Source organism: Pelodiscus sinensis, chromosome 25, assembly GCF_052426305.1.
Source record: "Pelodiscus sinensis isolate ZL-2025 chromosome 25, ASM5242630v1, whole genome shotgun sequence".
In the NCBI taxonomy this organism is placed as follows: domain Eukaryota; kingdom Metazoa; phylum Chordata; order Testudines; family Trionychidae; genus Pelodiscus; species Pelodiscus sinensis.
In genome coordinates this window covers 9,139,256-9,209,153 of record NC_143076.1, presented here as the reverse complement: position 1 = coordinate 9,209,153, position 69,898 = coordinate 9,139,256, and the positions used below count along the sequence as shown (strand labels likewise).

The 69,898-nt window shown below is 52.7% G+C and overlaps 2 protein-coding genes across 8 annotated transcripts; both read left to right on the top strand.

The window, feature by feature from the left end:
• Positions 1-23,477: 23,477 nt before the first annotated feature.
• LOC142818172 (E3 SUMO-protein ligase KIAA1586-like) lies at positions 23,478-41,113 on the top strand. 6 transcript variants are annotated; one of them, XM_089773255.1, is made up of 5 exons: positions 23,478-23,797; positions 26,610-26,710; positions 32,419-32,543; positions 38,129-38,242; positions 38,633-41,113. In XM_089773255.1, exons 3-5 carry the CDS (start codon positions 32,510-32,512, stop codon positions 39,928-39,930), a joined length of 1,446 nt encoding a protein of 481 aa, XP_089629381.1. In that variant the 5' UTR covers positions 23,478-23,797; positions 26,610-26,710; positions 32,419-32,509; the 3' UTR covers positions 39,931-41,113. The 6 variants fall into 6 exon arrangements, with proteins under 6 accessions (XP_089629381.1, XP_089629380.1, XP_089629383.1 ...); XM_089773254.1 differs by having other exon boundaries at positions 38,630-41,113; XM_089773257.1 differs by lacking the exon at positions 32,419-32,543 and having other exon boundaries at positions 38,630-41,113.
• A 6,182-nt stretch (positions 41,114-47,295) lies between these two features.
• CCDC15 (coiled-coil domain containing 15) lies at positions 47,296-66,681 on the top strand. Of its 2 annotated transcripts, none has more exons than XM_075909370.2 (11): positions 47,296-47,454; positions 48,237-48,471; positions 49,728-49,877; positions 50,690-50,899; positions 52,249-52,365; positions 57,116-57,277; positions 59,893-60,012; positions 62,210-62,313; positions 63,833-64,012; positions 64,133-64,281; positions 66,182-66,681. In XM_075909370.2, the coding sequence occupies exons 2-11, from the start codon at positions 48,277-48,279 to the stop codon at positions 66,328-66,330; spliced, it is 1,536 nt and encodes a 511-aa protein (XP_075765485.1). In that variant the 5' UTR covers positions 47,296-47,454; positions 48,237-48,276; the 3' UTR covers positions 66,331-66,681. The 2 variants fall into 2 exon arrangements, with proteins under 2 accessions (XP_075765485.1, XP_075765487.1); XM_075909372.2 differs by lacking the exon at positions 47,296-47,454 and adding an exon at positions 47,505-47,523.
• Positions 66,682-69,898: the final 3,217 nt, after the last annotated feature.

The following is a 69,898-nucleotide window of genomic DNA, read 5'->3' as shown; positions in this document are numbered from 1 at the left end:
AAGGCAGCGGGTGCAGGAGACGCTGCTGCACAGCTGGTCTGGGCCTGGGGAATGGGCCAGGTTGGGGTGAGGAGGGACCAGGCTAGGGAAGGATCATGGACCAGGGTGGGAGGTGATGGTGCTGGGGTAGTCCTAGGAATTCTGCCCCTCTGCCAAGCACCGGCCGGCTGCAGGGCCATAGGAGCAGCCAGCTAGGCAGGGTGCATCCTCCCCAGCTGCTCCTGCACAAGCCCCAGGGGTCCCACGTGAGCCCCAAAGCAGGCCCATCACTACAGCTGCCAGGGATCCATCCCACTGGCCAGGAGCTTCCTGAACTCCCCCCTGTGGTTAAATAGGCCACCCGGACCAATCAGGGGCCACGAGGGAAGCTGTCAGTCTGCCCTGCGGAGGCGGTACTTCCTGTGGTTTTTCTCTCCACGAGGTCCACGCGGCCATGCCCGCAGCCCGAGGACGGCAGCCAGGTGGCAGCGTGGCGCCCTCGGCCTTTCCCGCCAGGCGCCCGTCCCGCCTCGCAGAGCCCACGCAGCCACGGGGAGCTCTTGCAGGAACAGGCTCTCCCGCGAGATCTGCACCCCGCGCTGGCCGGCCGGGTGGGGGAGCCATTGCCACCGACTTGCTCTCCGTCTGGTCCCATCTGAGATGAAAAGACGCCAGCCTCCGGGTTGATGGGGCTTGTCACCGCGGGCTGTGCAGTCGGCCCGGGGCCGGTTGTTATTCCCTCTGCCCTGCCTTTAAGCTCCCGTCTCTCCCGCTCTGACGTCAGAGGCAAACTGCAGGTAGCGAGCTCCGGCAGCTTGGCAGGGCGACAGGCTGTAGCAGCTGCCCGCCTGTCACCCTCGGCGATGCCTCAGGAATGCAGCCTGGGCCTCTCCTTGCTCCTGGGGAGGGACAGCTTCTCTGCCCCTCGCAGCCCGGGCTGCGGCAAGCTGATTGACCCCCCCCCTCAGCCAAGTGGACCCATGAGAACAATGAACAGCTGTGCACAGACACCTGGCCGTGCCCCTAGCCTCGTCCCCTCCCGCCACTCAAGCTACCAGCCTCCTCTGTCCTCTCTGGGCCAACGCGGCCCGCGGGCTCCCGGGTTCCCGGAGGGAGCTGGGACCAACGGCCGGTGGGAGTCCCTGGCGTCTCTCGGATTCACAGCAGTGAGGGCGCTCGGCTGGGTGGCCAGTGCAGGGGGCGACCCTGGCGGATCTGCAGCACACTGAGGTCAATGGGTCACCTCCTGTTGGGACCTCCGCGGGCGCTGGATTAGCTCTGGCCAGCGGGGCGGGGGTGTCTGTGGCCGGCCCCAGACTGGCTGCGTGAACTCGGGCAGGCTCATGCCTCTCTGTGGCCCGGAGGCGGGGGGCCCACCACAGAGCAGGGGTGTTGGAGGGTGAATGCAGTGGGGTTCGGGCCCGTGGCGGGGGCGTCTGTGGGTGACTTGTCGATGCGCCCCGCAGCGCCGGTCCTAGGGCAGGGCCCCGTCCGGACACCGCACAGGACCGGCCCTGCCCCGCAGGCTCAGGCACGCCGGGAATGCCGCGCAGTGACCCTCATGAATGTCTGCTGGGCCTGGCCACAGGCTCCTGCTCCGGCTGGGCTCACCCTGGGGGGCTGGTCAGCTACGAGCCACCGGCTGCGCCCGCAGCCCCACGCCTGCCGCTGTGTTTCCCGCGGCTGCGAGTGGGGCGTAGGCGGCGTGGCGCGGGCTCTGCTGGCTGCCAGAGCAAGGCCCCGTCCGGCTGGGCCCCCCTCGGCCCGGGGCCTTTCCACTGTCTTTGCTCCCGTTTTCTTACCACTTCTGCCCGACCCCAGGAACCCTGCCGGTCCCTCTCTCCCGGAGCCCCTTCCCGCCCCTACACTTCCTGCGCCAGGGGAGCCCTTGTTGGGTTTAACAGCCCTCTCCCCCCACACACACACGTTTGCTGGCCAGTAGATCGGCTAAGCTAAGGTGGGGGCTCATTCGGGGGAAGTGAAAGGAAACTCCTCGCCCCTGCCCGGTGCACGCAGGAGAGACAGTGACTTTGCTTTTCCATTGCTTGCAGGGGAGCGGGCGGGGAGGGGGGGTGTCTGTTCTGCGGGGGAGGGGGAGAAAAACCTTCTGGAAACTTCCATGGCTGTAGACAGGAAAACAGCCAGACTCAGAGCTGCGCTGACTTGGCACCAGTTCAGCTGTGAGTTCACAGGGGCCCTGCGGATTAGGTGGGAGGGCTGCACCGCTCTGGCCCATGCCAGTGAGCCGGGGGAAGGGGGGATCTGGCGCGGTCTCCAGGCAGGGGTGGCTTTTCGGGCAGAGCCCCAGCGCACGGGCGCGTGTCCTGGGACCAGGCTGTGGTGGTGGTGTGTTCTGGGGGCTGGGAGCCCCTCGAAGGCCGGCCCCAGGGAGGGCGAGGCGCAGGGTTCTGTTACAGTCGTGGGCCGGGTGCCCTTTGCGAGAGGTGGCCCCTGGCTCCTGAGCATCAGAAACAGCCAGAGGGACGGAAAGAATCCGCACAGGGAACCTGAGACGCAGCGAGGGCTGGTGGCGAGAATCCAAGAGGCAGGAGAGCTGAGCGCTTTCCTCAGCTCTGCTACTGAGACTTGTAATAAACCTTGAGCAGCTCACTTAGCTCCCAGCCAGGTCGGTTACCCTGGCCTGGATTCTGGGGCTGATGAAGAGAGCAGAGCCGGGGTGCAGCACTGGAGGAAGCCGGGCCTGGGTTGCTCATGGGCTGCCCTTCCAAGGGGTGCTGCAGCCGCTGTCGGGAGGTGTGACTGCAGCAGGCGGGCAAGCTTGGGGAACCACTGAGGTGAAGCCATGCAGGCAGGGGCCGCTCCGGCATGTACCCTGGGCCCCAGGACAGTGAGGCTAGCCCCTGCCACCCCCGCGACTGACCACGTCTTCGAGCAGCTGTTCGTGGAGGTCACTAGCAGCACAGCCAGCTCAGGCAGGTCTCCATGTGCTGCAATCCCAGCTCTGGGCCGGCAGTGCCTCTCTCCACCTCCAGGAGGCAGCACGGCACCGTGGTCCCATCCCCGAGACATGCTGAGGATGCCTGTTGTGAACCTGCTGGCATCAGGAGGCAGGCTGGGGTCCCGCGCCGTGAAATGGGGCGCACGCTGCACTCCCCCCACTGGTGCATTCTGAGCTCTCTGGATGAAGCTCCTGCATCGGCCTGGCTTTGCACCAGCAAAGCGCCAGGGGAATCAGCGACACCCCGGAGCTGGAGTCGCCCCTGCTGCCTCGGGGCCCGGGACACCAGGTCATGCTCAGTGTCCCCAGATTAAACACAACAGCCGCTTCCACCGGATTCCTGCCCTTCCCCACGCGTTGGTGAACGGCCCTGCGCCACGCCCTCGGCACTGGGGACAGGCTGCAGACAGGCCTGGCTTCCCTCTCGGCGCTCCCTTCGCTCCATCTCGTTCTGTCCCGGTGCCGCCGAGTGGGGGAGGGTTCCCCCCTGCATCTGCCCGCTTTCCTCGGAGGCCACCAGGCCGGGCCTGTCCTTCCCCAGGGCCTCTCTGAGGCTCGCACACTTGGCTGCGCTACAAAGGAATTCAGAATGAAAACAAACCAGAGTCGCACCCGATTCTCTTCCTCTAGAGTCATCTCCTCTGCCCTGCTGGGCCCTGCACTGCTCCCCAAATCCCCCTCCACTCCACCCTGCTCCCTGTGGCGGGAGGTGCACCGCAGGCCCGTGAGTCAGTGGAGCTGCTCCCTTGCCCTGGGGAGGGTCTGGCCCCATGACTGTGAGCTGTTGCCATCAGAAATGTTGACTCGGGGCAGTGAGGTTATGGAAAACTCGACCCATGTCAGACAAACAAGCCCCACCCCGTCCGGCTCTCCCTGGCTGCCTCCGGCTTGGCACACGTCTGCCGCCCCAGGACTGACTGCTGAGATGTCACTAGAGAACCCTGGGTGGAGGGAGCCCCGGCAGCCCTGGTTTGCTGGGCTCCCCAGACAGATCCTCTTTCCCTGCTCCCCCTTGGGGCTTTGCTTCCCTTGCGCTCACTCGCTCCCTGCCCCCTCTGTGGATCAATGGGCCTGGACCCACTCCTCATCCTCGCCAATGGCCCCCAGCCGAGGCGCTGGAGCTCAACTCCGCCCAAGAGCACACTGACTGTGCTGCTGGTTCCCCAGTCCAACATGCCCGAGGCCCTTGGCCGGATGCTGGTTCTGGGCATCTGCCATCATACCAGGATCAGTGAGTCAAACCAGCTAATTCCCAGAGCAACCAGCAGGAGGCAGTGTGGTGGGGAGTGCCCCGTGACACATGCCCAGGGGCAGCGCTGGCGTGCATAGTGCCATCCCAGGTGCAGGGGGATGCAGGCTCAGCTCTCAGAGCGAAGGCAAAGTTTGAGGTCTCCCCTCATTCCAGCACATGTCCCACGGGTCACCAGGTGTTTGTGCCCTCCTAGCTGAGGATCTCAGAGCACTTTCCAAACTAAGCCTCCTATTTCCTGGGCTCAACGGGAAGGGGAGGCGGGAAGAGGTAAGTGATGTGGCTGAGTCGGGAACAGGATCCAGCTGTGAGCCGTGGCCAGCAGTGACCCTTGCACCCCGAGCCGACTGCTGGGGGAAGGGGTATCTCACCAAGCCGCACAGCGTCAGTGCAGAGCTATGCCAGACAGGAGCTGGGAGCAAGAGGCACATGGGAAGGGCTTGTTTTCAGGTGAGAGGCCCAGAGAGACAGGCACGAAAAGGAGCGACTCACAGCCTGAGAAACCCGCTAGACCAAGCAGAGCGGGCGATTATTGAGCCTTGTGTATTCCCGAGCCAAAGGGGGGAAATTAAACCCGAATTTCTCAGCATTGCCCTGCACAGGCCAGGAGCCTGCAGAGGAAACTCATGAACACTGGGGTCCCGGGATCAGATTGCACTGGAGTCTCCCCGTGTTTCTTTGTCCCCGGCGTCCTCTTCCAGACACAGCCCTCTGGCAGCGCCCATGCCATGTCTGAGCCCCCCTTCCGGGGGTTGGGGGTCATCCTGCTTGCACTCCAGGGCTATGTCTACACTGGCAGGGTCTTGCACAAGAACACGTCCATATGCTTTTGTGCAAGAGCATCCATGGCAGTGAATCATGGATCCACAGATCTAGAAGAGACCTCAGAAGGTCAAGTCCAGCCCCCTGCTCTAGGCAGGACCAACCTGAACTAAATCAACCCAGCCAGGGCTTTGTCAAGTCGAGACGTAAAAATCTCTATGCCCCCTCATCATGTGCTCCAGCCCCCTAACCATTTTGTTTGCCCTCCGCTGGACCCTCTCCAATACATCACATCCTTTTTGTAGGGGGGGGGGGGGCGCAGAACTGGATACAATACTCCAGATGTGGCCTCACCAAAGCCGAATAAAGGGGAATAATCACTTCTCTGGATCTGCTGGCAACGCTCCTCCTAATGCACCCTAATATGCCATCAGCCTTCTTGGCTACAAGGGCGCCCTGCTGACTCATATCCAGCTTCTCATCCACTGTAACCCCCAGGCCCTTTTCTGCAGAACTGCTACTTAACTGGTTGGTCCCCAGCCTGTACCAATGCTTGGGATTCTTCCGTCCCAAGGGCAGGACTCTGCACTTGTCCTTGTTGAACCTCATCAGATTTCTTGTGGCCCAATCCTCCAATTTGTCTAAGTCACTCTGGACCCTGTCCCTGCCCTCCAGCGTATCTACCAGTGTGGACGCTCTCTTGCGCAAGAGAGCCATTTTAGCCATAGGGCTCTTACACAAGAAACCCCTGCCATGCGTCCACACTGCCCTCTTGCACAAGCACGCTTACACTCGTTAGAAAAGAGCGTAGCTCTTGTGCAAGAAGCCCTCTTCCCACACCGCACCGTGAATATTCGTGTGCAAGAGCAGGCGGGCCACGTGGACGCTCTGTGCAAGAACCCACCGCATAGACATAGCCCAGGGTCCGGCCCTCCCCAGGGTACCCTGGTCTCCTCAGAGAGAGCACCCAGGTTCCCTGTCCCCACCTTGCAGCAGGGACCCACTGCCAGTCTTCATCTAGCCCCTGCCTCAGGGGCAAACTGCCGCCTGAAATGGCCACTCAGCCCTGGCTAAGGGGTGTGGACCGGCTGCCTCACAGCCCCACTAGCGTCAGGCCTTGCCTCAGGCCCTGCAGCCTGGGAATCTGGCTGACCAGAGCTTCCCCAGCCCCGCCTGCCTTCCCCAGCCCTGCTCTACTGCCAGGAAGCCTCCTGCTCCCCTGGCAGCCAGGTCCCTCCTGCTCTCTGCCCAGAACACCAGCTAGCTCTCCCGCCCGCCAGGAGCCCTTCTTTATAGCCCCCAGCTGGCCCTCGTTAGCAGAGCTGCCCCGGCTGGGGCTTCTCGCGCAGCCTTTGCTCAGGGCTGGGGTTTTGCCCTTAAAGGGCCAGTGCAGGGCAAACACCCTGTCACAGCACGTCTGCACTGCCTGGCACTGCCCTGGGCACCTGCACTGCCTGGCACTGCCCTGGGCATCTGCACTGCCTGGCACTGCCCCTGGGCGCCAGCACTGCCTGGCACTGCCCTGGGCACCTGCACTGCCTGGCACTGCCCCTGGGCGCCTGCACTGCCTGGCACTGCCCCATGGCGTCTGCACCGCCTGGCACTGCCCCATGGCATCTGCACTGCCTGGCACTGACCCTGAGCGCCTGCACTGCCTGGCACTGCCCTGGGCGTCTGCACTGCCTGGCACTGCCCTGGGCACCTGCACTGCCTGGCACTGACCCTGGGCGCCTGCACCGCCTGGCACTGCCCCATGGCGTCTGCACTGCCTGGCACTGACCCTGGGCGCCTGCACTGCCTGGCACTGACCCTGGGCGCCTGCACTGCCTGGCACTGCCCCATGGCGTCTGCACCGCCTGGCACTGCCCCATGGCGTCTGCACTGCCTGGCACAGCCCTGAGCATCTGCACCGCCTGGCACTGCCCTGGGCGCCTGCACTGCCTGGCACTGTCCCAGGGACCCTGCACCGCCTGGCACAGCCCTGGGCGTCTGCACTGCCTGGCACTGCTCCGGGCCCATTGAACACAGACATGGAGCGGGGGCTGGTGGGAAGCTGAGCGTGGAGACAGTGTGGCCAGTGTCTGGCCTGGACCCTCTTCTGTCATCAGGATGATGGAGCCTGGCTACTCCCCCATTGGAGCCGGGCTGGCGAGGGGCCAGCTCTGGCTGGAGCAGAGGGGGAGGAAGGAGATAAATGGGCCCAAGAAGAATCCGCATCCCTGTGAGTGGCAGCTCGAGATAGAGCAGAGATTAGCCCCCCCTTCGTCCCCCACCCCCTGCTCCTCCCCCCTCCCTCGGCGGCTGGCCCTCGTCTGACCCCAGCCAGTCAGATCAAAGTGGGGAACCAGCGCTGGCCGGGGCCGTCTCCCCGCGCGGGGCCCTGCTGACGGACAGACGAGGCTAAATAGCCCAGTGATGACACATGCTGCAGGCGCGGGCGCTGGGGGCAGCCAGGTGGGGCAGCCCTGCTGGCTCGCGGCCACTCCAGAGACTCTGCACCATCCCCCGCTGCGGGCTGGCCCCCCTGCAGGGGCAGGCCCAGGGTGCACAGTGCCTGGGGGTTACACCACGGACAGAGGATGCAATCCCAGCCAGGGAGCCTGGGGACCCTTTCAGAGCAGCTGATGCATCTTGCAGGAGGCTGGTCCCGGCCTCTTCCAGAGCCTCTCGCTGGCAGGGGGCCGCTCCTCAGCCACTTGGTAAATCAAATACCCCACTCGGCTTTGCAGGTGGCTTCTCCCTGGTGTGGGGCCTGCGCGGGGTTCATGCAACGCCTCATTTACAACAACCCCAGCTGGGCGCCTGGGGAGCAGGCAGGGCCTGGAACGGGCTCCCTGGAGTCTCACCAGCCAAGCAATGGAACAGCCCCGGGGATTCCACTGGTGCAAGGACGAGCCAGCCCAGGGGAGCCCCGGCAGCTGAGCCAAGGCGGAATGTTTCCTTAAAGGCCCCTGGTTTTAATGAACTTTGAATTCCTCTGCTAATTAAGAGATTGACAAGGAAATGCCCAGAAAATTCAGTCAACTCCCAGCCTAGGTCTGCTCCATGCCAATGGGAGAGGTTGAATCCCCGCTTCCCGTGCAAACAGAACCCTATGGGAGGGGGTGGGGACTGGACTGGAACGGGGAAGTGCCCCCATGGAGCCTGCCCACCCCCGGAGCCTGGAGCTCAGTGCGGAGAGGGTGGCGCTTTCCGGGCGCCGGCACTTGTACCTCGGCAGCACGCCCAGGACGGAGCTCTGGAACGCGCCAGGCTCTGCCTATTCCCGCCACAGTTCCTGCTCCTGGGACAGAGCGAACCTGCCGCAGGGGGCTTTGAGCTTTGATGCCAGCCCTGCCACTCACTGGCCTTGGGAACGGAAGGCGCTCACGCGAGAAGGGCACCAGCCTCACGCTCAGAGCTGAAGCCCAGATCGCGGTTTGGACTTTCAGGGAGAGCCCGACACAAACACAGGGGCGCTGGGCTGAGGTTTCCCAGAGCAGGGCCAGGCCTGCCGTGAACAGAAAAGGGACCTGTTGCTGCCTGTGGACTAGAGACAGACGCTGAGGTTCTCACCGGCTCCCCGACGAACACGGCCTGCTCCGGTGTCATCTCGCACGGCATCTCCCTCAGTCTGGGACGGAGACCCCACAACGTTCATCGCCAGCAGTCAGACATTCCCAGGGCAGACGGACGCCTGGGACTGTCCAGTCTGATCCCCCTCCCGCCAGAGCCTGCCCCCAACGAAGCCCTGGAGCAGAGCATCTCGAAAACCAGCCTGTCTTCACTTAGACAGTGTCCGTGATGGAGAATCCTGCACCGCCGCGCCACAGAGACCGATTGACCCTTCCCGGAGCCTTCCCTTTGCTGAGCCAAACCGCCTGACCTCCACGAGCAGCAGGGTCTGACCTTCCACCACCCCGTGGCTCTTTCCAGGGCCCTCCAATTGCCCCACTTCCGTCTCGAATTGTGGGCACCGGCCTGGGCACAGGATTCTGGCCGAGGCACTTGGCCAGCGCTCCTGGCACAGGATGGACCCTGCCCACCCAACACCGGCTACTCCAGGAGTGTATCCTCCCAGAATGCCGAGCGAGGCCAGCTGACACACTCCAGGCATGCTGCTATCGCAAGGGAGGGGTTTCCCTCCCCAAGGGAAAGGCATAAGGAGAATAATCTCACAGTCCCGGCCTCCATCCTGCAGTCAGAGCTGTGCAGCTGAGCCCCGCACCTGTGCCCTCTCCACACACACACACTGGCTGTGTAGGTTTGGCTGCAAGAGTGAGGCTTTGATGCAGAGAGGGCTGTTGGAGGTAGGGCTAGGGCAGGCAAGCCCCCAACCCCACCTCCAGCCTCGCACCTTCTGCTTAGACAATGCCTGCTTAAGTATGCACCTGCCCCAGCCTCCCCACCCCAGAGCACAGGGAGGGCGGGCACTTGGGGTAGCAACACCCCGACCCCGAATGCCTACAGCAGGGGTTCTGGCAGTGGAGTGTGGTGGGGCCAGGCAACGCCTTCCCCTGCCTATGAGACCCGCTGCCCGTGCTCTGATGTGACTTGAAGAAATATCTACCAAAGAAACAGGAGGGGCTCATAGTCCCACTCCCCGATTTATCCAGCTGGCCTCAACATGGCCGCAGACCAGAGAGAGCAGGATTGACGAGGGGCCGCATCTCCCCGCTAGCGGGAAATCCCCATCCCAGGGTCTCAGGGGAAAACACAAGACTGTGCTGGACGGCTGGGGGCTTCCGAAGTTACCACCCTGGCTTGAGGGAGCCGTGTTAGTCGGTAGCGTTGAAACAGGGCGCAGGCCTGTGGCCCCTCGGAGACTAGCAAACAGATGCAGGGTCATGAGCGTTCGTGGGCAAACCCCTCTTTATCAGATGAGCTGGAGCCTGGATCAAGTTTGAATTTGGATCACGTTCGCCATCTACTGGTGACAAAGAGCCAGCCAACCCCCCGCTACCCGTCGACTGAATCTCTCCTGCCGTCTGCCGCTAGGTGATGACCGAAAGCCACATGAAAGCTCTAGAAATAATATTTAGGACTGTGACCACAGTCCTGCCCTCGAGCCAGAACACTGAGGTCAGCTGGGCTCCCCTTGCGCAGGAGATACCGAAAACCCTCTTGGCATTATCGCCAGGAAAAACGCCTTCCAGAAAGCTTGCACCTGGAAATCCAGGCATTGCGCTGCCCAGGGCTGCCTGATCATCTCAGGGGAGCAGCCTGTCCTTCCATTCCTCCTCGGGAATGACGTGTTCCTGCTTCGCTCCCGGATCGAGTGTCCTTACAGCTCCCGTTACCCGGGGAGCAATCTCCAGAGCACGCCGAGTGGGCGCAAGGCAGAAGGGCTTTGTCAACAGCCTGACACGGGAGCTTTCAAACCGGTTTTTACAAACACCAACGCTTTGAAACTCAGGCTCCTTGTGATGCTCCTAGTGGGGCCTCTGGACAGAGAGCCCGCCCCTGCTTCACACAGCACACTCTCCCCTCACTTCTGCAAAGTCCTCTCAGACCAGCTCCCGGTAGCCAGCGCAGGCTCGTCCCTACCGTCCTCAGCAAGCTTTGGTCCTCTAGCGGAAGTCAGGGTGGGAGACCTAAGGCCTAGGGGCTGGATGCAGCCCCCAGCTTGCCTGGATCCGGCCCCTGAGGCCCGGGGCTCCCCCCAGCATTGGGGAGCACACGCTGGTGCGGGGGGAGTTTTTTTGTTTCTCACTTATGTGCAGCCCCCGACTGATTTTTCTGTGGGATGCAGCCCCCGACCCAAGAAAGGCTCCCCAGCCCTGCTTTCCGTGTTGCAAGTAGCACTAGTCACACTGTGCATTGTGAGTAAGATGTAGAACAGGCCGGCAGGGTCTGTCAGAAACACCCCAGCCTGTTAGCTGCTGCTGATGCTGCTGAAAGGGCAGAATCCACTTGCCACGGATTCCCCACAGCAGGTGGCCCGTCCCTCAGGATATGGGAGGGGCTCCCTGGCGGCTGAGGACCTAGGGTGTTGGCTTAGCAGGCCTGAGGAGGCGCCCTGAAGGCAGCACAACCCAGGGAGATGGCTTAGACTGCTCTTGATTGTTCTGTCCTCAGTATTTGCCATTTATAGCCGAGATGAATAATTTCCAGGTTACAGTGGCTCATAGGTTATTCATTTCCCTCTTTCCTGGGTTAGTGTTCTCACCTTTCCCCCACCTGGCCATGAGGAGTAACGGTCATTCGAATTAGGAGCTTTAATTCGAACTACCTAGGCCGTGCCGTGTGTAGCCGCGCGCAGGGAGTTCGAACTACGGGGCATTTAAAAATGGCGGCGCCCGGGAACATGCAAATAAAGCCCGGGATATTTAAATCTCAGGCTTCATTTGCAAGTTCGAATGCCTGCATTAGCCACCCTAGTTCGAACTAGGACAGCAGTGTAGACAGACCCTCAGGACTTTGGGGTCAAGGTCTCACTGCCCCTGGCCAGGATTCTGTGTTTGCTGTAGACGTCTTGCGGCTCATTTTCAGCTGCTCATAAGAACATAAGAACATAAGTTTGTCTGGCGCCCAGTTCACACTCAGGTTACATCTGGACTACAAAGGTAAGTCGGAAAAAGACACGCAGATTGTGAACTGCAAATGCGTATCTTTTCCCGCTTTTCTGTCAAAAGAGGCTTTTCTGAAATTTGGTGCATACACACAGTGCCAAATTTTGAAAAAACCTGCTCTCTCGACACATCCCTTCTTCCCCACAGAACGAGGCTCACAGGGATGGCGAAAGAACGCATCCGCTTTTTCGATTTTTTTTGGAAAAAGTGGACGTGTTCCTTGGTGTGGCATTGCTTTTCCGGGGTACCGCCAGCCCAGACATAGCCTCAGAGATGTCCAAGGTGCCACTATCCCTCCCAGTCAGCCCCTCGGTCTAACTAGGTCAAGTTCCAGTGAGGAAGTGCCAGGCTCTAGTCCAGCAGCTTCTTTTATATCAACCTGCTGGGCCCTGATTGGCTGCAGCAGGAGCAGCCACTCTAGTCTGCTTGGAGGACCTATTTTCTGCTCTTCTGCACCCCGTGGCAAGGCCTCAGCATTCAGAAGGGAGTGTTGGGCCTAGCCCACCCCATCACAGCCCTGCTTAGCAGCCCCTTCCAAAGACTCAGAGCAGAAGTTTCTCCCCTTTCCCCTCACCCCACCCCGAGCAGATCACTGCATCCAAGGCTCCCAGGTGGACCTGAGACATTGCCTCGAAGGGACGGACATGTCTGGGCATCATGACACAGAGCCAAGAGCCACAGCCGACCCGCGCTCAGCTCCGCTGCACCAAGAGACAGAGCACGGGGCTCCAGATCTACCTGCCTGAGCCCCCCACAGTGGGGGGGGGTGCGGGCCGCAAGGGTGATAGCTGCTGGCAGCAGGGACAGCGCCAGACCGGACGGAGCCGATTGGTTCGGGGGCAGAGGCTGCAGCCTGGCACATCCCAGGGTCACTCTGGGCCCAGTGCGGACGTGCAAATCGAACAGGGAGTGGAGCCAATGCAGATGAAGCTGACGGGTCCTTCCTGTTTGCTTGCCAATCCCAGCCACACAAGGCTGTCACGTCGCACGGTACATGCCCAGCAGATCCCCAGCTGCCCACCATCCTCCCCCCAGGCAGCGCCTGGACAGCACTGCCCCACGCCCCACGCGAACCCGAACGCTCTGCCAGCGCGGCCGCAGCACTGACCCCCAGGGCATGGGCATGGCTTGGGGGGGTGGAAGGGACAGAGGAGCCATTCCAGCCTCCAGGGGCAGACCAGCTTGTGCTGAAGGCTGCGCGCCTGCATCCGGCATTACTGCCTTTCCCCCGAAAATATCCCGTGTGCTTCTTATAAGCATAACACATACACACACACAGACACACATGCACAGACGCACACACACATGCACAGACACAAAGATGCGCAGACACACACACATGCCCACAGACACACATACAGACACACTCACAGACACACACGCGCACAGACACACAGACGCGCGCACACACACACACATGCCCACAGACACACATACAGACACACACTCACAGACACACACGCGCACAGACACACACACACACACACACACATGCCCATAGACACGCACACAGACATACAAATACAAACACATACAGACACAGATGCATGCAGACACAGATGCACACTAAGGCTACGTCTAGACTGGCCAGTTTTTCCGGAAAATCAGCCGCTTTTCCGGAAAAACTTGCCAGCTGTCTACACTGGCCGCTTGAATTTCTGCAAAAGCACTGACGATCTCATGTAAGATTGTCAGTGTTTTTGCGGAAATACTATGCTGCTCCCGTTCGGGCAAAAGTCTTTTTCCGAAAAACTTTTGCGCAAAAGGGCCAGTGTAGACAGCAGAGATTTGTTTTCCGCAAAAAAGCCCCGATCGCGAAAATGGCGACCGGGGCTTTTTTGCGGAAAAGCGTCCTGCCAATCCAGACGCGCTTTTCCGAAAATGCTTTTAATGGAAAACTTTTCCATTAAAAGCATTTCCGGAAAATCATGCCAGTCTAGACGTAGCCATACAGACACAAGCACACAGACACACACACACACAGACACACAAATACAAACACATACACACACACAGACATGCACAGATGCACACATACACTCACAGACACGCGCGCACACACACATGCCCACAGACACACATACAGACACACACGTGCACAGACACACAGACGCGCACGCGCGTGCACACATGCCCATAGACACGCGCACACAGACATACACATGCAAACATACAGACAAAGACGCACAGAGACGCACACATACAGACGCACGCAGACACAGATGCACACATACAGACACACACATAGAAACACGCACAGACACACAAATACAAACACATACAGACACACACACAAATACAAACACACACAGACACACACACACACACAAACAGTCACAGACACACACACACAGGCCAAGGGAAAGCTCTGCAGTAACCCTTATCAATAAACTAGGTAAATACAACTTAGATGGGGCTACTATAAGGTGGGTGCATAACTGGCTGGATAACTGTACTCAGAGAGTAGTAATTAATGGTTCACAATCCTGCTGGAAAGGTATAACAAGTGGGGTTCCGCAGGGGTCTGTTTTGGGACTGGCTCTGTTCAATATCTTCATCAACGATTTAGATATTGGCATAGAAAGTACGCTTATTAAGTTTGTAGACGATACCAAGCTGGGAGGGGTTGCGACTGCTCTGGAGGATAGGCTCATAATTCAAAATGACCTGGACAAATTGGAGAAATGGTCTGAGGTGAACAGGATGAAGTTTAATAAAGACAAATGCAAAGTGCTCCACTTAGGAAGGAACAATCAGTTTCACACATACAGAATGGGAAGCGACTGTCTAGGAAGCAGTACGGCAGAAAGGGATCTAGGGGTTATAGTGGACCACAAGTTGAATATGAGTCAGCAGTGTGATGCTGTTGCAAAGAAAGCAAACATGATTCTGGGATGCATTAACAGGTGTGTTGTAAGCAATACATGAGAAGTCATTCTTCCGCTCTACTCTGCGCTGGTTAGACCTCAGTTGGAGTATTGTGTCCAGTTCTGGGCACCGCATTTCAAGAAAGATGTGGAGACATTGGAGAGGGTCCAGAGAAGAGCAACAAGAATGATTAAAGGTCTAGAGAACATGACCTATGAGGGAAGGCTGAAGGAATTGGGTTTGTTTAGTTTAGAAAAGAGAAGACTGAGGGGGGACATGATAGCAGTTTTCAGGTATCTAAAAGGGTGTCATAAGGAGGAGGGAGAAAACTTGTTCATCTTGGCCTCTGAGGCTAGAACAAGAAGCAATGGGCTTAAACTGCAGCAAGGGAGTTTTAGGTTGGACATTAGGAAAAAGTTCCTAACTGTCAGGGTGGTCAGACACTGGAATAAATTGCCCAGGGAGGTTGTGGAATCCCCATCTCTGGAGATATTTACGAGCAGGTTAGATAAATGTCTATCAGGGATGGTCTAGACAGTATTTGGTCTTGCCACGGGGGCAGGGGACTGGACTCGTTGACTCTCGAGGTCCCTTCCAGTCCTAGTGTTCTATGATTCTATGATAACCCGGGAACAGGCCTTGCCCCTCCAGCCAGGGCATTTTGATGTTTCCTCCGCAGTTGTGCCTTTGGCAAAATGCCCCTGCGGGGGAGTCAGGGCAGGGGAGTCGCCTGGGCAGGGAACGTTCTGCTCCAGGATGCATTGTGCTGGTCAGATTGTAATTAGTGACTGCCCCAGCCCCGGGGTATAAATCCAGCTCCCGCCTACCCTGGCAGCCAGTGCCCGAGGTTTGCAGCCGCTGCCCTGCCCTGCCCCTCCCTGGCCTGACACGACCTCCCAGCCTCCCCCGTCGGCGCGGCAGAGAGAAAGCTGAAGATGAACCAGATCCTGGCGCTGGGTTTGCCAGCCTTGTTCTGCTTGGCATTTGGTAAGTCCTGAACCAAAACTGACAGGGGAGATTTCCACCCGTGATGGGGAAGAGCTGAAGCTGCTGCCAGACTGCCAGGCTGGTCAGCTGAGGGCTGGCCCAGGTCGTTTGCGACAGCGTGTGGCGGCTCCCCACACTCGATGCTACATGAAATTGACTTGTGGATGCAAATATCCATAACTCAAAGATGCTTTGTACAAAATACCCCATGAACCCGCCAATTGAAATGTCCCAGTCGGCTGGATCTGTACATCCTACTTCGGTGCATGTATCACTTTTGTATGTAAAATTAGAAATATGGGGGATGGGATGGTTTGTGGCTTTAAATGTGCAAAGCAAAGGCATCAAGGGTGTTTTCCTCAATGTCTGGGTGATCACTTGTAAACAGCCCCCTATGTCCTTTGAGTCTAGCAGTGGTTGGTCTGCGGAAGTCATGTTACCCCCCTAACTGGTCGGGTCTCACCAGGTAATTTTCCATGGAAGGATGGAATGTAGAAACAAAGAATTCCTGCCCAAAAGGAAGTCTATTTAGGATGCAAAGTTTTCAGGCTCTTTGTCTTTGGCTGGCATGTGACTCCCAAGAGAATGAACCAGAGACCTCAGGGGGGAAAGATCTTCCCTGGCTTCTTCAGATATGGGCTGTGCCCACGCAAGCTCCTGATCCCTTCTCCACGTTTGGTTAGTCTATAAAGTGCTACCAGCCCATTGGCTGTTTGTTAAGTTTCTCCTGCACAGACTCACTTGGCTCCCCCTGAAGTTTAGGGTGAGTTTGCTATAAGCTTCAGGGTGTTCGAACTAGCTATGCATTTTCTATTTTCAGTTTGTAATTCACTTTGCTCTGCCTGTTTTCACTTGCAACCACTTAAAACCTACCGCTTGTATGGAATAAAATCACTTTTATCCACTATCGCACCCATTGTAAATAACAGTTACCTGGGGGAGCTATCGGTGTGAGCATCCTCCTTTCAGTGTGACGGGGGACTGCCTGACTGGGCGTCAGGGCCAGCTCGAGCCATTCCTGCACCCCGGGCCCCGCCCCCCCAGTGCGCTGCGCACCTTACAGCTGCCATCAGGCGCCCACCATAGGAGCCATCCATAGGTGCCCAGCTAGCCCCCCCTTAATCTGTCCCTGCTGGGCTTTCAACGTGTGAGATTCATACGGGGAAGGATGGATTAATTTGGGGTTGTGAATCCATTTGGGGGCTGGTTTCCTGGATGCTGTGCCTGGAGCTGCATCCTCCCAGAGCTGGGGTGGTTCGGTGTCTGCGTTGCCCTTTGGGAAGGGAGAGGGGGCGTGATCTCAGCTCTGTGCCTTCGCTGGGCGAGACCGAGAGATCTGGCCCAGCAGGACGGGCTGGAAGCAGCCCCAAGGGGTCTTGTGACCACCCTCATCACACAGTGATTCCGTTACAACCAGGTGCTTGGCTAAATGGCAGCTTGTGCTCTGTGGAGGGACGACCCCCAAAGCCAGGCTGGCATAGTGGGGACCTGAAATGAGCATGGATGGAACATCAGGGTCAGGGGGAGGGGAGACTGGCTGGTTCCAGGCGCTGAGAAGCTGGTTTGAAATCTGGGCTGGGTCCGGCTGCTTGATTCCTATTTTCCCTTCTCTCTCCTCTCCCCCAGTTGGCTCTCTGCACTGCCATGGTTGTTTCATGCTCTTACAGGACGGGAGCTGCATGCTGGGCAAGCACACCTGCACAACCGCTCCGGGGGAATCCTGCTTCACCCGCAAAATCACCGTAGGTGAGTGGGAACTGCTTGCTCCAGAGTGACCCCTAGTGGGGAGCCGGGTCAAGCCCCCCAGGGCAGCATCTCCATGGGTAGTGCCATAGCGAATAAGAAAAAGTTATTTACTTGTTCCCATAACATAAGAACTAGGGGCCACCGAATGAAATTCATGGGCAGCAAGTTTTAAGTAAACAAAAGGATGTTTTTCTTCACACAGCGCACAGTCAACCTGTGGAACTCCTTGCCAGAGGAGGTTGGGAAAACAAGGACTTTAACCGGGTTCAAAAAAGAGCTAGATACATTCATGGAGGTTCGGTCCATCAATGGCTATTAGCCAGGATGGGTAGGGATGGTGTCTCCAGCCTCTGTTTGTCTGGAAATGGGCGACAGGGGAGGGATCACATGAGGATTCCCTGTTGTGATCCCTCCCTCTGGGGTCCTGGCATTGGCCACTGTCGGCTGACAGGGCACCCAGTCTGGCTGTTCTTACGAGCAATGTGAGGTGTGGCTGCAGCATGCGCAGTTACCCCCGCACCAGCCGGGACCCGCCAGCTGGAGGGACGCTAGCAGGAGGCTGGGGCAGCAGGGTGCCAGGCTGGTTAGTGTCTGGTGAGCGCACCCTGAGTCCGAGGGCTCACACGGCCTGTGTGGTCATTGGAGCCAGCTAGATCCCAGTGTCGGGCACTACGCCCCGGCCCGGCCAAAGGGTTTGCAGGACCCAAGGCAGCGCAGCTCCGTCAGGGCAGCAAGTGAGCGGCCGGGCAGGCAGGGCCGGGAGCCAGGCAATGCAGGACCCTGAGTGTCCCACGGCCGGGCCTGACTACATGGCAGCAGTGCACACAGGGCCTGTAACACTGGCCGCAGGGAAGTGCCAGGGCTGGGGCTGTCCTGAGAACAGAGGGACCAGCAGGAGCAGGGGTGACAGCAGCGCAGGACAGAGGGGTGGGCTGCCCAGCTGGGGATTCCCCTGGCACAGCCCCTGGGAGGAGAAGCCAGTCCCTGGTGCCCAGCTCTGGTCTCGCTTTCCCTCTGCAGCAGGTGTTATCAACCGTGTGGAGCGGGGCTGCATGTCCGTCTGCGAGAACACGGACGTCCAGGAAGACTTCTACCAGGACAGCACCCAGTGCTGCAAAGACCAGGATTTCTGCAACGTCCACAACCCCTTCCCCAAATTCACCGATTATGCCTACGGGGAGGAAATGAGCTCTACCCTCTGGCCCCGCCCCACTCCCTTCTGGCCCCGCCCTGCTTACCCCAGCCCCTCCCCCTGACTGGCTGCCCTCCTCCCATCTTGCGGTCCCCAGCTGTGGTTTCAGAGTCACCACTGTGCATGAGAATATGAAAGGGGAGGGGCTTTCCCTAGACAGCGCTCTGTGCAGGGGGGGCACTTTGCCAGCTGGGAGGGCTACAATGCAGAGGGGCACTTTGCATGCCAACCAGTGGGACCCACTAAATTCTCCCTCCATTCTCCGGGCTTCCCTGTGCACTGGCCTCCAGCAATGCCCAGAGATGAGGCAAACGACCCAGCCCACAGCTCTCTGCTCTGACAGGCTGTAAGGGGGGGCGCTACAGGCTCCCCTCCGCACCACTGGCTGGCAGAGCCCGTCTCCCGGCTGTGACCCAGCCTGGCTGAGGGGCAGTCCCCGGGCTCTGAGTGATCCTGGAATGGGCTGAGCTGTTCCAGTCCGCCCCATACTCCGGGCTGTCTCGGAAACGCTGCTCCCTGCTGTGCCCCCGTGCGCCTGACTTGCTGTATTGCTGATGAAATGAGGCGCCCACATCCCTCACTGTCGGATTTTACTCCTTTGTTCAATAAACTGGCCCAGAGCTCCCAGGGCCTTTGGTTCTTCAGACCCAGGCAGGGGACAATGCATTTTCAGACCCCACTTGGGACAGCCACTTCTATCACACACACCATCACATGGCCAAAGATGGCAGAGGCTCTGCTAGGACCCGTCTTCTCCCTCAGCTGCTTAAAGCAGAGTGCCTGGCCCTGCGGCATTAAATCCAAATCTAAATGTAACCCCTAGGCCCCATGCTGGCAGCAGAGAGCCAGGTGCAATGTTCTTGGGGTTCCTGATCCCAGCTTGATTCCCTGCCCAGAAACCCGTGACATTTAAATACCCCCCTCCCCAGCATCCTTGATGGGCAATTCTTCCTCCTGCACTGGGAATGAAAACAAGCAGAACTTTATGTAGGGAGGGCAAAGGGGGGAGCAGACAATGGAGTGAGTGTGGGGAAATCAGTACTGACGTTAATACATTCTAGGAGGTCAGAGGGCCCAGCTGTTCCCTGAGAGCTGCCCTGCTCCACAGACAGGGTGAGCCGGGCATGCTCAGTGTCTATTTCCCAGCAAGGCCAATTGCCTGTGGAGATTCCGACTAACGGCGCTTTAACCATCACCACTTGGAACTGCAATTGGCCCCTTTTCTTTCCGACAGGGTCCCCCGACCTGAGAGTCCCTGCCACACCCCAGTTCCCAGGCAGCCCATTCGGGCAGCAGGGGGCAGTAGCGCACACCCTTGGCGCTCAGGCTGCAGCCTATGGGGAGAGGAAGCCGCAGGATGCAGTTGGATGGCTCCAGGGTAAGCCAAGAATGCTTGGTGGATCTCCAGATTCACTGACACAATGAGGCCCCTGCATTTCCCATTCCCGTGTTGGTGCCCAGCACCCTTACGTGAGCCGGGGCGATCCGCGTGCGGTGCAGGATGGCGGTTCTGTCAAATAACAGCCGCCTCATTGCAGGAAAAGTTGGTGTCATGCTGGCCCAGGGACAGTGAAAAACCCAGCACGCTGGGTGACCTGTAAGCAACCCTCGAGGACAGACCAAACCGGTCTCGGCACGGTAAACAGGCATGCCTCATAGAGCAAAGCCATGCTAGGGAGCCTAGAATTCTTAACCTGCTTGGCCGGCCTGTACGGCTAGAGAATCAAAGGGTAGGAGGGAAATGTGCCCATTTGCCTGCATCCTACTAGTCATGTAACAATGTGACCTTATCAGCTTGTGGAACGTCCTGGCCCCTGGCTGTGCTCTAGTGACTCCAGGACGGTGGTGTAATAATGGGACTGGCCTCATCTCACCCCTAAACTTGTAACTCCACATAGACACCCACTGGAGAATGATCTTGAGAGTTTAAACAGCTGTTGTCTCAGAAAGAACCCACTGACGTGTATGGGTCACAGACTATCGGCTCGCTTCCATCACAGCCCACGAGGGGGAGATGCTAAAAGCCAAGATTGGGGAAACTTTTTTTTTTGGGGGGGGGGGAGTCCACTGACCCATAGAAAAATCAGGTGGGGGTCACACAAAAGTGAGAAGCAAAAAGAAAACCCCACCCTCACGGATGTGACCCCTGACTGAGACACCTCTCTGCCGTCATGCTCCAGCCCCGGAGGGAGGGGGAAGGAGGACCCAGGCGAGGGGCTTCCCAGAGGCCAGATTAACTATTCTGGGGCCTCGGGGCTAGTAGATTTTGTGACATCCCCACCCCCCACCTCCCACTGAGGTTCTGGGGAGGGGCCAAAAGTCAGGGGTTCAGTGGGCAGGTGTGAGGATGCAGGAGTGGGCTGGGGGTGGGTGTACGGGTCTGGGAGGGAGGTGGAGTGCAGGATGGGTCTGGGGCTGAGGGTTGGATCTGGCTGGGTGCAGGACTGGGCTGGGGGTGCAGGATCAGGGCAGGAGGGAGGGTGCAGGAGCAGGCTGGAGGTGGGGGGAAGGAGACAAAGTGCAGGCGCAGGGTGGGGGTAGCCGAGGGGGTCTGGCAGGAGGGGGGTGAAGGTCATGGAGGAGGGTACGTACACGCACAGCTCCCCGGGGACACAAGTGACTCCACTCCTAGGCAGTGTCCCCCCATTGCTCCCATTGGTCGTGATTCCAGCCAATGGGAGCAGCGGTGAAGATCCTCCAGGCAAGCGGTTCCCTGCACTGCCATTTCCCCTGCTGGAGGGAGGGGGAACGGCAGCGCACAGAGCCCGCGGGTACGTACGTGGATCGGCCAGCCATTTCTATCAGCTTTCTTTTCCCTTTTACCAACACGTCTCAGAGGCAGTAAGGGTTGACTGTGAGCATGTGTCTGGGAAGATCTGGAATCGCCATTGACCCTGGCGAGGGCTGCGTCCGACCCCCGGGGATTGGAAGAGCTTTCTTTATAGTGAATAGGGCTAATGCCCCAGAGCCTGTGAAATCCACACTGTGGCCAGGTTTGCAGTCACCTGACAGATGGACTTCAACCCCCAGACCTGACCCCCAGCAGAGGGGGAATCTGGGCATTGCGCTCTTTGCTTTGCCGCATGCATTAGCACTTCTAACCGTCTCTGCTCCCACAGTCTGGGAAAGGAAAGGGCTCTGAGGTGCTCGTTTGATCTGAAGGGGGATGCCTGGACCACATGGCCATGGACTGGCTTTTGCTAGAGAAACCAGTGACACACGGAACGGGCTAAGAAAACTGCTCACTGGTGTCAAGAATTGGTCCCCTGGAAAAGCAGCAGTGCTGGGCAGTTGGAAATCTCACAAAAGGAATTAGAGCAGCAGAGCAGCGGCAGGGGAAGTCTTATGTTCACAAGGTGGGTATCACTTTGCGTCTGATTTGGTTTTCTCATTTTAAATGTCCCTGTGACGGCGCGTTGGGGTTTTCCTGTCTCCTGCACCCCAGTAATGGCACGGACAGACTCCACCAGCCAGTAGAATATAGGGTGTTTATTGCTTCTCCAGGATACAGCACAGCACAGAGGTAATCTGGTTCCAGGGCAGGCCTAGGATGCTTCAGCCCCCTTGAGATGGGGGAGCCTGGGCCCCTAAATCCCAGCCTGTTGCCTAGGCTGCTTCCTCCATGATACCAGACAGAAAACTAACTCTCTCCCAGCCCTGCCCCCAGCCAGGGGCCGCATTCCACCTTCCTTTGTTTCTCTCCCTGGGGGGTAGCTGGTCGGACAGGTTGAGAGACCCTTGCCTAGTGACTCATCCCCTGTCCTGCTGGGCCGTGGTACCGACAGCAGCCAGTGGGGGTCACCCACAGCCCACCACCCAGCATAGCAACCAGCAAGGTACCCCCACTACGTCACAGTCCCTGATAATGTTTTTCTGGGGAACATATTTGCAGGTGGCCAAGGAAAAATTAGAAAAATCCAGACTCCCCCTCAGATGGCCTGCAGCCCCGGCGTGCAGGCAACGCATGGCTCCTCCAGTCCTCGGGCATAGGGCAGGCCCAGGGCCCCGCTAACTCTCAACTCTAACCCTGCCCCAGGAAACCGGGTATCCTGGCTGCAGGCATGCGGTGACTGTCTCCCTTTTCTCTGCTTTTCAGTTGGGGTCTTTTGGTTTTTGTTTTGTTTCTCACTTGCCTGTGGCTCCCCTGGACCCCAGTAGTGTGGACCCTTTCCTGAGCCTGGGCTTTGTACAGTCCTTCGCTGTTCACCTCCCTCTGGCGTTTGCCCATGGGCTTTCCAGGGGGGCAGCTGGGATTGGTTACCCCTTTTGGGGAGCCCCCCCAATTTTCCTTCTGCCCATTTCTTTGTCTCATCCCCCCTCCGATGGGCATTTACCTGTGCAGTAGAGATGTAAGCGACCAGCTGACTACCCAATAAGCCTGAGCTCATCGATTAGTTAAATCACTATTTAACTAGTTGCTCCCCCCACCCCTTGCTGCCTCTGTATCAGAGGCACCAAGTGGGATGGGGGGAGCAGGAGCCAGTGTGGGGGGAGCTGGCTTAAGAGCCGGTTCCCCCAGCACCATCTCCGTGGGGCGGTAGGGGGGGGGGTTAGGCGCAGGAAGGAAACGGTGCAAGCGGGACTGAAGCAGATCTTGCTCAGTGGGGTCTCGACGGCTGCCCCTCTCCCTCTGAAACACACAAGAGCTGCGGGTGGCCCCGGGACCTTCCAAAGGGAGAGGCCCAGTGGGGTAGCGAGTGTCCCCTTGTCCACTAATTGAGTAGGTGGAAGAAATTCCAACAACTACTCGACCAGCTGATTAATTGAAATTTAACATCCCTATTCCGCAGGGTTCCCAGCGCCCGCAGGATGCGCCCAGCGCCCGGGACCCGCAGGATGCGCCCAGCGCCCGGGACCCGCAGGATGCGCCCAGCGCCAAGGACCCGCAGGATGCGCCCAGCGCCCGGGACCCGCAGGATGCGCCCAGCGCCCGGGACCCGCAGGATGCTCCCAGTGCCCGGGACCCGCAGGATGTGCCCAGCGCCCAGGACCCGCAGGATGCTCCCAGTGCCCGGGACCCGCAGGATGCGCCCAGCGCCCGGGACCCGCAGGATGCGCCCAGCGCCCGGGACCCGCAGGATGCTCCCAGTGCCCGGGACCGCAGGATGCGCCCAGGACCCGCGGGACGCGCCCAGGACCCGCAGGATGCGCCCAGCGCCCGGGACCCACAGGATGCGCCCAGCGCCCGGGACCCGCAGGATGCACCCAGCGCCCGGAACCCACAGGATGCGCCCAGGACCCGCGGGATGCGCCCAGGACCCGCAGGATGCGCCCAGCGCCCACAGGATGCGCCCAGGACCCGCGGGACGCGCCCAGGACCCGCAGGATGCGCCCAGGACCCGCGGGACGCGCCCAGCGCCCAGGACCCGCGGGACGCGGCGGCTGCGGGCGGGCCGCGGGACAGGAAGGGGCTGGGGCAGCGGCGAGGGCGGCGCCGGGGGAAGGAGGCGGCGCAGGAGGCAGGCGGGGCGAACGGGCAGCGCGAGGTTCGGGCCGGGCCGCAGGTAACCGATCCCCCCCCCCCCCCCCGGCCGCGCTGGGACCCGCTCCCGGCCCACGTGGGGGGCTCCCGCTGGGCCTCTGCTCCGGGCGGAAACCGGGGGCGTGAGACCGCCGGGCTGCGGGGCCTGCGGCGGGGGAGAGGTGGGGGGCTGAGCTGGTGGGGGAGGGGGCGGCAGGGTGGGGAAATCGGTGGGGGGATGGTGCACTAAGGGGCGGGGGCCCCCCCAGTGATTCACCTCGCACCGCCTGGGAGGCAGCCCCCCTGCTGGGTGCCCCCCAAAGCTCAGTTCTCAGCCGCCCGCCTCCGGGCTGCTCCAGCCCGTTTATCTGCGCCCAGTTCTCCCTGCGGAGTGGGACATTGGTGCCCTGAGCTACCCCCGGGCGGCCCGGGGAGCCCTGAGGTGCAGCCGGCTCTGGGGCGGGGATGGGGGCTGCTCTTTGCCACCCGCACAGTCTGACTGGTTGCTGCTCCCCACCCACACACACACACTTGAAGGGGTTTCCAGTATACAGGGTGGTTATGGGGCTCTGGGCACCCCCACTATAAAAGTTGTCTCAGCCCCCCCTCTCAGGCTGGGAGTAGCCAATGGCCCCAGTGCAGGATCCACTCCCAGCGCTTCTTCCTCCCTCAACTCAGCCCCACTGCCCCAGCCACCCCCCATCTCCTGCCTCTTGCTTTTCCTGTGTCTTTTACAGCAGTTACACAAAGGGCTACCCCTCCCCCAGGGAATGAGGAGGCACCCATCACTTTGTGTCCCTTTCTGGAACACTCCTATTGAATTCCCTCAAATCCACGCTCCCTCCCCCCCACCGGAATTATCGACTTGGACTCAGATCCTGGTGTTTTTCTCTCTTCTTGCCAAATATTTATTTTTGAGCTCTTTATCCTCCCTAGTTCCCAAATATTGGTATAAAATAGCCCCCGAGCGTGCCCCATGTCATGTGTGGGTGTACAATTCTAAAACTTCTAAGATAGTTACATCACTAGATTTGAGAAAAAAAAGACAATTCTTGCTATTCTTGTTCTTTTTCTCTCTGTTCATAAAGTACAATGGTTCATTTTGCCTGTCTGGCTATTGTTGGCCATTGGTATGAAGTCAGGGTGGACTGATTTAAATCAAGGCAGTTTAATCATAGAATCATAGGACTGGAAGGAACCTCGAGAGGTCATCGAGTCCAGCCCCCCGCCCTCAAGGCAGGACCAAGCTCCGTCTACACCATCCCTGACAGATGTCTATCTAACCTGTTCTTAAATATCTCCAGAGAGGGAGATCCCACCACCTCCCTTGGCAATTTATTCCAATATTTGACCACCCTGACAGTTAGGAATTTTTTCCTAATGTCCAATCTAAACCTCCCTTGCTGCACTTTAAGCCCATTACTCCTTGTCCTGTCCTCAGAAACCAAGAGGAACAAATGATTTAATGATTTAAATAATCCTGTGGAAAGCCTCCCAGGGGTGGGCCAGTCCCTAGCTTGCCTGAATCTGGCTCCGGAGGCTCAGGCCCTCCCCCAGCATTGGGAACCCCGCACCATCCCCCGTTCCTACACTTGCCCCCCACCCCTAGCCTGCTCCTTCACCCTCACCTTCCTACTGGGCATGGAAAGTGAGCTGGTGGTGGTGGGAAAGTGGGGGGCCAGGGCTACATGGGGGCTACCCAGCTGCTCCTGGGGCCGGGCACCGTGGGCTGAGGCTGGACTCGGGGCCGTGGTGCAGCCCCAGTTGCAGGAGCAGCCACGCCACAACCCCCGATAAGCTAAGGTAACTTCCTAGTGTATTAGCTGGTCTTCAGATTAGTAACATCGGGGCCTGTTTCTTTCCCCCTTCTCCCCTGAGCTGAGCACCTAATGTCCCATTGAAATCTGAGGAGGTGCTCAGAAAAATCAGGCTGTTTTTCTACTGAAAGTGTCTTATCATTTGGCAAACACATTTTTACTCCCTTTTCCCTCGGAGCAGTTTGCATTGGACAGTGTAACTGCTTGAAATGAATGAAATGGCTGCTTGACAATCCGTAAATCCGGCAAGAAAGGAGTGATGCTAAAGTTATGGGATTTTTTTAATAGATGCAGTTAGTCTGTCTCTGCCGAAATTCTGATGGGCTATAGAATAGCAGGAGGCATGAGGCCAGGTCCTTAAGTGAGGAGTGTACCTCCACTCATTTCTGTGGTTTACGCTTGCTGAGAATCTGGCCCACGCTGCTGAAGACTTTCCTCAACATGTCCCAGCTCTCGTTATAGTCACATTGAGTAGCTGGAAGAACAGCAGGAAACACTGTTGCTCCCTTGACATGTGACATGAGCCTTCCGTTCTTATGAACCAATTCCTAGGTATGCAGAGGCAATTGGGCCAAGGGTACTTGGATGGAAGCAGAAACTGACCATAAAACTTTACATAGGTAAATTGATTACTCTCAACTCAGGAAAAGTATAGTATCAGAAAGTGGGTTTGATATGCAAGTATATCTGTAAATAGTTTAGGGACATACCAGAAGATACAGATGAGTTAGTATGGCTTATGATAGAACATTAAAGGAAAAATGTGGTGCACAAGTGCTAAATAGCCCTGGTGCCTTATGTTTGCACAAGTGATAAACTGTCAACTGTGTTCAGAATTTGATCCACTAACTACTTGTGTAAGCAGTATGAACACATTGCAGTTCATATTCACCAGGCAAAGCAAGTCATCCATATGAATCTGTCAGATCTTTTTTTTAAAACTGAGGAATATGGTGTACTCTAAATTCGCCACACATCTGAATAAAAACATCACCCGGGGATTTGCACCTGAAGTAATGTTTGTTTGTTTTTAAAAAGGGGATTTTCTACAGAAATTCTGTTATAGAATTGGCTGAAGTTCATCCTAAATTTGCTCTTAATCTGGTCTGGGCCTGCACTCCCCGTCCTACAGGTGGAAGGTAAGATGCTGCTGCTGGTGGTGGGCTTGGTGGGAGAGTGGGGGCTGAGCTGGGCAGCTCTTTGCTGTTCCCAGGGCTGGAGCTGGGGCTAGAACCACATGGTATCTGTCCTGCTGCTCCCAGGGCGGAGCCACGTGGGTTAACTGGGTTAACATTACAACTACTGTCATCTGTATATGAATTGTATTATTGGTTTGGGGGAGTTGGCAAAGAAACAGGAGAAACTTGCATCTCTAACTGGAACTGTTTTGGATTCTAGCTGTGATTCACTGGATGGTGCCTTTCTGGGCTACAGTGGATGAAATCCAGATAGTTTATTCTCTTTTAGAAGCTACCACGGCAAATACTATTAAGTGAAATTAGATAAATTATATCTTTTTCTTAAGTGGTTCTGAATGTCACTGGGCCTCTGAGGCAGATCATTTTGGAATCAGTTTTGCTTGGTACAAACTGGCAACATTTATTTGTGAAATCTTCCTGAGTGTTTTGTACTTTATTTGCCCCTGGTGGCAAGACTGTACCACGCATCAGCTATCTATTTCCTTGTTTTAAGGCTGGTCTTTTTGTATGATGTACTCCTAATTATTTCCTGCAACAGAATTAATTATCACAGAAGCACTCATGGTTCTACCAGGCCGACACTTTTTTAATAAAAGCTGTATACCTCGTGGACTCCATAATGTTTCTTAAAAGCCCGAGACATAATATTACATGACCTCCTTCTGCTCCTTTTAACAGTCATGTATAAGCGAGGGCAAACAGCATCTGTCAACACAGCAGCAAATCCCAAGAAGAAATGCTGCCCCACGTTTAAAGAAGAATGGCTGAATGAAATAGTGGAAACAGAATCGCAACAATCTGAAGGCAAGATGTGTGTACCAATGGGGGACATATTTCAGTACAGTGCTGATGTGGGCTTGATCTGCAAAATGTGTACCGAAGCTAGAATATCCAGCGACTTCTCTACAGGCAAGCAAGGGGAATGGCCATTGGACTACATGAAGAGGCACTTATCAAGCAAAAGTCATGAATCTGCTGTACATATTCTTAGAAGCAGAAATTCTGATCCACTGGGATGTGACTTGCAAAGTATGCTATTAGAAACCACGAATGAGAAACAGAGGAGACTGGAATCGCAGGAAAGACAACATTCTGAGCTCGAAGAAATAAAAATTCTCATAGATAATGTTCTGCTTGCAGTACAAATGAACAGCTCCATAAACTCTGTGCAAAATATAAATGACCACATGGTAAAATATCGGCATATACCGGTGAGCTTGTGTAGCAAGAACTATGCTTTTGAGTTTTTAGAGTCAATCAACAGTGTTGTCCATGCGGAAATCATGTCAGCTATTCGCCTAGCTTCCTATCACACACTTATTATTGATGAAAGCACAGGTATTTCCGTTACCAAGTTGCTTATAATTTACTTTAAGTTCAGAGATGCAGCATGTACAACACATAAGACAGTGTTTGGTGGAATTATTAAATTATCTGCCTGTGATGCACAAGCTATTACAGCTGCTATCAAAGACTTCTACACGCTGAATACGCTGGATATGATGAAAATGGTGATGTTCACTTCAGATGGTGCTTCAGTCATGCTAGGGAAAAACAATGGTGTTGCCGCACAACTCAAGCAGTGTGTCCCACATTTAACAGAACAACACTGCGTGGCCCACCGAGAAGACCTGGGTTTAGTTGATGCGTGGAACCAAGTGCCAAGGATGAAGACAATAGAGACCCTTTTGAAGACCATTTATACAGTCTTTTGCAGGTCCTCAATCCAAAAGGGACAATTTGAGGAAATGGCCAATGTCACAGAAAACGAGACTATATCATTTAAACCTCTAAATGAAGTAAGGTGGCTATCTAAACATTTTGCTGTAAGTGCTTTGATGCGTAATTATGAGCCCCTTCTTAAATATTTTGAACAAGAAGTCTCAGAAAATGATGACCCAATTGCAAAGTACTGCCTGAAGAAGCTCTCTGACACTAATTACCATATCACATTAGCTGTATTAAATAATGTATTACACGAGCTAGCAGAACTGACCAAATGCTTTCAGAAGGGCTCTTTAACAACATTTGGAGCTGTACAGTTAGCAAGGGCCCAGATCCGGAAGATGAGAGGGCAGTATCTCGGAGAAACAGTCTCTTGGAGCAACAGTGTGAAAAGTCTAATTGCATCAAGCACCACAGATGAGAAATTCAAGAGCGAACCTATTCTAAGCTTCATCTCCCAACTGTGTGATCATCTGAATAAGAGGTTTCCAGAGAATGAACTAAATGAATGGGAAGCTTTTGACTTTGCCTCACTTTCATCACATCCAGTCAGGTGTGAATTTGGCATTGAAAACGTTAGCAAGCTAGTTGACAAATACAGGAACGTTTTGGACCTTAGTCAAATGAAGTCATCTGCCCAAAAGACCATGGAGGAGGAGAAGGAGTTCGTTGTGAACCAGTACAATGGCTACAAATCCATAATTGCAGAGAAACATGAAGCAAAGATGATGACAAACTTCCAGGAAATGGTGACTTTCACACTACAGAATGCAGAGCAATTCAGTGTTGTTTCACAGCTGGTGGATATATGTGCAACGTTTCAAGCTTCCAGCGCTGATTGTGAGCGTGGCTTCAGTCTCATGAATAACATCAAAACTAAATTACAAAACAGATTGAAAGAAGAACACCTAGATATGCTAATGAGGATCAAATTTCACACATCAAGTGGTGGAGAAGTAAACCTGGACTCTGTGTATGAACACTGGAAGAATTGTAAAGGCAGAAGAGAAAAGGTTCATCCTGATGACTAGAAGCAAGCAACTCCCTCATCATCTAGCCTGGCAGTGTCAGCTAGTGGTGGTGGGTCTCATTCCTATCACTGTGATTAGTGGTCTCCTAAATAAACAAAGGAATCTCTTGTGTCAAAACAAAATGTTTAATTTTATGTTTCACAAGTCACAACAACAAAAGCGACCACTTACACACTTTTGCATATATAAAGATGCTAAAGTTTTTTTGTCAAGCAGAGATATAATCTTTAATTTCAAGCATTAACTGTAATAACGTTTTCATTTCATATGTCAGTACTAATGATAACAGATTTTGTTTGCTATGTCAAGAAAATGGACAGTTTTGTTTTATGCCTGCAAAGGAACAGATACATGTAAGATACCAAATGCCTACTGAACATTTTGCAGTATTAATTTTCATTTGATTTCATATTAAATAAACATTTAAAGTCATGCAGCTTGTTAATTCTCTCTTGTTTTAGTATTCTTTCTTTGATAACATTTTAAAAATACATATATCGAAGGTATTGATTAGTCACTGGTGCGTGCCACCGTGGCACCCATCCAAAGAAGTGCACATGGCCTCACTATTGGTGCACAAGACAAAACTCACTGCTCACAGATGGAAAATCTCACAGGGAACCCTGGCCAGGGCCCAGGTTAAACAAGTGCCAGCAGGTTTGTCACTTTCTCGTCCATGGGTATTCCCTTCCCCCTCCCATCTCCAGACCACATTCCTCAGATGCGCCAACCCTCTACAGATTTACTGCTCCTCCCGTTGTGCCAACTGGCATTTCATGTGTTGTCTCCTGGGCGGCTTGTGTCAGGCTGTAGCCTTTTGGTATCAAGAAGGGTAATGGGGCAATTTCACACCAAGATTTCCTCAGGCCGTTTCTCTGGAGGGAACGCTCAACTCAATGCCTTGCTGGGAACATGTTGGGTCACTTTATTACAACACTGCCGACCTGGCTCCTCCCACCAGAACATTTTTCAATCCTCTCGGCAACAAACTTTCTGAATCGAATGGTAGCACAGACCCAAAGGAGCCATTTTGGGGGATTCCCAAATTGATCCCCCGGGCAGCGCACACCCCAGCAAGGGGAATAGGGAGAATCGAGACCTGCCTTTCCTCTGTGCCCCCTCTCCCCACCCCCGGTCCCATGATGCTGCAATACGCATGTCTGGGCAGGTCAGAGTTCTGGGAACTTTCTCCCCACTTACTTTCCCCCCCACCCCTTTCAGTGTGTGTCTCCTCTTTCTATCACCTTTCCCCTCCTCCTGCCACTCCAGTTTGGACAGTTCCCATTCCTGGGTTATTTTCTTCCCCATGGCTGGCTCAGCTTCTAGGACTACTAAAGAGAGAAGAAGTGAGGGTTGTTTGTGCTGAAACACTAAGCTGCCTATCCTCAGCACTGTCCTTGAGGTCTCTGGCTCCAGAGTTGATGATGGAACTGGCAGAAAGTGTCCCTTCTAATTTGTTATGCCCGTGTGCAGAATGAATTTTGTTATGTGCACCATTATGATGTGCTAGTGCACATTGCAAAATTCATTCCACACATGGATGATCTGTGGCGGGGGGCAGGAGGGCTAGGAGTTTGAAGTGTGGGAAGGGTCTCAGGGCTTGGGGGACAAGGGATAAGGTGCGGGGGGTGCAGGCTCTGGGCTGGAGATGAGGGGTCAGGGTTGGAGTGCAGAGGTGAAGGCGGTGGCTGGGGGTGTGGGATCTGGGATAGGGATTGGGTGTTTTGGTTACAGGCTCTCAGGAAACGGAGGCTCCTTCCAGTTCTCTCTTGCCTCAGCAGCTCCGGTCCAGGTGCAAGGCCCCTCTCTTCCAGCCACAGTAGCTCTGGGTTGGACTCTGCCGGCTACAGCAGGTCCATGCTGTTGGGGCAGCAGAGGGAGAACTTTGAGACGGTGCCTCTTTCCTGGCCATGGCAGCTCTTTGCTGGGGCTGGAGGCGCGCACCTCTCCCTGAGCCCTTGGCAGGAGGGAACTTAGGTGGCAGAAGCTCAGGCTGCCTTAGGGAGCTTGTTCCAACTGGAGAAATTCCTCACCGTGGCTCAGCGCTGAAGAAACGTTAGATAAGGTCACGGCCCAGCACAGACCCCAAGCCCTGCTCCCAGGCAGCACCTCCCCCACCCCATGGGGAGAAGGTGCGACCTGCCGCTCCCCCCGGAAGCACTGCTCCCAGTGCAGCCTGTGTGCAGGGCAGGGGCTGCCCCACGCTGCTCCCCAGGAGCAACCAGGCAGCCACCATGTGGCTGGGGAAGGGCTGGAGCTGGGACCAGGTCTGTGTGGGGGCTGCCCAGCTACTCCCAGAACTGGGCTGCGTGGGGGGCGGCTGCCCCCTTGCCAGGGCTGGAGCCGGGATCAGCTCCAGTCAAGGCACACAGGAGCAGCTGGGCAGCCCCCACGGGGCCCTGCCCCTCGCTCTCCCACCAAGCCCGCCAGCACCAGCGTCAGGAAGGTGAGTGCGCGGCTCTGCTGAGGAGGTGAGCGGGATTAAAGCTCTTTGTGCTGAACGAGAGGCGGCAGTTACAGGTGAAGGAGGCAGCCCAAGGAGGTTCGTGTGAGCTACCCAGTCCCCTCCCATCGCTCCCTGGCACCCGCAACTGGGGCTGTGACTTGCACCAATGAGTTGTCCCCGGGCCCTGCTGGGGGCTCCAGCTCCTGTGTCAGCCTCTGGCTAGTGGGCGGGGGACGAATGTGAAGATGCCAGCTCCTGCGTTTTCTAGGGCACCCAAAGGGCTCTCCTCTCGCCTTGATGCCTCTTGGCTGCTCTGGGCAGGGAGCAGAGGGGGCTTTGCTGACTGAGCCTCCTAGAGCTTCTATGTGACCAGTCCCACTTCCCCATCGTCTCGTGAGCTCGTCAGCAGGCAGCCGGTGCTGAGTGTTGGGCTCTTGCTCTTTCAGGGGCTGGTGACCTTCGAGGAGGTGACTGTATTTCACTTGGGCAGCGTGGGCTCTGCTGGACCCTGTGCAGAGAGCCCTCTGCAGAGCCGTCATGCAGGAGAGCTATGAGAATGTGACCCCTCTGGGTAAGGAGTCCTGTTCCTGATCTTATTGTAATGGCAAAAAAAAAAAAAAAAGCAGCTGGGTTCCCATCACTCCACAATGCAACCTTCACTCTGTCCTGTATCAGGATCACCTTGTCACATCAATCATACACATACTAGCACCTTGCTAGGCTTAGGCAGGCCAGAAAGGAATTTGAAGAACAGAAATTCAAAAAGTAATAGCAATTTTTTTTAAGTACATGAGAAGCAGGGAGCCTACTAAACAACCCGTGACTGAAATGCCAAAGGAGCGCTCGGATGATAGTCATTGTGGAGAAACTAAATGAATTCTTCACAGCTGAGCTTGTGAGGGAGAGTCCCAGACCTGAGGGTCTGTCTACACTACAGCGTTATTTCGAAATAATGCGTCTACACACAAAATGCAGTTTGAATTAGCGTTTTACTATTTCAAAATAGCGCGTCCACACTGCATTTAAGGCCGGCCGGAACCAGGTCCAGCAGGGCATTAGGTCAGGAGTTACTTTGTGTGGCTGCTGCCTGAGGCTATCTGAGGCCTGTGCTTAAAGGGACTGCCCCCCCGCACCGCAGACAGCCAGTTTCAGCTTTCCCTGCTTGCTTGCCTACCTCGATGAGGGACAGCAAAGTATTTTGTCTCTGTGTGCTCTGGTTTCCCTCGCCCGGGACACCACAGCACTCTGCAACATGGAGCCACAGCTGCCCCTGGGCACTCTGGTGCTTCTCGTGGACGCATTGCTACGAGCCTGGCTGCCATCCAGGAGGTCCATCGGGGGGCTGTCAGTATCCAGGAGGCCCTGTGGGAGAGCTTCCACTCTGAGGAACACTAAGAGCCTCCCTGGTCTACCCCACTGGGGACTTGTGCCTCATTCCTCCCTCACGTCCTTCCACTTACCCTCCCTACCCCCCCTTCCTGATGTCAAATAAAATACATGTATTTTCATGAACACAAACTCTCTTTATTTAACACAACTGGGGAAGGGGGGGAATGAAACTCTGGGGAGACTGGGGAAAGGAGGCAGGAGAGGGGAGAAGAGAGGGTGGGAGAGGGGAGGCGGAAACCTGGGAGGAGGGATCTGGAAGGGGGAAGCAAGGGGAAGAAGGAGGAGCGGAAGCTCAGAGCTCAGGGTTGGGGGTCTCACCGGACCAACTTGATTGTCATGCTAACCTGCTCCTGGGTTCACATGTGGCCTTTGGTGGCCAGGCTGGCAGCTATCCTGCCATAGACGGCTGCATTCGTCTAGTTCGGAGATCATGGACGTTGGGGGCATCTCCCCCAAACCTGAATAAGGTCCATGATCTCCACCCTGGACCAGGAAGGCGCCTGCCTTCTCCAGGTCCTGGCAGGCTCCTGGGAGCTGGCAGACTGCTCCTGGGGAGCGGTGGAGGGCTGGCTGACAGTGGCTTGCTGGCTCATGTTTTGGGGCCACTGGGTCAGGGGCAGTGACTGCTGGCTCTGGGCTGGCAGGCTTGGAGCTGGCACAGGCGCTGTGGCCAGAGTCTACCCCTTTAAGGGCTCCAGGGTGGGGGGAGGGAGAGGACTGTTCTTGGTTGAGGCTGGAGTGGCCACCAGGGCACCCTGGGAAGGCTGGAGGCCCCCTATTTTGATATAAGTGTCTACACAGCACTTATTTTGAAATAGCTATTCGAATTTGGCATTATTCCTCCTAGAATGAGGTTTACCAAATTCGAAGTAAGCACCCTGCTATTTCAAATTTAATTTGAAATATCAGTTTGGCTGTGTAGACGCTAGTAAAGTTATTTCGAAATAATTTAGCTGTGTAAAAATACCCTGAGCCATTCTTTCTAGGTGACAAATCTGAGGAATTATCCCAGATTGAGGTGTCATTAGAGGAAGGTTTGGAACAAATTGATAAACTTAACAGTAACAAGCCACCAGGACCAGATGGATTCACCCGAGTTCTGAAAGAACTCAAATGTGAAATTGTGGAACTAACAACTGTGGTTTGTAACCCATCCTTTAAATCAACTTCTGTACCTAATGACTGGAAGATAGCTAACGTGATGCCAATTTTTAAAAAGGGCTTTAGAGGTGTCGAAGCAAACACCTCACTCAGTTTTCGCAGCTAAACAGACAGTTTTATTGGCCAATAAAAGCAAAGTGAGCCAAACGTGGTCCCAGCAAAGCCGGGCCCAGTAAGGCTGCTTAATACAATCAATCCTAGTATTTTTATACCCTTAACCAAACAGTCTGACGTCAGGGCATCCAATTACAGAAATAATCAATTAAACTAGGAAAAACAAAGCCTTATCAACAAGATGGCGGACAGGTACGAGGGAGTACCTCTCCTCTCTGAACCAGCCTAATGAACACATTCCAATAGCACATCTGTCTTGGCCTGGCGCATGGGGTGATAGAAAGTTCACTCTGGCCTACGTGCAAAGACAAAAAGCTGAAATGGTTTCTGTTATACAAGATGGCTTCTAGCTAAACATAAAATAGCTTCTACAGAGGTGATCTTGGCAATTACAGACTGGTAGGTCTAACTTCAGCACCCCACACATTTGGTTGAAACTATAGTAAGGAACATATTTGTCAGACACACAGATGAACATAATTTGTTGAGGAAAAGTCAACATGGTTTCTGTAAAGGGAAATCCTGCCTCACTGATTTACTAGCTCTCCTGGACTCCTTTCCCCCTCATATTAGGATCCCAGGGGATCCTGTCCATACTCTGCTGCTCACCTTTGTTCCTTTTGTCAGGATACTAAACTCTGTCATTTCATGGTCGCGGCTTCCCAGGCTGCCGCCCACATCTGCTTCCTCTAACAATTCCTCCCTGTTCGAGAGCAGCAGGTCAAGAGCGTGACCCTCAGTTCCTCCAGCGGTTGCACCAGGAACTTGTCCCCAACACTTTCCAAACACTTCCAGACTTGTCTGTGCACTGCTGTATTGGTCTCCCAGCAGACGTGAAGGTGATTGAAATGCCCCAGGAGAACCTGGGCCTGTGATCAGAGAACTTCTGTTAGTTGTCTGAAGAAAGGGTCATCTCCTGGCCCTGTGGTCTATAGCAGATGCCCATCACTACGTCCCTCATTTTGCACTCACCTCTACTCTTAATCCAAATCCTGTAATCCTGAACAGGATTTTCTCCAGTTTTATACTGGAGCTCTGAGCAATCCTACTGCTCTCTTACATGCAGTGAAATGCCGCCACCTTTTCTCCCCTGCCTGTCCTTCCTGAACAGTTTATACCCATCTATGACAGTGCTCCAGTCATGTGAGTTCCCCACCAAGTCTCCATTATTCCAGTCACACCACAGTTCCATGGCTGTGCCAGGACCCCCAATTCTTTCTGTTTGTTTCCCAGGCTTGCTTTTGTGTTCAGGCATCTAAGATAACTAGCCAACTGCACTGATCTCTTGGGATGAATCAGAAGGCCCCCCCTGTTGCATCCTCTTCCTTGAATTTCCTCCTTGTATTCCACTTCCCCACTTACCTCATCTCCCAGAGAATCTAGTTAAAAGCCCTTCTCTCTAGGTGAGCAAGCCTGCTTGCGAAGATGCTCCTCTCTCTGTTTGGTGGATCCCATCACTTCCTAGCAATCCTTCTTCCTGGAACAACATCCTATCGTCAAAGAACCCAAAGGTCCTCTCTCTGACACCACCTGTGCAACCATGCATTTCGCCCCACAATTTGATGGTTCCTTCCTGGGCCTTTTCCCTCAACAGAGAGGATGGACAAGAACATGCACCTCAAACTCCTTTAGCCTTCCCAGAGCCATGCAATCTGCAGTGACACACTCAGGATCATTCTTGGCAGTATCACTGGTGCCCACATGGAGAAGTAGGACGGGGGTAGTGGTCTGGTGGCTTGATTGGTCTCAGCAGACACTCCATCACATCCTGAATTCTAGCTCCAGGCAAGCAGCGCACTTCCTGAGTTTCCCGGTCTGGATGGCAGATGAATGACTCTGTCCCCTTTAGGAGGGAATCCCTGACCATCACCACCCATCTCCTCATCTTGGGAGTGGTGATCCTGGAACCTCCACTCCTAGGACAATGCATCCCATGCTTTCCATTCGATGGGGGTCTCCCGACTCCTTCCCTCGGACAACTCTTCCAAACCATTCTCCACTGTAGTATCTGTGCAGAGAGCCTGAAAATGGTTTCTTACCTCTTCTTGTATTGGGGATACACAAGTTCTCTTCTTTCTTCTTTAGGAGGTCACATGCTGCCAGTTTTGTTCCACTCTGCGCTCTGGTGGGTCATTCAGTCCTTTTATTCAATGTTTTTACCATGTGTCTTGTATTTCCTGTGGCCCAAATGCAAGCCTTGAAGCACATGGCATGGGAAAGCCTTAGAGTTCTCTGTCCAGAAACCTGCCCATAAATGCCTTGCTGATTCATCATAAGGTTTATCCCCTTTCTTCTTGCAGTGGGAGACCCTGAGGACTCTTGATGGAGCATCAAGCAGGGTAGGCAGTGCTGCTGCCAATCTCTCTGGTGGTGTCACACAGAAACCAGCACCAGTATGAAACACACACACACACACACACACACACCACCAGTTTGAAACACACACACACACACACACACGCACAATCTTATCTTGCAGGCTTCTTGGATTTTCGAATCAGTCCCTCCTAAATTCACATGGCCTGAATCATCATTTTCACATTTGCCTTTTCCAGAGGAAGTAGAATCTGTTTCTGAATATTGAAACCAATTTTGTAGCCCTAAGCACACCCTGGAAGATATTCATACCCTATACAACTACACTTGACTTGCTAGATTCCCTGCTTCCTTATAATATGCTTTCCTGGCATGTCATACCTATGGCTAAGATTCAGTCATGGTAATATTTAGTAAAAGTCATGGACAAGTCACAGGCAATAAATAAAAATTCACAGAAGCCTGTGAACCCATCTCTGATTTTTAGCAAATGTAACTGTGACAAAATGGGGAGAGTCTGGCAGCCACCATTGCTGGAGTTGAAATATCAGAGAATTCAGGGTCTTCCCTCCCCCGCCACCATTAGCAGCCTGAGGGCACCAGGATCCCTCTTATGCCTGTGGTGGCTGGAAATCTGTGTGTGGGGGTCCCTTTGCCAGCTGACACCTCCTGCTCTGTCACCCCAGGGGTTGAAGCAAAACGTGTTATGGAGGTCTCTGGAAGGCACCGATTCTGTGACCTCAGTAACAGCATCTTAATAATACCCTTGACATATTGCACTCTGGGACATGCCTACTGCCTTCTCTTCCTTACTGTGCCGAACTCCCACAAGCCCATGTTCACCAGCTTCAGCTTTCTGTGGCTTTCACAATCTCTGGTTCTCACTCCATCCGTAAGCATTTCTAGGGGGATTTCCTCTCTTTCTGAAGTCTTCACTTTATGGGACATGGAGTTACCTTGCTTGAGTTTTAGCAGCCTCTTCGACTGTCTGGCTGCTAGTGTTCCCAGCAGATATGGGGATAGTTAAGACCCTCGGAAGCAGAGTCTAGCTATTCTGGGGAGCTGGCCTGGTTTTTACAGCTTTTAAAATGGTCTGAGTTAAAATAATAGAACATTTCTTTGTGACAAATGTCCCATGAATTCACCTGATCTCATTTCCTTTCTTCCCCTGAGCAGGGCTTCCAGTTTCCAAACCTGAGGTGATCTCTCAGCTGGGACAAGGGGAAAACTCATGGGTCCCGGAAATCCAGGGTGCAGAGGAACAAGAGATCCTGAGAAGTGCCTGCACAGGTGAAGAATCATTAAACATACTTATAGCTGTGGCGGGAAAGAGTTGGGATTCTCTACAAGGCCCTTGGGGATACTCAGTCTGGGATTGTCCCTAGTAGGTGCAATATCCTCAGAGCAGATATTGCTCATGTCTTCCTACCCGTCCTGACTGATACCTGGCAGTAACTCCTGCTCTGACCTCCCTTCCTGAATGCTTGGCTAGGTTGTGGAGGCAGAATTGATCTCCTTTTTGATCTCCAGCTCTATGGTTCCATGATTCCTTTTTCCCTCATGGAGAAGAATTTGGGGAAATTCACTTCCTGATTTTTCCCCTCATTTCTCCAGTACTTACTTTGGTTTCCTTCCCATTTTCCATTCCTGCCACTGAGGTTTCTCTTCCTATCCCAGCAGATGGTGGTATGGTGAGTGAGAACAAGGAACAGAATCCTCAGCAGAAGGATGCTGAGCACATGGAACTGCCCGGGGCATTGTTGCAAAAATCCAAACGGAATGTGTCCAGGAGTCATGAACAGCGAAAAAGTTGTGAGAGCCAGCACAGGCCGGAGAAGCAGCAGACAACGCACCAAGAAGAGAAAGCGGATACATCCATTAATAGTCAGGAAACTTACAAAGACTTCAAGAGACCTACAGGCCAGCACAGAATCCTCACACGAGAGAGAAAAAACACCTGCAGTGAGTGTGGGAAAAACTTCTGTAGACGAGCAGACCTTGTTAATCATGAAAGAATCCACACAGGAGAAAGACCCTATGAATGCAGTGAGTGTAGGAAATCATTTACTCAGAGTTCAGCCCTCACTAGGCACCAGAGAATCCACACTGGGGAGAGACCCTATGAATGTTGTGAATGTGGGAAAAACTTCTCTGACAGATCCACCCTTGTTCAGCATCAGAGAATCCACACCGGGGAGAGACCTTATAAATGCTGTGAGTGTGGGAAAACTTTCACTGACAACTCAGCCCTTATTCAGCATCAAAGAATCCATACAGGGGAGAGACCCTATAAATGCTGTGAGTGTGGGAAAAGCTTCACTCAGCGCTCAACCCTTATCACACATCAGAGACTTCACACAGGGGAGAAACCCTATGAATGTTGTGAGTGCCAGAAAAACTTCAGTAATTGTTCAGCCCTTATTTATCATCAGCGAATCCACACAGGAGAGAGACCCTACGAATGCTGTGAGTGTGGGAAAACCTTCACGGACAGCTCGACCCTTGTTACACATCAGCGAATCCACACTGGAGAGAGACCTTATGAATGCCTGGAGTGTGGGAAAACCTTCACCGCCAGCTCAACCCTTGTTACACATCAAAGAATCCATAGTGGGGAGAGACCCTACGAATGCTGTGAGTGTGGGAAGAGCTTCACACAGCGCTCAACTCTTATTACACATCAGAGAACTCACAGAGGTGAGAGACCTTACATATGTTATCAGTGTGGGAAAAGCTTCACTGACACCTCCACCCTTATTACACATCAGAGAATCCACAGTGGCGAGAGACCCTATGCATGCTGTGAGTGCGGGAAAAGCTTTACTCAGAGTTCAGCCCTTATTACACATCAGAGAATCCACAGTGGAGAGAGACCCTATGCATGCTGTGAGTGCGGGAAAAGCTTCACTCGGAGCTCAGCCCTTCTTTATCATCAGAGAGTCCACAAGGGAAAGGAACACCATAAAAATCTTGTCTAGAGATGACAAAAGATGTTCTATCCTTAATATTTTTGCTAATTTCCACATATTGAACTTTAAATCTATTTGCACCATTTCCTTCTCTGTTATACTTCAGCTCCCCTGTGAGTTGTCTGACTTTGCCTTCTTCGGCTCCACCTTTTTTTGCGGGGGTGAATCACATGCTCCTTTCTGTCAGCTCCATAATTCTGTGGATCATGGGAATTTGTGACCCTCTTACAAGGAATGTTCGTCAGCTTCAGGTTGGGGAGATACACAGGTGACCTCATCTAGCTATATCAAGCTAAAATCTACATCAGTTTCTCTCTGCTAGGGTTTTCCATGGAGTTAGCTAACTCAGGCTAGCCATGATATAAAAACCTAACTATTGTGCAGTAAAGACATTAACCTGGACACTGTATATGGGTTTTCTCATGTCCTGACCTAGCCTCCTTTTCCTAGTCTAAGCAAACCTGGGGGATCAAATTTATTCTGTTCTTTCTGCTGCAGAATGATTGTTAGAGCCTCCAAGTTCACCCTTTGGCACAGATTGTTTCAGTCCTAATTGTCCACATACTGTCCTGGGTTGTGCTGAACAAGAATTATTTTTGTACCCTTTTCCTCATATACAAAAGATTTAAATATAATTAAGAATAGGTAAAGCACCTAAGAAAATGGGAGGATTACAGGCTTCCCCATCATTCCAGCACCGCTGCCTTCTGCCTGAGCTATGCAGAGTGTATCTTCTTCACATTCTAGTACTTCACTTTCAAACACAGCGTGACCAGTCAGCATTGAAATCCCAGTTTCCATATATGGGCAAAGCCATTCTTGAGGTTTTCCTGCTGAGATGGGATTGTTTGCAGGAGGAAATTTGGGCTGTTTTTCCTATTGCAATGATGCTAAACCTTTAGTAATTAACATGCCAAACAAAAATGAAACAGCACTGAGTGAAGCAGGTTTGAACAGATCAGAGGAAAATGGGAAGAATTGTCCTGATTCTGAGTCATCAGATGAAACCTGCTCTGGAATTTCACTTCCCGTGCAACTTGTTTTGAAATTGTTTTATACCTCTCTGGGATGTGGGTTTTTTATTCTTTCTCAAATCTACATGGTCACATAACCCAATATTAATTTTGCTTGATATAATGTAGCTCAGATTATTGGGATCTTTGAGATAAATATCAATTTGCAAAAATAATAATGTTTTGTTTCATTTTTCATTTCTCCCTACCCCTTCATGGTGATATAGGGAAATTTCAAGGGCAGTTCAGTCACCAGTTGAGCATACACCAAGCTACTGCACATGCTAACAAAGAAACAGTAGCATTTTAAATCTCTATACTCTGAAATGATGAACAACATCCGACTATGCAAGTATTTAAAGTAAGTGCATATGGTCACAGTGATATTCAGTTATTAGGTCAGTGTTGTCGCAGATGATCTGGTGTGAGAATTCTACAGTAAGCTGCAATTTGCATATCTCTGCTTTTTTTTTCGGAAGAGGCTTTTCCAAAATTTGGCCCATCTACATGGAGCCAAATTTTGGAAAAACCTTCTCTTTCATAACATCCCTTATTCCTCATACAATGAGGAATACAGGGATGGTGAAAGAACACGTCTGCTTTTTCTGAAACTGTTCCAAAAAAGCAGATGTGTTCCTTGGACATGGCAGAGCTTTTCCATGGTACCTCTGGTATCCCGGAAAAGCTCTACAGTGTAAACATAGCCTGAGTCAAGTCAGATGGCTACAGCCTAGTTAGAACCACTAGAGGCCAGTTAGAATGGCTGATGCTAATTAGGAGTCTTTCAGAGCCAAGGAAATCAAGCTAATTAGAGCATCTGGGGCCAATCAAGAACCAGTTGAGACTAGTTTAAAAGGGCTCCTATTCTGTTAGTTCTGGGGTGCGTGAGGAGGAAGGCATCCAAGCGCTGAGAGTGAGAGGAGTCTGGCTGGGAGGTGCCATCAGGCAGACCCCAAGAGAGCTCCCAAAGATCACAAACCAGATAAGGATTGAAGGTGCTCAGCCAGGTTTATTGCTAAGCAATATACAGTAATAGCTGTCAGTAGACTCTACTGAACCACTGTGCATATGTACCCCATAACAATGGAATGACTCAATCAGTGGGAAATTTCCACTGCCCCTTAGGTCATACAAAAACTGTCCCCCCAAGACACCACTTTATATATAGGTACAAACAAAGCACACAGCGTTGCTGACGTATCAGGTTGCCATCTGTGACGTTGTCAGGTTACCAGCCTCTGATGCTTCTTAAATACCACCCATCACACTGTACCTCGTGGTTTGATTAGGCCATCTCTATCCATCATGCTGTCATTTTAGACCCTTTCCTGAACCTGGGTCTGTATCTGTGAGGAGTGGATACCAAGGTCTTTTTTAATGTGCTAGTGTGGTACAATGTGCTTTCCACTGACCAGTACCTAGTACCCATTAGTGTTATGTACTCTCAGCCCTGTTTGTGCCAAGTTCTGTGACTAGGGACCTGCCTCTTGCTCACAGCTTAGCTTTGCTTTATGCTAGCCATGGTTTGACTATTGCTAGCTTGGCCTCAGACCAGGCCTGTGCTGTATGAGCTTATTTTTTGGCCTTCATCTTACTACAATAGAAACCACTTCAAGTCAGGGAGTGCTGTAGCACTCCTTGATTCCAGCACCTATGTCCCTGATATCCCCCTGGGGTGTGCTGTACCTGATATCTGTATTCACAGAATGAATTCACAGAATTAATTATTCCAGCAAAAAAATATGACTGTCACTCATCTTCCTGGTCTTGCTAGATACTCATGGGCTGGGAGGTCAGGGCATGGACACTGCTGCAGAGTTTATTCCTCCTCCCTCCATCCCCCATGGTCCTTACAGTGCTGCTGGAGGAAGAGAATCATGGGACCTGTCTCTCCAAATTCCACTAATGCCCTGTCTGTCTCAGCTAATGCACCAGTCTGCATTTTCTCAGGTGACTGACAGCATGAGTCAGGGCTGTACTGTGTGTATCGTTTAGGAAGTTGCTTCCGCAAGACAGAAATATCTTCAAGGTAAATCCATCTTTAAATATTTCCCCCTTAAAGTCCTGGGAGGTTTGCTGTCATTAGCAACCTGCCTGTATGGGATTGTCAGCAACCAGAGAAAACAAGGCAGCTGGCTGACGTTTCACTTGAGCAGTATCTCCAGCAAGAGAGGCAGGGGAGTTCTGAGAATGCAACAGCAGTGTCCATTATGGCTTATGTTCAGCTAGGACTCCATGGAGCTGAGTCACTGAGACAGTCTGTCAGTCAAATGTTCCCTGCAAGCAGGTGTGTCAATCCTTGGATCCACGACCGAGTAAGCTGACAACAATCAACCAGCATCATAGCTCTGAACTCTTGAGAGCAGACTTGAGTTACTAACAGCGGTATATAGCATTAAACCCCTGCCTTCTATGCAGCTGCTGTCTTACTCCATGGGGAAGGCTGAGATTCCAGTAGCCGTACCCACAGTCATGTGCTGCCTATTGGCAAAAGGTCAACTGTCCTTGAGAGTTTCTGGAAATTTCCTAATGATTTATGGGAACATCTTCGGTTTTGGTCCGTTGTAACATGCATCCTTTTTGGTAACAAAATGGTGAGAGCATTTACACCACAATGTGACTTTTTTTTTAGGAACCCCCCCCCCAGTTTTGGTGATAAACTCCCCCCTCCTTTTATTGTCATCAAAGAGCCAGCATGAACTCTGCTATTTGTTTTCTCAGGAGAACTGGCTATCGCACAGTGCCTGCCCTGATGGCTGTGCTCAGTGTTTGGTGACCTCTTCTGCTCTGCAAGCACGAGCCTCTCCCCTTGTAAAGCTCCAAGAAGTATCTGACAGCTGAGTCCCACAGAGCAAAGTGGGACTGTAGAATGGAGGTTGATTTGGAGCAGCATGTTGCAGAACGCACAAGTTTTTATTTGTCCTGCAATCATGGAGCTGGAAGATAAGGTAGATGGAGATTTTAAACACACACCAATTCTGCAGCTTTTTGGTTTGTTTGTTTTCGTTAAGTCCCCTCTCAAGGGGCAGGCGTGCAAAGGTGATGGCAGCGCAGCCTAGTAACTGCTCAAGTCTGGGAGGGTAGGTCAAAAGAGTATCACAAAAAGTAACAACCTTATTTTCCAGTGAACCCTCTTGCCTGTGGCACGCCAAGCGCCCCAGCTCCACAGTGCAGTGCAAGCCTCGTTATCCGCATTCATGGCGAAGGGGCGGCCGGCCAATCAGACAAAACTTCAAAACTTACTGCTGGTCTTTGCCTCAGAAGCCATAGATCTGCGGATCTCCAGCGTTTGTATTGGTGACCCCTTCCACACAGCAGCAATTCTTTGTAAATTAAAACAAATATTTAATACTATTATAAATGCTGGAGCTTGGGGATGGAGGCTGACAGCTCCTGACCCCCCCATGGAGAAACTTTGTGACCCCTTGAGGGGTCACAATCTCCAGTTTGAAAACCCCTCACATAGAATGTCTATCAGTGTTTTGCTTGGTTCAGGTTGCTGGGCCTTTCTATTCCTACCGTGCTTTGAAGTTCAAGACCCCACCCTTTCCATCTGAGGCCCAGCCACTTCCAGGGCAGCCCATGACCGCTTCCAAAATTTGTGAAGTGGTCCCCTTTCAAAAATTATTGCCCACTCCTGCACTAGGTGGTCAGACCCTTCCTCCCACCCCCATCTGGGTTATGATCTTATAGGGCCTCTGGAGTAATGGGATCTCCCTCTGCCGGGTCAGCAACCCAGGGTCCATGATCTAAGAAGGAAGACTAAAAGAACTGGGCTTGTTTAGTTGGAAAAGGAGAAGACTGAGAGGGGACATGATAGCTGCTTTCAGGTATCTAAAAGGGTGTCACAAGGAGGAGGGAGACAAATTGTTCTCCTTGGTCTCTGAGGACAGGACAAGAAGCAATGGGCTTAAATGCAGCAAGGGAGGTTTAGGTTGGACATTAGGAAAAAATTCCTGTCTTGGTGGATAAAAACTGGAATAAATTGCCTAGGGAGGTTGTGGAATCTCCATCTCTGGAGATATTTAAGAGCATGTTAGATAGACATCTGTCAGGGATGGTCTAGAAGATGGTACTGGATCCTGCCAGGAAGGCATTCAATGACCTCTCAAGGTCCCTTCCAATTCTAGTGTTCTGTGAGTCACATAATACTCTGCTGCTCATGACAGTCTCACAGAGACCCTCACAGTTCCCCAGCCTCCCCCACCATAAGGGAGGTTGGAGAGGATTGTTACACCCAACTGACAGAGGCAAAAATGAAGACTGAGACAGGGGAAGGGCCTTGTTTGATGTCTGCCAAGTAGTGGCAGTGTTGGGAACAGGAGCCAGAAGCCCTGACTTTCAAATTTACCATCAATCTGGCATTTCACACGCTGACTGATCAGAATAAAGTTACCTCGAATGAGCTACACACCCACAACCCTTCCTAGTGATCCTAGTGATCATAGAGATTTCATATAACAGGGCTCGCAGCTCCTGGCCCCCACTGCTAACCTCTTCTCTGGCAGCTGCCCACCGGGCACAAGCTCTTTGAATAGAAGCAGTTGAAAGCGCTTCGCCTTGTGGGCAGCTCCCAGGCAACGGGCCAGTGGGGCAGAGCTGTGAGCTCTTTTCATTTGCTTCTGTTTAAAGTAGGGATGTGAACAACTGTCCCATAAGGAAATACTTATTGGAGGCTTCCCCCTCCCTGGCTGCCTCTATCAGAAAGAGGCACCAAGATGAGGGGAAAGGAGGGGGTACTCAAAGTGGCAGTGCCATGTGGATCCTGGGGAGTTTCGGTGCAGGAGGGAATTGGGGTGCAGGCCCTGTGAGTTTGGGTGCAGGCAGGGATTTCGGGTGCAGGCTCTGGGATCTGGGGTGCAGGAGGGCATTGGGGTGCAGGCTCTGGGATCTGGGGTGCAGGAGGGCATTGGGTGCAGAGTTTGGGTGCAGGAGGGCATTGGGGTGCAGGCAGGGATCTGGGGGGCAGGGCATTGGGGTGCAGGCAGGGATCTGGGGTGCAGAAGGGCATTGGGGTGCAGAGTTTGGGTGCAGGAGGGCATTGGGGTGCAGGCAGGGATCTGGGGGGCAGGGCATTGGGGTGCAGGCAGGGATCTGGGGTGCAGGAGGGCATTGGGGTGCAGGCTCTGGGAGTTTGGGTGCAGGAGGGCATTGGGGTGCAGGCAGGGATCTGGGGTGCAGGAGGGCATTGGGGTGCAGGCTCTGGGAGTTTGGGTGCAGGAGGGCATTGGGGTGCAGGCAGGGATCTGGGGTGCAGGAGGGCATTGGGGTGCAGGCTCTGGGAGTTTGGGTGCAGAAGGGCATTGGGGTGCAGGCAGGGATATGGGGTGCAGGAGGGCATTGGGGTGCAGGCTCTGGGAGTTTGGGTGCAGGAGGGCATTGGGGTGCAGGCAGGGATCTGGGGTGCAGGAGGGCATTGGGGTGCAGGCTCTGGGAGTTTGGGTGCAGGAGGGCATTGGGGTGCAGGCAGGGATCTGGGGTGCAGGAGGGCATTGGGGTGCAGGCTCTGGGAGTTTGGGTGCAGGAGGGCATTGGGGTGCAGGCTCTGGGAGTTTGGGTGCAGGAGGGCATTGGGGTGCAGGCAGGGATCTGGGGTGCAGGAGGGCATTGGGGTGCAGGCTCTGGGAGTTTGGGTGCAGGAGGGCATTGGGGTGCAGGCAGGGATCTGGGGTGCAGGAGGGCATTGGGGTGCAGGCTCTGGGAGTTTGGGTGCAGGAGGGCATTGGGGTGCAGGCAGGGATCTGGGGTGCAGGAGGGCATTGGGGTGCAGGCTCTGGGAGTTTGGGTGCAGGAGGGCATTGGGGTGCAGGCTCTGGGAGTTTGGGTGCAGGAGGGCATTGGGGTGCAGGCAGGGATCTGGGGTGCAGGAGGGCATTGGGGTGCAGGCTCTGGGAGTTTGGGTGCAGGAGGGCATTGGGGTGCAGGCAGGGATCTGGGGTGCAGGAGGGCATTGGGGTGCAGGCTCTGGGAGTTTGGGTGCAGGAGGGCATTGGGGTGCAGGCTCTGGGAGTTTGGGTGCAGGAGGGCATTGGGGTGCAGGCAGGGATCTGGGGTGCAGGAGGGCATTGGGGTGCAGGCTCTGGGAGTTTGGGTGCAGGAGGGCATTGGGGTGCAGGCAGGGATCTGGGGGGCAGGCTCTGGGTGCAGGGGGTGTCTGTGGCGCCCCCAGGCTCTATTCGGACCGGAGGCCGGAGGCGGGCAGAGAAGGGCTCGGGCCGCGCTGCGCTAGGGGCCAGTTTCTGATTTGGCGGATCGCAAGGAACCGCCCCTGTAGGCAGGGCGAAGGGCAGTGGCTTCTACAGCGCTACTGAGCATGCGCAGCGCCCTGCGCTGCCGGAAGTAGCCCAGTCCGACGGGGAGCAGCTGGACCGGCTCCTTGTGGCTGCGGAGGGGCGGGGTCTCCGTGCCCCGCCCCCCGGGGCGTGTCTAGCAGCGCGCGGCGGAAGGGGCGTGTCCCGGGACGGAAGCGGCGCTGGGATTCAAAGTGGCGGTTGGCGGAAATTGGGGGGGAATCGGAAGTGTAAGTTACTATGGCGACCGGTGGGCGCAGCACGCCGGGGGGGCTGCTGGGCTGGGAGCGTTGGGCTGTGTAGGAATGGCTGGGGCGGGGCAGGGGGGGCGCCTGGCTGGGTCGGGGGGCAGAGTTGGGCTCAGGAGGGGGGGTGCCTGGCTGGGTCGGGGGGCAGAGTTGGGCTCAGGAGGGGGGGTGCCTGGCTGGGTCGGGGGGCAGAGTTGGGCTCAGGAGGGGGGGCGCCTGGCTGGCTCGGGGGGCAGAGGTGGGCTCGGGGGGGGGGCGCCTGGCTGGGTAGGGGGGCAGAGTTGGGCTCAGGAGGGGGGGTGCCTGGCTGGGTCGGGGGGCAGAGGTGGGCTCGGGGGGGGGGCCGCCTGGCTGGGTCGGGGGGCAGAGTTGGGCTCAGGAAGGGGGGGCGCCTGGCTGGGTCGGGGGGCAGAGTTGGGCTCAGGAAGGGGGGGTGCCTGGCTGGGTCGGGGGGCAGAGGTGGGCTCGGGGGGGGGGGGCGCCTGGCTGGGTAGGGGGGCAGAGTTGGGCTCAGGAGGGGGGGGGGTGCCTGGCTGGGTTGGGGGGCAGAGTTGGGCTCAGGAAGGGGGGGTGCCTGGCTGGGTCGGGGGGCAGAGTTGGGCTCAGGAAGGGGGGGGCGCCTGGCTGGGTCGGGGGGCAGAGGTGGGCTCAGGAGGGGAGCGCCTGGCTGGGTCGGTGGGGGCAGATAGGGGCTTGGGGAGGGGCGCTAGTCTGGTCTTGCTTAGAACTCTCCCTCAAGCTGTTGATTTCTTGTCTTTGGACAGAGCCCGGGGTGTGCTTGGGCTGGTGTTGCCTGCGGCTGACATGCCGCCACCTGCGAAGCAGCAGCCCTGTGCCCGGAACATGACGATGGGACAGCCTGCAGGGGACAAAGCAAGGGGTCTGTGGGTGGCAGTGAACCAGGCGGTCCTGGCTGAGAGGAACCAGAGCGTGGCCCCTGTGGGGGTTTGGGTGGAGAGTGCCCAAGCTGGTGGCAAGTGGAATGAGAGTGTTGCTTTTGTGAGTGTCCTGACTGAATGCTTTGCTTCTTGCACTATTTGCTTTCAAACTAACAAATATAAATCGACTGTCAACTAGTTTGGGCTAGAAATTAGATAAAGGTTTCTAACCATTAGAAGAGTGAAGATCTGGAACGGCCTTCCAGTGAGAGCAGTTAGAGCAAAAACCCTAACTGGCTTCAAGGGGAAGGTATGGGTGGGCAATAACCGGCCTGCAGGCTTGATACAGGTTGCCAGGGTTGGCCCCAGGTGAGCTGCTGCCACTGTATTTATCTTCTCTGCGGCAGCAGCCCTGTCCACGGGGGGCCCAAGCTCCCCACAGGCAAAGGCTGCTCTGGCATCCCACGGAGAAGCTGCTGTCCATGGTGGGCCTTGCCTGCTGGTCTGTTTTAAATGAAGAGCATGTAGGGGAGCCACCTGCCACCCCACGCGGTTGCCTCTGATACAAAGGCAGCAGCATTGGGTGGCCACCTGGGGTGGCAGGTGGCTCCCCTGCACACTCTTCATTTTAAACTTGGGCCAGCAGGCTTGAACTGAGCCAGTCTGCTGGTCTGAGCTTTAAATGCAGAAGAGCACTCTGGCTGGGGCGTGGGGGTGCGGTTAACTAGGATTGTTAATTCATTGCTTATCAGTTAAACTGTTAGCCTACTAGCCACCAACATCCCTAGTGTGTGCTGGAAGCTTGCTAGAAGCAGGAGGAACATCGGTGCCTGGACCTTAGCCCTGCCCATTCTCCATTACTGCCCATGCCCCTCATCGTCTGGCCCACTACGGACAGCAAGGCAGGATCATGAGGGTCTCTGAGAGAGAGAGACAGAGTGAGGAGGGGAAGTGGCAGAGTGAGGGCAGGACCTCATAGGAAAAGGCAGAATGGGGGCAGGAAATGGAGTAGGTTTTTTCTTGTGATTTTTTTTTTTAAACAGTTTAGCTGATTTGGGCTTGGGATGTTGAATGCTCTGCTTGAAGATTACCCCACAAATCGCTGTATTGAACGTGCCGCTTTTCTTTCCTTTTTTGTGTTATGCATTTTAAAGGGGAGAAGTAAAGATTTCCATTTTGTAACATGATCTTCCCAACCTGTCCGTGCAACTGTTACTAGATTCACAGAACAGTCTGTGTTATATTGGTACTCACAATTTTGACTAATTGTGTTTATCTTTAAACCACAACATTGACACACATTCCTTTGCTTGCCAGGCTGTTGTGAAGCTGCATGGTGAAAAAACTAACTTGAAAATCTGCTTTAACTCGTTCCAGGCTTCAGCATTTCAGGTGGAAGAGGAGCTAAAGGAGCAGCAAAAGGAAAAAGAGGAAAATCTGAAACGCTTCCAGGGGGAAGTGAAGCAGAGGGTGAATCAGCAAATCAAGTTGAGGAGAAAACAGCAGCTCCAGAAATCCTGTGAAGCGGTAGGGCATGACTGTATCAACACCAGCCTCTCTGCTGATTCACACCAGGGTTAGACACTGAAGGCTTATTTCTTAATTGGAGAAAAGTCAGGAAACTTGCAATTATTATTTCCACAGCCACTCCCCCCACTCACAATTGAAAGCCTTTGTTGAGTTGTCTGCTACAGATATGGCAATTGCAGGATTCTTGCTGTTGTGTCCTGTGCTCTAGTGTCTGACTGACTGGGAGCTTCCCAAGTTCTGTATTTTTGGGATCTTTGATGTACTGGTAGTTGAGCATGAATCTCCTCAAGGGCTTGTTCCAATCTGCAGTACCTCTAGACCTTCCTAGTGAATTCTTTCTGACTACAGTGGAGCAATCTGAGCTTCATGTCATTACACTGGGCTCGCTCCTGGCTCTCTTTCTCGCTCCCTGGCCTTGTCAGCAGAGGAGAGGAGGATGGAGAAAAAGGTGTTGCCTTTGACAATCCATTCTTTCTGCTCTCCTTAGATCTTTGAACTCTGGCAGGAGAGGGTGAATGAGGAAGGGGGGCTAGAGCTGCCATTCTCTCTAATAAATTTGTTCCACACGTGAGGGGTGACCTTTGTGATCTGAGGATGCGCTAACCTTCAGTTATGTGTGGAACCACAGAGGCAGTAACCTCAAAAGTCCATCTGCTACCACTGCCTTTCTCATCACATGAATGAAAATTCCACAGGTAGCACCTGGGGTAGGAAACTGTGAATACATGTGTGGATTTACTCAGTGAATGACTTTGGTAAGATGATTGTTCTGAATGCATGTGGTTTGTTTTTTCTCCCAATCACTGCAGGCAGAAAAGGAAAGCTCTGTTGCGATACAGTGTTCAGATTCTGCAATGCACTTGACCCCTAAGAGGAATACATGTGTATATCGAAGTAATGCAGAATCTGCCATCTTCCGTTCTGGTACCAAGTTAATCCCCGTGCAGCAGCTTCGTGCCAGTGAGGAGGAGGAGGGAAGAGAAAAGCAAAGCCAATTATTCCATCAGCAAGCCAACACAGTGAGTGTGGTCAGTCAGTAAACAAATGCAGATTGTGAGATTGTGCCCAGAATGGGAAGTTTTATGCTATTTTATAGAAAACACATTTTCAGTTTGCACTATAGAAGTACTCTTTAGAAATGAGCTTCAACGCATACATATTGTCAACTTAAAACCTTTGCAGAAGACTCTGGCACTTAGAATTACAAGGGAAGCATGTGTGAGTGTTATTGTTATAACATTGTGATGGACTATGATAGGTCTCTTGCCCTGTTCTGCCTTTCGTACCTCTCATGACACTTCTTCTTGAGGTAGAAGATGATGGCATCTTGTGGGCTTTTATTTGTTGTGTGGTTTTTGTTTTGTTTTTTTAACGCCGGTCTTTACTTTTATCCACTAGGTGTCACTGTGAGTTTAAATTCAATGCTCTGTGGTGGTGAAGTACAGAGCTATTATAGAGGAACTCTTTTTGGATATTTGATATTGTTGAGGTTCTGTTTGGGCATAATCTAAGTATTACAACTTAGTAATACTTAAACTAAGTATTACAACATGCAGCAGCATCCTGGGCATTTGAGTTGAAATCTGCTTGCAAGGCATTGCTGTTGCCCGGGATGTACCTGTCAGTGGATTATCCCCAAGAGTCAAGTAACTGATGTTGCATTGCATCTTAAAGGAAAATGCCAAGATTACGTTGGATACTTTAGTGGCATATACTTTGATGTGATGTCTTCTACCGTGTAATGAACGTTTTGGCTTTGGCCTTGTTTGTAGCAGCAAGTGATCACTACTAGGGATGTAAAATATCGAGTAAATTGACTAATCGAATAGCTAATGCATTTTGCATCAACTAGTTGATAGGGCCCCAGGGCTGTTGCTACACTTCAAAGGCAAAAGCGCCGAGTGGAGCCTGGGGTCAGCGAGCGGGGAACTCCCCTGTTGACCCTGGGCTCTGTGCAGTGCTGCCTCTTTGAAATGCCACAGGGAGCCCCGCATCAAGCTTCTCATGGCATTTCAAAGCGGCTGTGCTGCACAGAGCGCAGGGTCAGCAGGGGAGTCCCCACCTGATCATGGGTTCCACATGGTGCTGCGGCTTTAAAACACCACGTGCAGCCTGGGGACACCCCAGCTGGCCCTGGGCTGCCCGCCGCATTTCACAGCAGCAGCACCGCATGGAACCCAGGGTCTGGTCCCAGGCTCCACCTGGCGCTGCCACTTTGAATTGCCTCCTCCTTGCTACCTCTTTCTGATAGAGGCAGCAAGGGGGGGAAGCGACTAGCCAACTACCCTGTCAATTTTTCATTCACATCCGTAATCACTACAACCGTCAAGCTCTTAGCAGTATGTTGATCTGTCTTTCTTACTGGCAGCTTAGCAGAACCATGAAACAAGTCCGTCGTCAGTTAGCATCTTGCAGGACTGTGCCTAAAGGAGCAGGCCCACCTGAACTTCCAGGAGGTATCTGGACTGTCAGCCCAACCAGCAACGTAAGTGAGAGGCTGACTCAGCTCAGCCACTAATAGAGCGATCATGAATTATTTGTTGCACTGTGAAGATTTGTGCCCTGACCACAATCAGCTAACTGTGCAGTGCGGTGGATCCTTTCAGTAGAGGATTAAATAAAATGGGTTTTTGCTGTTGCTAAATAACGATTATCCCATATGATTAACTTCCTTGGGGTTGAGAGATCCAAGGAGATGCCTTTAAAGCACAGAGCAGTGTGCCTAGATTGTCCTGTTACTTATTCTTTTCTCTTACTACTGTTAATTCAGGTAAAGCATGCTACCCTGAAAACCACACGCAAAGAAACTTACTGAAACAACTGCCATTAGAGTACAGTCCTGCTCTGAACAGTGACAGGAAAAACGGATCCTTCTTGCCCATCAGCCCTGAGCATGCAGGGTGCAGATATGCCGGTGCTCTTCATTTCTGGATGAGCAACCTCCTTTTGCCCTGCAGAGCCAACAGCTATGGGAGACTTTTTTTTCTTCTTTATGCATTTCCAGGGATAACACTTCAAACAATATCACATAGCTGTCCTTCAGATAGGGGTTGGGGTTTTTTTGGGGGGGAGGGGGGGGGGGGGGGGGGGGGGGTCTGGAAGGCTTATTTGTAAATAACATTTCTTTCTATACACTTCCCTAAATGACACTAGCCCAAGGCTCAGGGCCAGTCACATTTAGTCCTTCCCAAATGATGGGCAAAAGGACTGAGGTTATATGACCAAGAAAGATCCCCCTCTCCCCAGCAAAACGATGCTTTATACCAGTGCTTCTCAACCTTTATTTTATAAAGTACCTTTTACAAAAAATTATAAGTACCCCGAGTACCTACAGTTTTCAGACACACAACAATTTTTTTCTACCATTGCAACACATTTGTTTAAACAACTTAATCGTAGCCAGGTGGGCAATAACATTTTGGGGTGTAAAAAATACAAAAATAATAAAGCGCTGTAAAACTTCAAACAAATTCAGTTTTCTCCAAATTTCAGCTGTGTTGATGTACCCCCGCAGTCCAGACTTCTGTCGAGTACCCCTATGGATACTCGGACCACTGGTTGAGAAACCCTATTTTATACTATTAGAAAACTGCAGCATGGTGGTGAGGAATTGTCAGTTCTTAGCTTCCCAAAGGGACCCATCTTGTCTTAGAAGTCTCAGTGGGGTAGCCATGTTAGTCTGTATCTGCAGAAACAACAACGAGTCCTGTGGTACTTCAGAGACTAAGGGCACATCTACACATCAGGGCTATAGTGGAATTAAGCTACACAACTTCAGCTATGTCAATTGTGCAGCTGAAGTCAGTATAGCTTAATTCAGCTTTTGGGGCTGTCTACACAGCAGGAAGTCGAGGGAAGAACACTCTTCCTTCAGCTTCCCTTACTCTGACTCCTGATAACCCTCATTTCATGAGGAGTAAAATCTTGCAGCTTAACATTATCTCAAAATAAAGGCTTGTAGTGTAGACACGCACTGTGTTATTTTGGAATAATGTTAGTTATTCCAAAATGATGCTGAAGTGTAGTCATGTCCTAACAGATTTATTTGGGTATAAGTTTTTGTGGCTAAAACCCACTCGAAAGTTTATACCCTAAAACATCTGTTCGTCACTGAGGTGCCACAGGATTTCCTGTTTTTGTTTTAGAAGGCTTTTAAGCTAAAGACGCTTTCATGTAGAGAAATGCTTCTGAATCATTGAGGGAGTTCTCTTAACGTGTGCACTACTAGACTTGCAGTGTTCAAGGATTTTGGCTTTATGGCAGAAAAGTTACAAAAATAGCATAACTTGTGCTTTGTATCTGGGCTGTTTCAGAGACATTCTCATAAAACATTTGTACCACTTCACCCTGCCGTACACTTGATTGTCACTTTTTTGGGACTTTATCATCACTTTTTTTAGTGGCCTAATGCAGCCATTGCGTACCTAAGTCAATACAACCCTTTGTCTAACTTTTTGCCATTGCACATTCCTTATTGGTCTTGGCCTACTGCAAGTTTCAAGAACGTCTCTTTTCATCAGGACAGAAACAACAAAGTAGAATAAATCTTGAGACTTGTTTTTATCTTCCTTCATTTTCACAGATGCCTTTTAAGATCTACCGCATATTCAGAGTTTGAATCAACATCCTGACTGCTTTTCTATGAACAGCAGACCTGTATCTTCCATGGCCTGATGAAATGTGTCAGACATTTTTATTGAGCTAACACATGGAAGAATCCATCTGCAATGTCTTGTTCTAGGTTTTTGGGGTGTTTTTTTTTTTTTCAGCTTAATCTAGAATCTCTTGCTTGTTGATTATTTCACTGGGGATCCCATTATAAGTGTTCATACCTGTGAAATTTGTCTTTTGGGTAGCTGATATCTGTCAGGAATGTGCTTGGGCCCTGTTCTTCCTTCAGCTCTGGGGCAGCTGCCATCCTCCAGTTCCCTCTTGCTTCTGAAGACAACAAGAGTACTTGGTGAGGGTCCAACTCACTGTTCTTTAACTTCAGCTAAACTTGGTAGTCTCTTGCTGAAGGAGACTAAAATCAGAGGAATTCAACCCATCTAGATTAATTTCTGATGGATGTGATTTTGCTCTGTTTCTACATGACCAGGTTGTCTCCTCACCTGTTTGAGATCACATCTAGCCCTTTAAAAAGTCAGGCAGCCTTATTGCAAAGACATTGTATGATCTACTTAGAGTATTTCCACTTAGGCTGTCAAGGTTGTTCTCCATTCTGGCACCCTACCTAAAAATTCTGCTTAAAAACGCCCCAAGGTCACAGATTCCCTTGATTCCAAATACAAAAAAACCCTTTTTGAGAGAACCCAGGAAGATGCTCTTGAGAATCTTTCCCATGGAATAGCTTCAAGCTCTTTAACCCTCCCTCAGCAGAGAGCTTGAAAATAAACTGTAGTTCCTAACTGCTGACCTTTGGTCTCAGGCACGTGCACACAGAATCTTCTGCCTTCTAGGACATAGGAATCAGACTATAGTCTTTAAAAGGTGATTTGTATTAACAAAACAGATATTTGAGAGAGCATACTTGGTTGCTAGGTGTTACAGAGCAGCTGGAAAAAGACAGATTAAAGGCATAGAATCATAGACTACTAGGACTGGAAGGGACCTTGAGAGGTCATCGAGTCCGGTCCCCTGCCCTCGCGGCAGGATCCAGCACTGTCTAGACCATCCCTGATAGACATTTATCTAACCTACTCTTAAATATCTCCAGTGATGGGGATTCCACAACCTCCCTAGGCAATCCATTCCAGTGTTTAACCACCCTGACAGTTAGGAACTTTTTCCTAATGTCCAATCTAAACCTCTCTTGCTGCACTTTAAGCCCATTGCTTCTTGTTCTATCCTCAGAGGCCAGGAAGAAGGGGGAGGGGATTACCTGGGTTCATCCCAAAGGAATTCACAAACCAGAAAATAAACACCTGATCAAGTCTAACTACAGCAGCTGTTTCAATTCAGATGTCTCAGTCTCTTCTCATTGGTTGTCCTGGCTCCCTCCCAACACTTCCTGGATACCCACTGTCTCTGAGTTTAATCCTTCCAGGCAATTTAGTTACCAGAACAGCTGGGTAGTGCCCCTCCCATCCATCACACTGTCAAACCTCTCCTTCCAACTGTCAAGACTCTGTCAGGGCACAGGAATATGCCAGGATGTGAGATCTGCATGGCAGGTTATTTTGACCTTTGTCAGCTATTATCTCCTTGACCTTGAAGCCAGACAAGGTGCCATGTTTTGGAGAACAATGCTTCCATTTCTGTTTGAAATTCCTCATGGCCACCAGCCAATGAGGGAACTCTTGCCAGTCACCTGCTGTGGGATTCACACTGGCATCGAGAAGAACAGAGATAAGTTACATACCTTCTAGTAACTGGCTGGTTGAGAGCTAATCTGTGTGGACCCACTTCCCATCCTGCTTTTCAGACTCCTCCATAGCAATGGCCTTTGAATTACAAGGAACCAAGGAAGGTTTGTGGCTATCCCACCCTCTTGCCTTCAGATGGGAGCATGAGGTGGGACAGAGTGTGCGTGCCATTCTGACATAGGCTGTTATGCACAAAACTCTCAGGTATGCTTACAGTGGCAGCCACGCTGACTACAACAGCTCAGAGATATATAGTTGTCATAGGTAAACATCCCCTCTTCTGGGAAAACCCTAGATTCTGCACACCTTGCTCTGCAACTGCTAAAGTGGGTTCCAGCCCACAAAATCTGTTACCCAATACATTTCAGTCTTTAAGGTGCCACAGGACTGACTGACTTCTGATACAGACTAACACAGCTACCCCTCTGAAACTTGACACCTTCACGGGACTCCAGAAAACCTGCACATACATACAGCCCCCTTTGTTTGCCAACAGTTACTTTGCAGATGACGCAGGCAGTTCCCATTTGTACCACAAATATAGATGGCTCCTGTTCTAAGCATTGAGAAAATCTGTAGTAGCAGTTAGCAGGTGTTTGTTTGTATCAGCTGCAAAATGACATGCATTGAAAACCAAAACCACTTCCTTTATTCCCACCAGTTAGTCCCTTTTGCACTGTCGACCAGTTAGAATCTTCAGTGGCAGTATTTCTTGCTCATTCCTCTCTACTATTTGCTTGGTCTTCACTGATCCAGAGAACAAGTATTCTCAGGTAGCTCTTACACCCAAAGCGTACAAGGGTGTCGTATTCAAGAGCTGCTTCTGCATTGAAATAACACAAGTTTAAATCTCATGTTTGTTTCCCCCAGAAACCAGCGTTTCACAGGCCAACTCCAGGGCATGGTGAAGAGAGTGAGTGTGAGGTGTTTCCTCTGGCAGGACATCATGACCTTCCTGCTGAACTACAAGACCAGGCAACAACCAAAAATCAGGGTGATGACAACTTGTACTACAAAGTAGAATTTGGAAAAGTAAGACTTCTAAAATCTCTGACCTGACCAAGGTTGGGTCAGCCAGTCCTGGGGTCCCTCATTCTTTGTCTAAGTAAATTAGATTTCTAGTCTTTAATACTGCTGTTCTAGAACAGCTACCGTCTGAGCAGCAGGGTGTGTTTACACTCCAGGGCTTAACTCGAAATAAGCTATGCAAATTGAGCTACATCAATTGCATATCTTAGTTCGAAATAGCAAGCATCTACACAGCATGTATTTCAAAACAGCACTCTTCCTCCATCTTCTCTTATTTCTTGTACAATGAGGGTTACAGGAGTCAGAGTAAGAAGTCCTCCAGCTTGACAGTATTTTGAAACTTTTGAAATAACTTCCTGCTGTGTAGATGCAGACTAAGTTATTTCATAATAGCGCTAGTTATTTTGAAATACTGTTGTGGTGTAGACGTACCCGCAGTGATTCCCTGCCAGATGACCTCCTAACCTGAACTTGAGGCACCAGGTATGAGTTCAGACTTCTACTCGGATTTCTCTGCTGAGTGTGATCGCATAGTGTAGCACTTGTGGTGGTGACTGTTGTTTTTTTATGTGGGCATCTATTCACTCAAGTCACCGAACAGCAAGTAGTTATTTAATTTTTTTATCGCTGCCATTCTAGGCTGGAGTTGCATATTCCATATGAATCTGAGACTAAGGATGTGAAGGACTAATCGACTATCCGATAAGCAAAAGGGGGTACTTCAAAGCGGCAGTGCTGCTTGACACGTGAGGCCAGATCCCAGGCTCCATGCGATGCTGCTGCTTTGAAATGCCACATGCAGCCTGGGGACAACACAGCTGGCCCCAGGCTGCATGTGGCATTTTGAAGCAGCAGTGCCACATGGAGCCTGGGATCAGCTTTCATCCTATGTCACTTTACCAGTTACTAGAGTTCTCTTATTCCCCTAAATTCAATTTCTGATCTTTAATCAATGGCTTTACAAGATGAATTGATGCGTAATTGGCCTTAACTTTAGCAAATAAATATGCTTCAAGAGTGAACTGTAAAGAATTTCGAGCAGGACCCAAGTTCAGAGTTGATGTAAGAGTTAACTGTGTCATGTGCACCCACAGTACAACAGAAAGCTGCATTCCTATAGTAATGCTCTGGAGAGGCCAAAGCAATCTCCAAGACTGACTTATCCCTCTAATAGGCGAGCACACACACGAGTGCTTTGCCTTTAATCAATCGGCAATTGTGCAAACTTTAGTCACCTTCATTAATGTACGAAAGTCCAGAAAAAGTACATCTTTCCATACCTGATTCTTCAGATAGTGTGCTGACAAATCGCTTCTTCCCTGTATGCTTTGAGTTAGACAAGCATAGCTGAACAGGTTGCATATGTGTATCCGAATTTAAGCCTACATGATGGAATGACACTATTTGTATTGAAAGGGCTCCTGTGACTAACGCATCACACCCTTATAGGGGGAAAAGAGCATAGCAAAGATGGGAAGGTGGTAGTAATTTGGCCATTGTACCAGTGCAGTGGCTTTGTCTGTTAAGATGTCGGCAAATCTCTTCAAGTCTGTAATCAAAAATCCACAACCTTCTACATAGTAGCATGACCTGCAGCCTGTGAACTGCAGGGTCAGAACTTAAGTAGGAACTGGGAGGGGGAGTGAGCTAGTACAAGTGATGTTACAGAGTCAAAAGTAAGATTTTTGGTGACCGTACCAATCTATCTCCATGTTTCACATGTTCTCATTTTCTCTTATTTTTCACTTGGGTCACTCAGAATTAAGGTCTTTGATTTGATAGTTTTCGGTAACTGCTCTTTTAATTATTTCTGTCTTTGTTATGAGTATAGACTGTCAATCTTAACTGCATCTTTAACACGTTTGTCTGGGGATATCTAATAAAATAAGTCAAATGTAGAAAAAACAATAAGAATCATGTACTTTGCAAAAACTTCCACTAGCTTTCCCGTTAGTGAAGCTACTCTTATGTTCTTATGTAACTGAGTCAGACCTGTTTCCATTTAGCCCAATGTACTGTCTTGTGATAGCTGCTAGTGTCAGTTGCTCCAGAAGGAATGAATATGACAGAGCAATCGAGATTGAGGAGCACCCCAGACCACCTTGGCTAACAGTGATTGTTGGACCTGTCCTCCAGGAACATATTTAACTGTTTTTAATCGAGTGCTTCTAGCCCCTGGCAATGAGTTCCATGGGCTGGCTGACATTTATTTAAATGTATTGTGGGCAGATCTCTGAGGGTATTTCCTGGGCTAAAGTGGAGCAACTTTAATTTCCAAAAACGATTATAGCCATGAATAAAACTTCTGCAGTTTGCTTCCATCCTGGAATTTTTATTGCCTATTTCTGCATTACACGGGCTTGATTGTAGAAATACAGATGTTCTCTGAACAATACAAGTGACAGCAGTGATCTTTCCTATGTGACATGCATACAACTAACTGTGATGTAAATGCCCCATATTGTGTTTCATATGAAGAGTGTACAGAAACCATTGGGCTAAGTCAAAAGACCTGTGTTACTGCTATAAATCTTCAACAGATGTCTCAACGCTCTGGCTTATTGAAAATGCTGAGGCCAATCATGATCCACTGCGTGTGTGTGTTTGGTTTTTTTCAGCTTTATAATGGATTAATGAAAGAGTCCAGCACAGCTGGCCCATCTTCGGGATTGAACCCTGATTTCCAAGCTCCTCTTGTGCTTTGGCCTGGGATAGACAAAGAAGAAACCAAGAAACAAGTATGTCAAATAGCGTAAAGTCGTCTTTGTGTGTTCAACATTGCACCTGGATTATACTGAGAGCAGGGCAAATTAGGAGACCCCAGAAATTGGCATAATATAGCAAAGCTTGTGGCACAACATCCCTATTAACATCCCTAAGGCTGTTGGTTGGCATAACTCATGGAATTACTTGGGCAGGTGAAACCATAGCTATGTAGTCTCGGTTGTTGAGCTAGTTCCTGCATGGATCCCAATGTTGGCTTACCACATACGCTGCCGCAAAAAACTTGCAAACCGCTGAAATGCTACATTTCAAGAGGAGCTGAGTACTTGCTCAGCCCATGGGGATTTGAGTGCGTACTTCAGGGCAGCTGCCTGCCCTGGCTCTGCACCACTCCAACAAGCAGCTGGCATGTCTGGCCCCTACGTGGAGGGGCAAAGTGGCTCTGTGCAGTAAGTGCTGCCTATGCCTGTAAATGCCACCCCTGTAGCTCCCATTGGCAGCTGTGGCACTGGTGCTGGGGAGGGGCAATATGTAGAGCTTCCCTGGTTGCCTCCTGCCTAGAGGCCACAGGGACATGCCAGCCACTTTTGGGAGTTGTATAGGGCTGACCGGACGGTCTGATGGCCTAGCTATCCCCCTAGTTCCCCCCACAAAGGGGCAAGCAAGTACTCATGGCTTCAGAAGTGGGGGCGTCCAGGCTTCCCTCCTTCAGTGCGGAGACTTGCCAAAGGCCAGCTGAAATGAGGCAGCAGGCCACAGGTTCCCCACCCCTGCACTATGTAAACTGCAAATAGCAGAGCATCAGATGTGATGCAGGACTAGAATCAGGTCTTCCGTCAGGTGCTGGGAGCAGTTCCCCACCGCGGAAGGACTGACTTGAGTTGCTGTGCCATGCAGTGTGTGTTAGGTGTCTAGCAGGCCTCTATCCTGAAGCTATTGCCAGACTGTGCATGCATCCCATGTGAAAGATGAACTAGTTCAGCCTGAAGTGATGGGCTTGATGGAGGAATTGCAGGGTGAAATTCTGTGGCTTGTTACACAGGAAATAAGATGAGATGGTTTTAATGGTTCCTTCTGGCTTTCCAACTTAATTGGCATGGGATGTGAGCTTCGCTAGAACGGGTTCCCCTTTTTTGGTACACGCATGGATTTCCTTTTTCTTCCCTTTGCATTGTCTGGCTGGGGCTGAAGACTGGATAGCAAAGACTTCCCTTTATTTAGCACGCACATTGGGGCTTGTCTCCTCCATGGAACTGTTGATGCTCACTAAGGTCCAAGATGTTGATGGCATGGTTTTTTCACATGTGTTGTGGCTGTATGGTGTAAATCTTCTCCACCCCTGGTTCTGGCTTCTCACTACAGGCCCTTTTGTCCTGGAGCTCCCTCCTTTCAGAGATTCTACCACAGAAGTCTTGGGGGTGGAGGGGGAACTACGAGTGCAGATAGTTGGGTACGTGAGTTGTCTTGAGTGATCCACTGTGGGTTAGCCAGGAGCACAGAGGCTTTTAAATTTGAACCAAACAAGACAATTAGAAGAAAATCCTCTGCTTCTGTTGAGCTGGGTTTGAATCTTTTCTGCCAGTGAAACTCTGATTTCAACAAAACTCCACTTTCTGAAGGGAGGGGTGTGGGGGGGGGGGGATTTTAATGGAAGAAAACTTGGCCAACTCCAGTAAAAATATCTTCTTTTCCAACATAAGCAGTTGTGGCTAGTGTCCATGATATGGTATTGCTAGAAAGATGCCACAGAGTGGAAAAGTTTGAGAACCTGTGCAGTAGATGTGAATTCCAAGATCATGGTTCTGCAAGAAACCTTGCTTCTCTTCTCTCCAGCTAAAATCTTTCTTCCTGCCTTTATTCAGTCTTGTTTTGTTGCACATGTTCCATTTTAATTTTCCTTTTAGAAGAAAGCAGAAACTCGAAGGCAGGGAGCCAAGACAAGGTGATAGACAAGACATGTTTTCTGCAGTCAGAATGACCATCTGCAGCAGCTGGAGACAGAAACTCTGTGGTGGATTTCATAGAGTCCTTGCTTATTGGAGTTTTTATGCAGTGAGATATTTGGAGAGACTTCTCAGCTCAAACTAATCCTTTCTCCTTTAATCTTTACAGTACAATGTGCATAGTGTGAGTTCTTGCAATGCCGCTTCCAAGTCCTGTTGTGTACTGCACCAAAACACCTTTCTCTTAAGATTGTCATTTTTCCTGCAGCGCCAAAATCAGTATCTAAGATACAGACGTCTCTTCATGGACATTGAACGAGAACAAGTAAAGGAACAGCAAAGACAGAAAGAGCGGCAGAAGAAAATTGCAAAGTAGGTACCTACTACTAACCATGGACTTCTTTATGGATGTTGCCCCTGCAGTAGAGTCAACTGAAAGAAGGTTGTTCTAAATGTCACAGATTTTAAGGCCTGGAAGAACAATTGTGATAATCTAGTCGGATGTTCTTTGTAATCCATGGAATTTCAGAGTAGCTTCTGAATCAAGGCCAATAGCTTTATAGTTTTACTAGCATGGAAGCTTTTTAAAAGACATCTGATCTTGATTTAAAGATTTCAAGTTATAATGAATCCTCTACTACTTTCCTTGGTAAGTTGTTCCAGTGGTTATTTACTCTCATTGTAGTAAAGTTTTTCACTCTTGTGTGTAGTTTGTTTCAATCCACTGGCTCTTTAGGACCCAGGGGGTGCCGGATTATCAAATATGCCGGACTATCGGAAGAGGAAGCTATGAGGGGTCTGGGGTGGGGTGGGGCTCTCATAGACCCCCCCTTCTGATAGTCCAGCTCTGCCCCAGCGTCCAGCGTCCCTGATTCAGTTGCTGCTGGTCAGTTTCAGCCCCTGGATTTCAGTTCCTGGAATCAGCCCCTGATCAGTTTCAGCAGCGGCTGAATCGGGGATGCCTGCAGCAGAGCTGCTGGAGTGCTGCCGGGTTGGTTCGGTAGTGCCGACCCTTGGCGCTGCGAGACCAACCCGGCAGCGCCCCAGCTGCTCTTGGGGACGCCTGGAGCAGAGCAGCTGGAGTGCTGCCGGGTTGGTTCGGTAGTGCCGACCCTTGGCGCTGCGAGACCAACCCGGCAGCGCCCCAGCTGCTCTTGGGGACGCCTGGAGCAGAGCAGCTGGAGTGCTGCCGGGTTGGTTCGGTAGTGCCGACCCTTGGCGCTGCGAGACCAACCCGGCAGCGCCCCAGCTGCTCTTGGGGACGTCTGGAGCAGAGCAGCTGGGGTGCTGCTGGGTTGGTCCAGTAGCGCCGACCCTTGGCACTGCGGGGACCAACCCGGCAGCATCTCAGCTGCTCTATCCCAGGTGTACCCAAGTCAGCTGCTGCTGAAACTGATCAGGGGCTGATTCCAGGAAGCCGGGGCAGAGCGCCTCGGGCTTCCTGGAGTCACCTGCTGGTCAGTTTCAGCAGCGGCTGAATCGGGGACAGCTAGGGTGCTGCCAGGTTGGTCCCGCAGCCCCGAGGGGCAGCGCTACGGGACCTACCCAGCAGCATTCCAGCTGCTCTGCCCCCAGCTGGTCAGTTTTAGCAGCGGCTGAATCGGGGAAGCTGGGGGCAGAGCAGTTCCAATGGTCCGGCTGCCCGGAGCACTTCCGGGTTCCTGATGGTGCCGGACCATCAGATGCCGGACAATCGGCGTTTTACTGTATTTGTCCTGCAGACTAGCCCTGGGAGGTGAAAGGTACATAGTCAGAGGATGTGTGACATCCCCTACGTCCCATAGGCAGCAGGAAATAGAACCCAGTACTCCTGACCTAGTCCTGTCCTCTGACCTTCAGGCCATCTTCTTTTTCTCTGAAAGCTCCAGTTAAACAGCACTTCTGTCCACAGAATTAAGAGTGAGAAGGAGAACCAGCGTCGTGCAGAGGAGCAAAGGCTCCAGGAGGTGGCCTACCAGCAGGACTCCTGGACCAGAGAGAAGGCATGTGACATACTGGCTCGGCTCAAGCTGGAGGAGAGAAGAGTGCGGAAGAGTAAAGAAAAGCAACAGAGAAACAAGGAGTACGTGAGGTGAGCGGATGAATGGTAATGAGGCGCCTTCGTCTTGTTTTCAAAATCCTGGATTTGCCAGTGGGGGTAATGACGGCAATGCTATCATCCTGTCACAGGGGAACTGTTGTATTTTTGTAGATACATGGACGCGTTAAGAGCTCAGATGAGGGAGAAGATAAAGCTGTATAACATTGACTTGCCTCCGTTGTGCTGCTGTGGGTCCGATTTCTGGGACTCTCATCCTGACACCTGTGCCAACAACTGCGTGTTCTACAAAAACCACAAAGGTAGGCACTCCTGCTTCCTAGTAAGGAATCTGTGTAGACCCAGTAACTGAAACCGGATGTCCGAGTCCTGCCGTACAGGCACATGGAAATCCTGGCTAGGCGTTCCCATCGTTTCCTGGCACCATTTCCATTAACTGACTCTAATGGGGGTTTTGTACTTTTGTACGTGAGCACACGTCCCCTGGGCCCCCTCCCAGGGACTAGAGAACACTTGGAGCGTGTCTTTCGGTAGTCCCTGAGCTAGACTGCCTTGTCACAGCACTATTTTGTAACGTGCAGTTGTTAGAGGGACCTTGCTAAGTGCCAATACAGAGCCAAGGGGAGTGCAAATCTAGGGAATGGGAAAGGCTGAGCATTCTGCAGACACTCAGCGCCCTTTAACCCTCGCTTTGGGAAAACTCCAACTGCCGTGCCGCGGGCTGGACTGGCAACTGACTGGGGATGCCTGTTTCGGTTTTTAAATAATATTTGTAAGAACTGGTGGGGACACGCGTGGGGAAAAACATGGCAAAGCCAACATGTGACCAGTACAGAAAATGCCTGGCCCCTGGGAAATACACTCTCCACTTCGATGTCAAGGTGTTATTGGAAGGTGGCTGTTCTGCTTGGAGTGCGTGCTCATGTCGGGTCCAGTCTGGTGTGTGCACGTGCACAGTAGCCAAAGGTTTTCCCTGGCAGCATCTGTTGGGCTGGTGTGAACACCCCCTAGCAGTGCTCTCGTGGCACTCCGTATGGAGCCCTGCCGACTCCCCCTCCAACTCCTTACTGCCAGTGACGACAACTAGAACGTGTCACTCTTGCTCTGGCAAGCGTTCTCTAGCAGTGTCCCTTCTCTGTTTGTACATAGCTGTTTCTCTTAGGTTAGATCTTAGTTATGGGTAATTCCCCCCTCCCCCCCTTCACTTCCCTAACACTGGGGCGTGCCTCAGTTCCCGGGATTCAAAGCTTGGGAAGTCTTTGGCAAGCTTATGCACAACCGTGACGCCCATACTACTTGTGTGACGTGCCTTGTGGAGAGTCATCAAAAGGACAAGTGCCACTGCTGCAAAAGTTTTCGGTGGGGGACACTTGGGGATCATGAGCAGAGAGTCGGGATCCTGTTCCTGGAGGCAGCTCCACGCCCTCCAGCCGACCCAGGGTCCACTGAGGAAGTGGCGGAGGATGCAGATCCCATGGTGGGCATCCTTGCCTCTCTGGCCCTCCCACTTACAAACGCTGTAAGTGACACAACAAGAGCCACAGCAAAGAGGAACGAGCCCCTCCTCACACACCTGTTTGCTGTAGAATGCTGGGCACTTACCTTCTGGCTCCTGGGTTCAAGGTTCTTTATTGCCCCTCTGCCCCCTGACACACTCAGGCACATGCAGTGGCGATGGGAGTGAGTCTCTACTGTATTGCAAATGCTGCTGATGGCCTACCGAAAGGGCCTTGAACATCTGAGCCAGCTGGTAAGTGAATGAGAAATTGCAGTTCAGACTCGTGACTCCTGAAATGCTCATATGCAGAGTGCATGCAAGGCTCTCGTGTGGCGCTGGGACCTTGGCTTTCTAGTCTCCCTTTTGGTGCCCAGCCCTACGAGTGCCCTTGCTCATTTGTATTCTCCAGTTCCCCCAGTGCCTCAGCTTCCCACATGGTAATCGGCTAAGCAGCGAGGCTGCCTGCACAGCCGTGCGGGAGGCTTATCTTGCTCAGTTATGCAGCAACAGGAGCACATGACTTCAGTATCTGCAGATCCCATGAATTTTTCCCCTTCAGAGATGAGGCCCTTGGGGAAAATGTCCCTCTCTGTTTTTGTCAAGAGGTACAATTGTATGTTTTAATTCCCTAGTTTGCAGATGATCCCAGGGGGGTGGGAGAGCTGGCCCAGGCTGCAGTCACTTAACACTTTCTGATGTTTCAGCTTATGCTCGAGCGTTGCAGTCTGTCATCTCGTCATGTGATGTTTCGGATGGAAATTCAACCACACGCCTTGCAATCCCTAACTTTGCTTCCGTACACGCACCTTCTGTGAAAAACCCCTGGAAAGCGGCCCTGAGGCCTGCTTTGTGAATGTTCGGGAGTAGGCGGCTTGGTCCGCAGACGGCTTGCCTGTGCACCGGGTACGTGATCGTGCCCAGGAGCAGTTTTCTGTTCCAGAGCATTCGTTCTCTTCCTCATTCGTTAGCCATAATCCAGAGAGACGGTGGGTTTGTTTTGACTAATAGTCGCATTCTTTCATCGTGTGTTGATCCATCTATGCCCTCCATACGCCTAGGACTAGCCCTGGTCCAGCCACTGATCAGTAATGCGGGGATCTAATGTCAAGGAGTTTCCAAGGGGTGGTTAAAAGTGCTTGAGGGATTTTTTGTTTTGAAGCACAACTCCAAATTCAACTGCTAAATAAACCCTTTCAAGTTCAAAGCATTTGTGCCGGGTTTTCTATGGTGTACTTGTTCATGCCTTCATGTTGCATGAGTCTCTACAATGGGGAGGCAGTGGAGAAGGCCTGCATATGATGGGTTTTCATCCCTCCCTGCTCCACCATTTCAACAATCCACGCTCTGTTAGTGCGTCTGCCCAGAAGGCTTGCTGCAGCTTGTCCTTTATAACACGAACTCTTCAGAGAAGAGATACAAATCGGCAACATTTTCAGCTTTTTCCCATGAGAGAAACCTGCTGGGATTCTCCTGATGCCCAAAGCGAAGGGGGTGGTAAGATGTTTGTTGAAACAAACCACCTAGGCCCCTTGTGCTGTCAGGCCCCTGTTCTCCCCTCTGCAAGGCACAGAGCGCTGGATTTTTTTTCCTCTTATTGCGTCCTGGCGACAGAGATGCCAGCTGTATATCTGCGTGTGTGCTGTGCGTTCATTCTGCGCTTCACAGATGGCTCCAGCAAGTAGCAGAATAGTCCTATACCCAACTCTGTGCTGGCAAGAGGAGACACTGGTGCATCCCTGGCTTGGATTTAGCCTGTTGAAGTAGGGCCAGACCCCATCCCCTTCCTGCAGGGAAATGTGGCAGGCTGCTCGGAAGCTGCCCTACTTCCCAGGTGTCTGACTCCTTGGGGCAGTTGCCCAGTTCTCTGGCACTTCAGAAAGGCTGTAGGCTTGGTCAGGAGGGAGGAAGTTGGGCGAGGGGGCAACTGGAGCTGGGCTCTTCTCTGTGATGTGTAAGGGATCCAGCAGCAGAGCGTTTGGGTCCCACGTGTCGGAGTGCGCTGGCGAGGGGCGGAGGAATTCTGTTGGAGGAAGCCAGAACTCCCTCTGGGGAGTGGCCCCCTGCCGCTGTGAAGACGCCATTGCGCGCTTCCTCCCCTGGTTCCGTCTCGTGCTCAGCAGCTGCCCTCGGGTGGCGCTGGGACTGGTCTCCCCTGCCCAGTTTGGCCAGCTCCTTTGTGAGTCTCTCTGTGCCCTCCTCCAGTCCCCTCCCACGCTTCCCCCACAGGGCCACATGGGCACGCTGCTCTATACACTCCTGCTTCCCCTGCTGCCTAGCTACTCACTCTCACTGGCGACATGTCCCGTAAATCTCTCTCATGATGAAGTGAAACCTGCCTCAGTTTCCAGATTTGCTTTGCGGCCCCCTTGCTGGGATGGCTAATCCCGTTTGCTTTCCATGGCTGCCAAGCGCTCAGTAGCTTCTTTTCTGTTGTGTGGGTGCAGTGTGTTGTGATGGGCCTGTCTCTGCCACACACTTGTGTAAGGAATCTTAATGCGCTTCCATCCCCTCAGAATGCAGGTTAGTATCGTTCTCCCTCTTCCAGAAATGACAAAATGAAGGCGCAGAGCCACAGGCAGAGCGGGGGAAAAATCCATCTCTCCATCATAAGCCTGTAGATTGGTCCCAAGGCCCTTCCTCATTGGTTCCTGGATTGTCTGGTCTCTCTCAAGCATGGTCTGTGCTCCCACCTCTCGTCCTCCCTGCTCTTCTCTGCAGTAGCCTCCACTCTTCCCGCAGCCTTTCCCTTCTCACTGTGGCTGCCTCCTGCGCGGGGGCCTGGGAGCAGCAGTAAGGGGGGCGCATTGATTGCCTGCTCAGAAGCCCCGGGAGCCACATCTAGGAGCCAGAAGGCGGAGCCGCAGGTAAAACAGTGCATGCTACCTGTGGCCGTGCCTCTGAGTGCCAGCGCGGGGGGGGGGGGCAGGGTTATTGCTGCCACTGACTGACACTGGGCTACATGAAACTGAACTCAATGGGCAAATGGCTGCAGAGCCGACTGCAAGTCAGACTCTCGGGGTCTTCTGATGGAGCAGGCTCTTCTCCACACCCTGGCTCCCTCCTAGAGCTGAAGAAATCTGAGACCCCAGGAGTTTCTTCCATGAGGGGGCAACAGCTGCTTGTCTCTTTCCACCCCTTAACCTCTCCTGCTGCCTGCTCGTGGAAGAGCAGGGGTCTGATCCTTTCACCCTGTGGATCAGGATCGTGAGCAAGCTCCTAGATGCCCAGGGTTGCGTATATAGAAGCTCTGTCTCCTCCTCAGCTAGAGCTGTGCAGGGGCCCCTCTGCAGCTGGGACGTGCGTGTGGGCCCATGGGATGGTAGGAGGGGACCGCTCAGAGCAATAATTCCATCGCTCACCAGCTTATGGCCGCTAATCCTGATGGTAACGAGATTTAGGAAACAGCCTCAGAGCATCTCCGGAGGCCTGTTTGGCATGAGTCCTAAACCCATCAAAGGCTCTCCCGCACGTTCAGCCCAGAATCCATATTTGCTGCATTAGATAGTAGTGCCCATCACCTCGGTATCTCGGCATGATGCTGGGCTGAGCTCCAACAGCGTAAAGACTGGCTCAGGTGTCCGAATGGGCTTTGCAGTTCCCCTGAGGGCCAGGCTCTGGGGCACGGGCAGCGGGGCCACTCTCACGGCGGGCAAGTGTGCGCCACAGAATGTCAGCCTAGGCCACGTGGACGGACAGCCATGGCCGTCGCTACATTGTTTCTGCACGTCCACCCCGCGCCCCTCGTGTCAATGGTGCGTGCCCTCACCAGGAGCGCTGGCACCGATTTTAAACTCTTAGTGCAACAGCCTGCTGCGTCGATCTATACGCATCCCCCTGTGGAGGGAAGTCGGCGGCGTGGGCAAGTTACAGCACTTGGGCTCCTGAGGCACGTGCGGCTGTGTAGGACGTCACCATGGTGCCCAGATTTAGCGGTGCCCTAAGCTGCATATGCCTAGGGCCCTGGGCAGCACTGGCTCTGGCAACCCCCATCACTCCACTCCCTGCTCCGCCTCCCAGCCCACAGTCTCCCTTCAGCCGCCTGTGCTGCTAGTCCACCTGCTCCCCCACCAGCCTCCGGTAGCCTGAGCACAGCTCCCCTTGTGGAATCCCTCCCCGCGGCGGGAGCTGAAGGGTGCAGGGTTGCGCAGGGCATCCGACGTCAGAAGGCCGGCACTAGGGGAGAGCTGTGTTTAGTGTAGCTGTCGTTAGGTCGACGGCGGGCGCCTGCCCATTATCTGACTGTAGCCTGGACAGGCGGGGTCCGTGTGCCGTGAGCGTTTCACACTCCTTGCGGGCTGTTTGAATGGCTGTTAAACACGTTTTCAGGCCCTGCTTGCTTTCCGGTTCAAGCTGGGTTCTGGAGTCCATGTGCATGAGACGTACATGGTGTCAGTGCATCTGGCTCCCAGATCTAGGGCGCC

What these genes read in the sequence shown, in the direction of transcription:
- LOC142818172 (XM_075909603.2), top strand. Translation starts at nt 27,451, where the DNA reads ATGTATAAGCGAGGGCAAACAGCATCTGTCAACACAGCAGCAAATCCC.
- CCDC15 (XM_075909370.2), top strand. Translation starts at nt 48,277, where the DNA reads ATGCCGCCACCTGCGAAGCAGCAGCCCTGTGCCCGGAACATGACGATG. An exon ending in TCCAGAAATCCTGTGAAGCG is followed by an intron (nt 49,878 to 50,689) that starts GTAGGGCATGAC and finishes CAATCACTGCAG; the next exon opens with GCAGAAAAGGAAAGCTCTGT. An exon ending in ACAAAGTAGAATTTGGAAAA is followed by an intron (nt 57,278 to 59,892) that starts GTAAGACTTCTA and finishes GGTTTTTTTCAG; the next exon opens with CTTTATAATGGATTAATGAA.